The 71,206-nt window shown below is 38.7% G+C and overlaps 5 protein-coding genes and 1 non-coding gene across 26 annotated transcripts in view; 2 read left to right on the top strand and 4 right to left on the bottom strand.

The window, feature by feature from the left end:
• Positions 1-15,631: 15,631 nt before the first annotated feature.
• LOC148863359 (putative UDP-arabinopyranose mutase 1) lies at positions 15,632-18,889 on the top strand. Its single transcript, XM_088979729.1, has 4 exons — positions 15,632-16,239; positions 17,450-17,700; positions 17,781-17,949; positions 18,357-18,889. The coding sequence occupies exons 1-4, from the start codon at positions 15,919-15,921 to the stop codon at positions 18,669-18,671; spliced, it is 1,056 nt and encodes a 351-aa protein (XP_088835855.1). The 5' UTR covers positions 15,632-15,918; the 3' UTR covers positions 18,672-18,889.
• Positions 18,890-20,538: 1,649 nt separating this feature from the next.
• LOC148863360 (DNA binding protein) lies at positions 20,539-35,582 on the bottom strand. 5 transcript variants are annotated; one of them, XM_088981641.1, is made up of 17 exons: positions 35,505-35,582; positions 35,276-35,407; positions 34,835-34,957; positions 34,277-34,384; positions 34,053-34,187; positions 32,579-32,891; positions 32,456-32,497; positions 32,280-32,377; positions 30,276-30,408; positions 29,687-30,058; positions 27,584-29,472; positions 27,386-27,471; positions 27,067-27,285; positions 26,144-26,272; positions 21,694-22,056; positions 21,242-21,357; positions 20,539-20,978 (listed from the first exon to the last, which is right to left on the bottom strand). In XM_088981641.1, the coding sequence occupies exons 2-17, from the start codon at positions 35,381-35,383 to the stop codon at positions 20,872-20,874; spliced, it is 4,341 nt and encodes a 1,446-aa protein (XP_088837767.1). In that variant the 5' UTR covers positions 35,384-35,407; positions 35,505-35,582; the 3' UTR covers positions 20,539-20,871. The 5 variants fall into 5 exon arrangements, with proteins under 5 accessions (XP_088837767.1, XP_088837770.1, XP_088837768.1 ...); XM_088981644.1 differs by lacking the exon at positions 34,835-34,957; XM_088981642.1 differs by lacking the exon at positions 35,505-35,582 and having other exon boundaries at positions 20,539-20,927; positions 35,276-35,494.
• Positions 35,583-36,935: 1,353 nt separating this feature from the next.
• TRNAD-GUC (transfer RNA aspartic acid (anticodon GUC)) lies at positions 36,936-37,007 on the bottom strand. The gene has a single exon. It is a non-coding gene; the product is annotated as a tRNA-Asp (tRNA).
• Positions 37,008-39,039: 2,032 nt separating this feature from the next.
• On the bottom strand, positions 39,040-47,664 carry LOC148863362 (tRNA (guanine(26)-N(2))-dimethyltransferase 2-like). Its single transcript, XM_088978741.1, has 12 exons — positions 47,288-47,664; positions 45,796-46,098; positions 45,509-45,596; positions 44,520-44,641; positions 44,064-44,203; positions 43,904-43,976; positions 43,422-43,510; positions 43,146-43,251; positions 41,695-41,907; positions 40,660-40,854; positions 39,990-40,067; positions 39,040-39,515 (listed from the first exon to the last, which is right to left on the bottom strand). The coding sequence occupies exons 1-12, from the start codon at positions 47,435-47,437 to the stop codon at positions 39,270-39,272; spliced, it is 1,803 nt and encodes a 600-aa protein (XP_088834867.1). The 5' UTR covers positions 47,438-47,664; the 3' UTR covers positions 39,040-39,269.
• An 8,310-nt stretch (positions 47,665-55,974) lies between these two features.
• LOC148863363 (protein CRABS CLAW-like) lies at positions 55,975-57,998 on the top strand. The gene is made up of 7 exons (XM_088974949.1): positions 55,975-56,404; positions 56,648-56,779; positions 56,876-56,972; positions 57,105-57,153; positions 57,348-57,423; positions 57,511-57,570; positions 57,681-57,998. Exons 1-7 carry the CDS (start codon positions 56,336-56,338, stop codon positions 57,744-57,746), a joined length of 549 nt encoding a protein of 182 aa, XP_088831075.1. The 5' UTR covers positions 55,975-56,335; the 3' UTR covers positions 57,747-57,998.
• A 5,012-nt stretch (positions 57,999-63,010) lies between these two features.
• LOC148863364 (squamosa promoter-binding-like protein 6) overlaps positions 63,011-71,206 on the bottom strand; it is a 15,117-nt gene continuing 6,921 nt past the window's right edge. For 4 of the 17 annotated variants that reach the window (XM_088974966.1, XM_088974957.1, XM_088974961.1 and 1 more), the window contains exons 6-7: positions 71,107-71,206; positions 68,031-68,288 (exon numbers count right to left, since the gene is read on the bottom strand). The exon at positions 71,107-71,206 is cut by the window's right edge and continues 797 nt beyond it. In XM_088974966.1, the coding sequence (XP_088831092.1) occupies positions 71,126-71,206 (81 nt within the window). In that variant the 3' untranslated portion in view covers positions 68,031-68,288; positions 71,107-71,125. Of the gene's footprint in view, positions 63,529-65,192; positions 65,442-66,472; positions 66,616-68,030; positions 68,289-70,804 lie in introns of those variants that run through there. The other 13 variants (XM_088974950.1, XM_088974965.1, XM_088974956.1 and 10 more) reach the window with 5 other exon arrangements.

Here is a 71,206-nt window from a genome sequence, read left to right on the forward strand (position 1 = left end):
TAGCTGACAAGATATTGGCTGGTTGAGCTACTACCACCTCAGCCCGCAAGGTCTCCTTCAATCCGCTTATGAAGCAGCTAACTTGGTGAGCAGAGGTGAGACAACTGACCCGTGTGAGTAACTTTTCGAACTGTGTTTGGTATTCCCGCACTATACCAGTTTGACGGAGTTTGGTGAGGTCTCCGAAAAAATCCTGGTATTGTATAGTGATGTAACTGTTTTCGGCCACGTACCAATGTTTTGTGATGTAAAATTTTTTTGGCCAAGTACCTCGTTATTTGACCCGATGGTGGTGTGCCTTAGTGATGAGCTACTTGGTGGTGAACTGCCTACTGGCAAACTGCTCGGTGGAGAATTGCCTGGGGCGAACTGCCTAGTGGTGAACTGCCTGGTGGCGAGCTCCCTGGTGGCGAACTACTTGGTGGCGAACTGCCTGGTGGCGAACTGCCTGGTGGCAAACTGCTTGGTGGTGAACTGCCTGGTGGCGAACTACCTGGTGGCAAACTGCCTAGTGGCGAACTGCCCGGTGGCGAGCTGCTCGGTGGTGAACTGCCTAGTGGCGAGCTGCTCGGTGGCGAACTGCCTAGTGGCGAGCTGCTTGGTGACAAACTGCCTAGTGGCGAACTGCCCGGTGGCGAGCTGCTCGGTGGAAACTGCCTGGTGGCGAACTGCCCGATGGCGAGCTGATCGGTGGCGAACTACTTGGTGGCGAACTGCTTGGTGGCGAATTGCTTGGTGGCGAACTGCTTGGTAGCGAATTGCCTGGTGGCGAACTGCTTGGTAGCGAACTGCCTACTAGGCGGCCGGTGACTCAGAGAATGCTGGAGCTCCCTGGTGTGGCGCAATCCGACTGCCCTCAACATGAGGTGGTCTTCTTTCCTTTGTAGGCAGCGGGAGCTGAGGGACCTGCGAGAACTTCATCTTTTCCTCCTCTTTGTAGGTGGCGGGAGCTGAGGGACCTGCGAGAACTCCATCTTTTCCTCCTCTTTGTAGGTGGCGGGAGCTGAGGGACCTCCGAGAACTCCATCTTTTCCTCCTCTTCGTAGGCGGAGGGAGCTAAAGGACCTGCGAGAACTGAATCAAAGGTCCCGGGGGTATTTTCCCGGTGGGGGCTCTCCGACGCTTAAGTTAGCACTCTTATTGTAGAGAGCTTTGAAGATAATATGAGAGAGCTAGAGAGTAGGGTTACTTCCCTTTTTTCATCCCCCTCCCCTTTGGGAGGTGAGGTCTTTATATACCGGAGTCCTCGCGGGTTAGGTGGGTGAAAAGCCTCCAAATAGTAAGACTCATCGCATCCTGTCAGAACCAGGGTATGGTGGTGAACTCCTCGAGGTCGTCAGGCTGGCGCTTGTGTCAGGCAGCCAGGTCGGCGCTTGGGCCGGGTTGTCAGGGGGCGCAAGCTGGCGCCTGTGTCAGTCGGCAGGTCAGTGTCTAGACCAGGTCGTCAAGCTGGCGCCTGTGTTAGTCGGCGGGTCAGTGTCTAGGCCAGGTTTGTCGGTGGGCGCCTTATGGGCGGCTTGGCCGAATCATGCGCTAGGCTGGTCCAGGTCGGCCAGGTCACGCAGGCCGTAGGCCGCACGCAGCTCAAGCAGGCCGTGCGCAGTTCGCATAGGCCGCGCACGCACCGCGCAGGTCGCGTGTGCCGAGTGCAGGTCACGCAGGCGCGCGTCAGGCCGCGCGCAGGTCGCACCAGGCCGGCCAGACTGGTGCCCGAGTGGGTCACCAACTTCATAAGTTTGTTGGCTGGGTGTTTTCCTAGTTGTTAGGAGGTTCCACGTGTCACAATTTCACTAGAGGGCCAAATCTGCCCTCATCAATAGCCCCCCACTCCCGAGCTGATAGTAACTCAGCGAAGGGAGTAGATTTCTTTTGGCCCGTAAGTCGATGAGCTAGTAAGTGCTGATCCAATTACTAGTGTGGCTCGGGAGCGACTCGTAGTCTACTCTTCTTTGACTTTTGCCCGTGCCGGAGAGGCGACCGGGTCTTTAGTCGTAATGTGGTGCGTAGGCTTTGGGAGTGACTAGTGATCTACTCTTTTCTAACTTTGCCCATACCGGAGAGGCGACCGGGTCTTAAGTAGTAATGTGGCCCGTAGGCTTGGCCTGCATCAGCTTCGTAATGCCGGTCACCTACTCCTACAAGAAGCTACTAGGGGCTCGACCTTCGGGGGCAGCACTACTAACTTTAGGTTGCCAGCTCACACGGGAGCCTTGGAAGGCTCGACCAGTAAGGGCGCCTATGTAGTCAGTTGGCCGCCAACTCCCATGGAAGCCACGAAGAGCTCATCTTTGTAGGGGGGACCTTGCGGAGTGGACTGATGTGGCATTATCTGAATTGAAAGTAAGGTTGGTAGAGCTACTTAGTCCGTTAGCTCCCGGCATAGTCTCTGAGTTCATAAAAAATGTAAACTATAAAGTGATAGTTTCAATTTCTAAAAAGTGATGACTTAGTTTTGGCAAGATGAGAACTTAGCTTTTGTAGGATGAGAACTTAGCTTTTTGTAGCGTGTTCCCACAGACGGCGCCAATTGATGTAACTATTTTCGGCCACGTACCAATGTTTTGTGATGTAAAATTTTTTGGCTAAGTACCTCGTTATTTGACCCGGTGGTGGCATGCCTTAGTGATGAGCTACTTGGTGGTGAACTGCCTACTGGCGAACTGACTGGGGGCAAACTGCCTGGCGGTGAACTACCCGGTGGCGAACTGTCTGGTGGCGAATTGCCTGGTGGCGAGCTCCCTGGTGGCGAACTGCTTGGTGGTGAACTGCCTAGTGGCGAACTGCTTGGTGGTGAACTGCCTGGTGGTGAACTGCCTGGTAGCGAACTGCTTGGTGGCAAACTGCCTGGTGGCGAACTACCCGGTGGCGAGCTGCTCGGTGGCGAACTACCTGGTGGCGAATTGCCTGGTGGCGAACTACCTGGTGGCAAACGGCCTGGTGACGAACTGCTTGGTGGCAAACTGCCTGGTGGCGAACTGCCTGGTGGTGAACTGCCCAGTGGTGAGCTGCTCGGTGGCAAACTGCCTGGTGGCGAACTGCTTGGTGGCGAATTGCCTGGTGGCGAACTGCCTGGTAGCGAACTGCCTACTAGGCAGCCGATGACTTAGAGAATGCTGGAGCTCCCTGGTGCGGCGCAATCCGACTGCCCTCAGCATGAGGTGGTCTTCTTTCCTTTGTAGGCAGCGGGAGCTGAGGGACCTGCAAGAACTTCATCTTTTCCTCCTCTTTGTAGGTGGCGGGAGCTGAGGGACCTATTAGAACTCCATCTTTTCCTCCTCTTTGTAGATGGCGGGAGCTGAGGGACCTCCGAGAACTCCATCTTTTCCTCCTCTTCGTAGGCGGCGGGAGCTGAAGGACCTGCGAGAACTGAATCAGAGGTCCCGGGGGTATTTTCCCGGTGGAGGCTCTCCGACGCTTAATTTAGCACTCTTATTGTATAGAGCTTTGAAGATAATATGAGAGAGCTAGAGAGCAGGGTTACTTCCCTTTTATCATCCCCCTCCCCTTTTGGGGGTGAGGTCTTTATATACCGGAGTCCTCGCGAGTTAGGTGGGTGAAAAGCCTCCAAACGGTAAGACTCGTCGCATCCTGTCAGAACTGGGGTACGGTGGTGGACTCCTCGAGGTCGTCAGGCTGGCACTTGTCAGGCGGCCAAGTCGGTGCCTGGGCCGGGTTGTTAGGGGGGCGCCTGCGTCAATCGGCGGGTCAGTGTCTAGGCCAGGTCGTCAGGTCGACGCCTGTGTCAGTCAGCAGGTCAGTGTCTAGACCAGGTCGTCAAGCTGGCGCCTGTGTCAGTCGGCGGGTCAGTGTCTAGGCCAGGTTTGTCAGTGGGCGCCTTATGGAAGGCTTGGCCGGATCATGCGCTACGCTGGTCCAGGTCGGCCAGGTCGTGCAGGCCGCACGCCGCACACAGCTCGTGCAGGCCGTGCGCAGTTCACGCAAGCCGCCCGCTAGGCCGCGCGCGCCGCGCAAGTCGCGTGTGCCACGTGCCGCGTACAGGTCGCGCCAGGCCGGCAAGACTGGTGCCCGGGTGGGTCACCAACTTCGTAAGTTTGTTGGCTGGGTGTTTTCCTTGTTGTCACGAGGTGTCACGTGTCACAATTTCACTGGAGGGCCAAATCTGCCCTAATCATGTAGGACCATAGCGCTGATGGACTTGGCGTTTCAAGCCTTCCCATGAGATCTCTTCATGATTCTACTTCAGGAATTGGAACCACAGTTGGGCGTCTCCCTCCAGATGAACTGACGCCGTCAGCACCTTTTCTTCCTCTAGAACTGCTTGCCACTCGAATATCTGCTCAGCTCTACAAAGCCAGTTTGCTGGATCTTCATTCCCATTATCGCGTGGGAATTCCAGTTTTGGACTTTTAGACATCGAACGTGGTGTGCTGCTGGAACCAGTTGCCCGATCCCCAAACATCTTCAAGGGTGAACTTGATGCCTCCACTGTTTCCTTCCCTTTTGACCCTTCCAAACGATCAAATTTAGCTGAAAAGTTCTCTATCATCTGGTTCATCTTTTCCATTAACTGCTCATGACTAGCCACTGAAGACCTGACTTCTCCTTCGATTTGTGAGAAATGCCTCTCATAGTTGGGATCCATAGTTGGCTCTGATACCAGTTTGTCACGAGCCAGGGTCCGTGATCTCGTAACAGGTTTACTCACCATAAAAGGCAAGCCGGTTTTCACCGTAGAGGAAGGGGAAAACTTCTTCTTCCCTATGTTGCCATCTACCAAAGGATAAATGGGTTAGTTCGAGGGAACCCGACCTCCAATATAAGGTTTTTGGAAAGTTCAAGATGATCCATTTCATTAGAGAGTCCTCTCCTTATTCTCAGTAAATAAATTACTTACGTATAGGTTACGTTAACTATTCTAACAAATATTCAAACTGAAACAAAGGTCCTTCTACTTTCAATACTGGTCCTCCGAAGTTCAATACGGCCGTTGAGCCAAGATCACCTGCTCGCTCCACATAATCCAGACTGGTTTTGGTTCTGATCATGGATGTTGCTGCATTATCTTCACCACCCAGGACCAAACAACTGCTGCCATCACTCGCGACAACGCTTTCGTATTCACTTGGAAGGGGGAGACCCTTCAGGAGTACGTACTGGTGTTGTACCAAGAGGGCACTCAACTGGGGTCCTGGTGCCTGGTGGTGCTCCCGAATCCCTAACGATGGTGACGCTACATTGCCCATTCATGAGGGTGTGAAGGCATAAGAAGAGTACACCAAGACCAGAAAGTTGCTACATCCGTCTTTAACGGACGATACCGAGTTCTAAATCGTGCTCACGGTAATTAGTGATGGGTTGAAGATAGATCCGATGAAGAAGTATCATCACAAGATGAAGGACAGATTGGTCGGTGTTTCTATAGAGACAACCACCAGTGTCAAGAGGCTTTACCTGTAGAGAGTTTCAGAGCAGAGTGGGAAACCTTTCACTTTTATACCGGAACAACCATCAGTAAACTTGGGTCACATTTTCCATCGGTGGTGTAAACTTAAATTTACACCTAAAACAAACACAGCCAAATAGACTTGTGTATATTTAAGTCTGTTTGACAGATATTAATTTGTTGTCCAAATCCTACCACATGTCCATGCTCCGGAAGATCGCCTCCCACGACATGGTAAACTTGCTACCCATTCTATCCCTACAACACTCACTGAGATTATGACTAGAAGCATCAACATGAAGGAACTCTGCATCATTCACCATTGGAGAAGAGTAGAGAATTTGAAGCTATGCCTTATTTTAAAAGGAATAAAAGGACAAAATAGGATTTTAAAATTTTTAAATGAGTTAACATGTGATATTTCACTAATGGAGGGTATATTTAAGTCAACTTATGAGAATTCAAGATATACTGAAGTCTTTTACCCTAAAATTTGGGTCAAGATTTGTCTAAGTACTCATTTGGGAGGGCTTTCATCCAATGATTTTTGGTATTATATGAGCTGAGAAACTCAAAACACTCTGAAGTCTGAAGTCATGTTTAGCACAAAAATTAGAAAGCCGCAAATGGGCTCACATGAACCAATAAACAAAAAAAAAAAAAAATCAACTTTCTGATCAAACTTAGGTAGCTTCTCTGAAGTGGCTCAGGCAAATTAAAGCAGAAGCCCTCCCTAATGGAGCCTAATGTATAGGGCAACGAGCTGGATCTAGAAAGCACTTTTCTCTTGCAGTTTTTCAAAGAACTACAATACAAATATCATTCTACCCTGAATCCACCAATCCCGAGTAAGCAGAGCCAAACCCACCAAGCCTAACCGACTCTACCATTTCCAGGTGAAAAAATCTAACCCATTCTCGAATTCAACCAAGCTCTTAAGTCTGATCTATGATAAGTTGGGCCTTAATCTATCTAATCTAATAAGTTGGGCTTCTGAACATCAGATTTCCAGGTGCAAATCTAGCCCATTGACGAATTCAACCAAGCGTTCAAGTCTGATCTATGATAAGTTGGTCCTTAATCGACAAACCCAAGGAGAGCCGGGGTATTTTGAAGTTTTTAATGAGTCCATGACTCCATGGCCGATTGTAAATATTGATATGCGAGGTCGGATGGTCCAACCGGTGAACAGTAAGCTTTCCGGTTTTAGATCAATCCGGTTCATATAAATGTTGACGTAATCACATAATAAAGCAATCTTTTTCTTTTTAAGTATTTTTAACAAGGATCTAATAATGATTTAATTCTCATGTTTCTTTTACACCTATTAGTTTAACATATGGTTCAAAGTACCAACTCATATGATATCGCGAAATATGGCCAAGGTATTAAACACTGAATATGACCATTTACCCTAAATTCCAGTAATTAGGGCCCGTTTGATTCTAGTCGGAATCAGAATCAAAATCCTCCAGAATCGGAATTGGGATGGTCCATTCCCATAGTCTGTTCGGTTCAAACAGGAATGGGAATGGGAATTAAAATCAGTAGGAATGGGATCTCATTCCCAAGGGAGAGGCAGGGAATGTCCATTCCATCAAATGGGGGAATATCATTGTAATAGGAATGGAAATGGGATTTCGATTCTGTCGAACCAAACAGTTGGAATCGGAATAGCCCATTCCGATTCCAATTGTAGACCCCTATTCCCGCGAACCAAATGGGGCCTTAGTGTTTTTAGAGACCCAAAAAACCAAAATGTATTGTATGATATGCATCTATACATTGTAAAATTTCAAACCTTGACTTTAGCACTTGTGAAGTCAATGAAGATTCTACTTTGCTCTATATCCATGTGAAGAGATCAAGGTGGTGTTCCGTATAACGGATGTTTCTACTTGAAATGCTACCACATCAGCATTGGTTGAGACTGTTTTGAATTAAAATAGACATAAAATGGTTCTATTAGAAACATAAACCAGGGAGCATTTGCGATGAGATACCCATTTGAAGAAACAATCCAATGACCTAGTTCTTAATTGGCATCATATACGGCAATGTAGAGATATATTCTGGTGCTAACATATGCTAGTAAAGATGGATATACACCATTGAATATCCATAAACCCTACATCCAAAACAAAGGTTTTCTATTTTTTTCTTTTTAAATAACCATTGAATGATAAATAATATATTTGAGTTGCATCACATTCAATACAACCATTTCATTTAAAAGTTTTAGGTAGCCATACCCAAACAGAACACTGCACAAAACACTTGCTCACCAACCCCCTCAGCATAAGTACCCATCAAATAAATTTTAGGGTCATTTATTAAAACACCCATTATAGTTTCATGAATTTACTAAAACCTATCCTATAGTTTGTGTTTTACTAAAGCATCATCTCCTATAATTTGTAATCAATTTAGTTAATGGACCTTTTATTAGATGAAAGTGGAAAATGACAGTTTTAACACTAGCTAACATCCACTAAAATAAATTTAATCAAAAGAAACTAAAAACAAAAATATTATTTTTGCCTCTAATAAAATACGGACAACCACTTTATTTTTCTCTATTTGGTCAAATTTGTTTTCTATACAAAAAATGTGTTAATGATACTTTTGGAATAAACAACCATTGATCTGTGCCCTTAAACATTTTTTGCTTAGTTTATAGGTGATCGTATTACTATTTTCATATGACAAAACAAATAATTTTTAACAAAAGATTGATTAAATAATAGGTTACAAATTATAAGGGGTGTTTTAGTAAAATAAAAACTATAAAATAAATTTAAATAAATCTATAAAATAATAGGAGGTATTGTTATAGTAAATGACCCTAAATTTTATATCAAAATGCGTGTATTGTGGTTTTTGACCTCAAATGGCCCAAGCGATTTCTATATCCACTCTTTATTAAATATCTTGATCAAGTATAAAATGACTAAAACAAGTATAAAATAGTCAAATTCAATCTACACTTAATTTCTTATCTCTCTCTCTCTCAGAGTCACAATTATTTTCTCTCACAAGTCACAATGATTACTACAAAGTCAAACTTACTTCAGTCAGCAAGCTTCCAACTGCCGAAGGGCAATGATGATTGATGACATATGACCATGTCCATTGAGTGTGACTCATTCGTTGAAAAATATAGCAATGCCAACGTGGCAAGTTTTGAGTCAAACTTTTAGGTTGCCGCATGAAGTTAATCGATTTCCCTTTTTTTTTTTTTTTTTTCTTCCTTAGGGTGTTCACTCTTTTCTGGTAAATGGACACTAAATGTTAGCTAGAAAGCCACAAAGAGAATAACTGCAAATTAAGGCATGCAACTATACAATGCAATATTCAAAATTCTAGCTTCCAATTTCCAAATCCATGGACAAGAATGGAATGGAAGAAGGTAAAAGTTTCTGCATTATTACTAAAATGAATTTGACAGCATCAAAATCATGTGATGAGTGATGACTGTGATGGTTCAGACTCGAGACTTTGAGAGGTTGTTGTTGGTAGCAGATTTCCCTGGCCCGTTAAATAATACATGCATGTAGGGGGGTAGGAGGTGAGTACCGAGTACCATTTGGCTGGCAGAATTATATTGAAGCTTGTTTTGGGTTAATTTGTCTCTGCTAACACCCGCCAAGAATTAATTAATGTCGGCACTTTATCCGAATCCTCTTCTTCCAAATAAATCATTGTTTATCGTTTAAATGGTCCCGATCATCTACTTAGGGCTTCTGTTCTGATTGCTCAAATAAATTACACCATACAGCCCGACAAGCAAGGATCGATCATCTTGCAATTCTCTCTCTCTCTGATATCCATCTAGCTTCCATCTGATAAAACCATGAAGAAGATGATAACCTAAATCGCAGAATTCTGAAAAGGAGGAGAATTCCGATGGGAGAAAAGTTATTCTCAAACTTGTATATCAAAGGGACGTCGGCTACAATATATATATATATATATATAAGTTACAAAGCAAAAAAATAGTAAGTCTAGTAATGGTCACCTCTATAATTTAGGACTTCTAATTATAGAAGATATTATACACTTTTAGTTATAGAGGATACTATACACCTTTCTATTAGCATACATTCTTATTACTCCCCCTCAAGTTGGAGCATGAGGATCCGAAATGCCCAATTTGCAAAGAAGAAATTGAAATTGGCACTTGCCAAGACTTTTAGTGAAGAAATATGCTAACTGTAAATGTGATGGAAGATAATGCGGTAAGATTTTGCCAGAAAATAGCTTCTCATGTACGAAATGGCAATCCACTTTAATATGTTTAGTCCTCTCATCGAAAAACATGAGTGCTTGTAATGTGTAAAGCCACATTATTGTCGCAGAAAAGATTAGTGGCTCCTAATTCCAGTATTAATAATTCACTTAATAATCTCCGCAAGCAGATCACTTTACTGGTAGCCATGGCCATGGCTCTATATTCCACTTCTGCCGAGGATCTATACACAGTGGATTGTTTCTTGCTCCTCCAAAGCATAGGGAAAAACCAAGCTGGAAGTACAAACTAGTCACTGATTTTCTGGTCAAAGGAAAACTTGCCCAATCTGCATCGCAATATCCTTGCAATACCATATCATTCTCACCAGCAGTATACCTTGCCCTGGACATCCTTTGAGGTATCTCAGAATGCGTACTAGGTCGTTCCAATGCTCAACACGGGGTTGCTGGACGAATTGGCTAAGCACATGAACAACATAAGTGATGTCGGGCCTCGTGATTGTTAAGTATAACAGTCATCCTACCAATCTTCGATATTGATTTGGATAAGAATGAAAACTCCCATTGGCGTACCCAAAATGATGATTTTGTTCAATTGGGGTGTCTACGGGTTTGCATCAAGTTTCTTTCAAAATGTCCAAAACAAACTTGCGTTGATTAAAAAATAGACCAGTAGTAGACTGAGCTACTTCTATTCCAAAGAAGTATTTCAAATTTCCCAAGTCCTTTATCTTGAAACAACTATTGAGATACACCTTGAATTCTGCACATGTTTCTGAACTATTCCCAGCTAGTATAATACCATCAACGTACATCAAGAGATCAAGAAAGATGTTTCCCTTTCTATATATAAAAAGTGTACTTTCCGCAATGGATTGCTTGAAACCATACTCACGCAACGAGACTGCCAACTTTGCGAACCAGTTTTTAGAGGCCCATTTTAGGCCGTACAAAGACTTTTGTAACCTGCATACTACATTTAGTTTTTCGGAACTGAAGCCTGGTAGGAATTTCATGTAAGTTTCTTCTTTGAGGTCACCATGCAGAAACGCATTATTTACGTCCATCTGATGAAGTTCCCATCATTTTGTTACTGTCACTGCTAAAAAGACACAAATAGATACATGCTTTGTTATTGGAGCGAAAGTCTCTGTATAATCCTCTCCCCATTTTTTAGTAAAGCTTTGCACGACTAATCTGGCCTTGAAATGTTCAATGCTCCCTTCCGTTTTGTACTTAATTCTGTAGACCCATTTGCATCCGACCACTTTCTTCCTTGGGGGCAAACTCACAAATTTTCATGTTTTGTTTTCTTCCAAGGCCTTAATCTCTTTGTCCATTGCCTTAATCCATCGTTCATCTTTGACTGCCTGTGCATAACTGGTTGGCTCATCATGAGAATCGATGGCCGCTAAGAAAGCTTTATGAGTTGTACTAAACTTACTATAGCAAATGTAGTGTATTAGGGAATGGGCCTTACATGCGGCCGCTTTTTGAACTTAGTTCACATTGGATGGTGGTAACAATGTGTCACACACATAGTCTCCCAAATACCGAGGCAGTTTTCTTTCCCGTTGAGGTCGCTCCTGTCGCAAAACATATTGTTCATTTTCATTTCTTTGTGGTGTGTTCACTGCAGCTTGGTCAGACGCACCTGTTCCTTGTTGTTTTTCTGAATTTGTTTCCTCATCAGCTGTGTGGACGCCTTCTTCATTTGTGCTCATATGCTGGTTGCCACTAGCTCCAACAAGACTCCTCTCATTCTTAAACAGCTCAATTTCATCTTCCACAACCACATGCTCCCCCTCAATTGGGAGTCGTTCTCCTTCAAGCGCCTCATTATTGCTAAAAGGAAAGACTTCCTCATAAAAGTGTGCATCTCGGGATGTAAAAATATCTCATTTCTCCAAATTATACATTTTCCATCATTTCTTCCCATATGAGAATCCAACGAAAATACACTTCTCGACACGCTCTCCGAACTTATCATTTCCAATGCCTTGCCTTTTGGCATACGCAAGGCACCCAAAAACTTTAATGTGAGAATAGTTGGGTGTTTTCCCAAACAACACTTCAAATGGTGTGTGACCTCCTAGTACTCTGCTTGGAGTGTAGTTAATCAGATGAGTTGTTGCCATAATACACTCTCCCCAAAATTTTAATGGTAGATTGGCCTAGAAACGTAATGCTCTTACCACATTGGGGATATGTTGGTGCTTTCTTTCTACTCTCTCATTTTGTTGCGGTGTCCCAACACAAGAGGTTTGATGAATAATTCCTTGAATGAGAAAAAATTCATTGAGAGTCCCTATGACTTCTGTCCCATTGTCACTACGAACCATCTTGATGTCAACCCCAAATTGTCTTCTAACCATAATTTTCCGATTTATCATGCAAAAGATACACCCACGTAGTACGTGTAAAATCATCCACAATGGTTAAGAAATAATGGGCTCCTGAGAGAGATGGAGTATGATACCGACCCCACAGGTCGCAATGTACTAATTCGAAAGCACGTGAAGCTTTATTGCCGCTTAAAGGAAATGAAATTCGTGTCTAATTCGCACGATGACATATATCACAGCACTCAACACAATTATTATTAGGGTTGAAACCACACACTCTAGATAAATAGGATAATTTTTTGTCAGAAAGATGTCCTAGACGTTTGTGCCACAACTTATCCGTATTCTTCTTAGTGGCCATTGCATGAGCACTATGTGTGTTTCGCAAATAGTATAGGCCATCCTTGAGATCACCCAGTCTAATTAGTGTCCGCCAGGTGGGGTCCTGTATTATACAAACATTCAAATAGTAAGTAATAGTACAACCCATATCTTCACTTAATTTTCTTGATGATATCAGATTACATTTAAAATCCAGAACATAAAGAATCTCCATTCGGGATGACAACTCTTTCATCCCTTCCAACCTCTCGAACATTCTCAAAGGCTTTAAGATTACTAGAAACATGGTGTGACGCACCACTATCAATAATCCAATTCGATAAGCGGACCAAGGAAAATTTCTTACCAAACAGTGCATCATGGATCATGTTTTCTAAATCACATGTACCTAATAGAAACATTAAACGATCAAATTGAGCTTGTGTGAGAGACGACATCTGTATAGTGTTGTTCAACCCTCCCATTTCTTTAGTGACAACACCTGTTCAACCCTGGATGGCATTGGTCATTGCTCCTTTGCCTTCGTGATTTCCATTACCTCGTCCTCGACCATGACCTGCTTTACCTCCATTTCGGTTTTTCTAGTGTTCCGAGTACCCAATGATTTCAAAACAGCAGGATTTGTCATGTCCATGTCTCTTGCGGTGAGCACATACTATGGGTAGATCAGCAGAGTCTCACCCTTCTCTTATCTGACTCCTTTGATCTAATTTTTCTCGGCTTGCGAAGGCAGCATCTTGTATCCTTGGATCTTCACGCTGCCCCACTTTCAATTGCAATTCATCTCTTGATATCATTGCAAAACAGTGAGTGAGTGAAGGCAATGGGTCCATGCTTATAATATTTGATCTGATACCATATCGATCATCGAGGCCCATAAAAAATTTATAGACCATTCCAATCTCCCTTTCTTCTAGTATATTGATCAGCATTTTACACGTCGATCCGCACACACAAGTGTCGATTTTAGTATACTGGTCTAGCTGATCCCATATTCCTTTTAGTTTAGCATAGTAATCCGTGACACTTAGTGACCCTTGCTTGAATTCATTTAATTCTCATTTCAATTGATATATTCGGGGACTATGCCCTTGATGATATCTCTGTTGGAGTTTAGTCCACAACTCTCTAGCATCATCGAAGGAAATTATAGTATTTTGTATGGTTTTGTCAACACAATTAAAAATCCATAAAACAACCATATCATTGCATTTATCCCAAGTATTCTTATCAATGTCAGCAGCCTTAGTTCTCTCCAGAGTCCCATCAATGAAACTCAATTTGTTTTTAGATTTTGGAGCTCTTTGAAAGGCCTTTTCCCAAACATGATAATTTTCTCCATTAAGAATGATTTGGCTCAGAAGCATACTTGGACTGTCAGAGGAGCTCAGATAATACATAGACGTGGGATCACTGATCGATGGGATCTTGAAGGAGGTGGATGGGTTGCTGCCAGTCATTGCTTCAAATAAGAAATCGCTCAAAAAAAATCGTTGGGTTAAAAAGAGTGGTTCGGCACACACCGAATCTCACTGCTACGAGTCACATGGCTCGTCTTCTTTGATGGGCACACGCCCTCTGAACTGATCAGTGGTGAAAATCACCACAGCTCTGATACCATGATAAAATAAAGAAAGAGGAGAATTCCAATGGGAGAAAGGTTATTCTCATAAACTTCTATATCAAAGGGACGTCGGCTACAGTATATATATACAAGTTACAAAGCAAAAAAATAGCAAGTCTAGTAATGGTCACCTCTATAATTTAGGACTTCTAATTATAGAGGATATTGTACACCTTCCTATTATCATACTTTCTTATTACCATCCCATCAAGTGGAGTCGAGCGGTGACCCGAGAGGCAAGAGTCTGTCCTTTCCATGTTTTTTCTCCAGAAAAAGACAATTCCAATTGCCAAGCTCATTTCATGAAATCTGGTTCATGGCAGTTTTTTTTTTTTTTTTTTTTCAGTTAAACTGCTACTGGATCACGGGTTGAACGGTTCAACCATTTGGTTTGTTTAAATAAAAATAAAATACATATGAAAGATAATAATAACTACTTTTAGATTCCTTTTAAAAGTTATTTTACACTAATATACATGGTAAAAAAAAAAGAAATAAAAATTATACGTCTAAAGTTATTTTAAAAGTTATTTCACACTCCCGTATTTGTATGAGATTAGCGTGGAAATTGCTCTATGACTTATGGGGAGGGAACCAATCCCGATTCCAACTATACTCCGCTAGTGTAAATTTGTCTTACAGTGTTGGTCGGGTCGGGTACTCGGGTCCCAAGCATAAATACATTAAAGACAAGGGTTGCATACTTGCATTTGCGTCTGATTGGAATCAAAGGCATGCATGGGAATTGAATGATACAACAACACTTGATTATTTGTTTGTTTGTATTAATTAATTAATTAATTCATGATTCAAGGGTCATGTTTTTGGTGTGTTCTACTACACTCATTTATATAGCCAATTTCTATTTTCTAGTGTGGATATGCTCCTCACAATGTATTAGATTATATTCATAGGAGAGATATTCCTAATATAATATAATATACAGTAGGATGTGCCTCACACTGTGAGCACAGTGTCAGTATAAGGTACATTCTGTGAGGAGCATATCCCAATTGCGATTGGGATAAGAAGACTTTGGGATGGAGCAAGTAAGTGGTCCAACCCAACCGGTTGGTCTACAATTACAATGTGCAGAGTAGCTTGGAAGAGGCATCCCAATATCCCATTGCGTCAATCATTTACTTTGGGCTTGGGGTATATACCATTCAATTCAACCCTGGTTTGATTGGACGATGGACAGCCTTGGCACCAAGAATTCTGAGTTATTTCACACTCCATTCACACAGTCACTGCGTTCAGCTGATTCTGGTTTAGACTTTAGACGCGTTTTCCTTCCATGGGTTTGGACTTTGGCGGCTTGGAGCTGGATTTGGATTTGAAAATTGTAATCGTTTCCCACAATTTTTCTTTGTCGTTTCCGGTTTCCATCAATCTCCTTCTTTCCCTCTCTCCTCCCATTGTCTAATTCTGGTTTTCACTTCCTCTGTTTGGTTTGATTTTATTTTCTTTATTTCCCCAAACAGAAAACCATCTCTCGAGTCTCCAGTTTCCCGAAATGTGCACGAATCGATCATTTACACGTGGTTGATCTGACACGTGTACGACCGAAAGGCCTAAATCAGCTTCACCTAATCTTTGGATTTGGAGTTTGGAGTTTGGACCCTACAAAATAGGAATAAGAGGGAGCCTGGTTCCAGTGCTCCAATCCACACAAGGGTCCAAAAACACTGGCGGCCTTGAACCAGTCACCCACCGCTAAGGTTCCGCCACGTCGCAGTCGCAATTCTCTCTCTCTCTCTCTCTCTCTCTGCTCGTGCCAGCCAGCCGCCTTCGCACGTGCTTCCTCTCCTCCGAGATCTTTTATAATCTACAACGCACACTATTCTTCCAATCTTCCTCCGCTTGACCTCTCCTTCAAATTTCGAAAGTCTCTTCCTTCTCTTCGTCGTCTACTCCGGTCGGACTTCCTTCATATCTCTTCCGTCTCTGCAATGGCGGAAGCACCCTCTCCTACTCCCCTGTTGAAGGATGAACTCGATATCGTGATACCCACCATCCGGAACCTCGATTTTCTTGAGATGTGGAGGCCTTTCTTCCAGCCTTACCATCTCATCATCGTTCAGGATGGTGATCCCTCCAAGACCATCAAAGTTCCTCCGGGGTTCGATTTCGATCTCTACAACCGCAACGACATTAACAGGATTCTTGGTCCCAAGGCCTCTTGCATTTCCTTCAAGGACTCTGCCTGCCGTTGCTTCGGCTACATGGTGTCCAAGAAGAAGTATATCTTTACCATTGATGATGACTGCTTTGTAAGTGTTCCTGTTTATGCCTCTGTAAGGTGGGTCTTTGGTTATGCGGCGTCGCTTTTGGGTTTGGGGAGAAAGTTTGGATCTTAATGGGTTGTGGGTGCTTTTTTGTTGGTTTTGTTATTTTTGTTTTGTTTTTTTTTTTTTTTTAATTTGTGGCCAAGATTGGGTCTTGATGGGGTTTGTGAAAAACCAGATTTGATGTGATTTAAAGCCCTTTTCTTTCTTGTTTGAAGTTACATGACTCTGATGTTTTCATATACTTTTTTCTCGTTTTAATTTTTGTGAAAGATGCTTTCAGAAGATTGAAAGATGTTTTTCAATTTTCTTTTTTTGAGTTCTTTAGGGGCATGATGGCATTGTTGACACTGGATCTGACTTTGTTGTTTGTATCTCTTATCTGCTTAATTTTGAATTTATAATACTGTCTGGTGCTTCCATCTTCCATCTTCCATCCAGTTGACTAATTGATTAAAAATGTCATTTTTCTGAAATTGCCAGACGTTTAGAACTTTTTTCTTGCCACGTGGCAAAGCAGAAGTAGCCCATCAATTTGATTATTTGTCCTATGCGTCATAGGGTGCCAGTGGAGATTAGGGAAATTGTTGCTGGTTCTTGGCACCATTGTTATTTCCTCGTCAATGGTTTTTTCAATTAATCTTCTGGTTATACCGTTATCTCCAAATGGGTGGGACGCTCCAACATGATTCATGATTGTGTGTGTCTTTCTGGTTGGTTAATAACTGCTTAATTCTCTTCTGGTCACACCATTATCTGATCTCCAAATGGGTGGGTATCTCCGAGATGATTCATGATTGTGTGTGTTTGTCTTTCTGGTTGGTTAATAATTCCTTAGTTTCTCTTCTGATAATTACCATTATCTGATGTCCAAGTGGGTGGTAGTGTGGTAGTCTCCAAGATGATTCATGATTGTGTGTGTTTGTCTTTCTGGTTGGTTATTAATTCCTTAATTCTCTTCTGCCTTCTGGTAATATCATTGTCTGATCTCCAAATGGGTGGGTTATCTCCAAGATGATTCATGATTATTTCTGGCTGGCTAATAATTCCTTAATTTCTCTTTTGGCAATACCATTATCTGATCTCCAAATGGGTGGATCTTTCCAAGATGATTGTGTGTCTGTTTTTCTTCTTGACTCCGCTTTTCTCAATTATGGTTTATTATTCAATTGATTTTGATGTTTGATGTGTACAGGTTGCGAAGGATCCATCTGGCAAACAGATCAATGCACTTGAGCAGCACATCAAGAATATTCTCTCCCCATCCACTCCTTTTTTCTTCAATACCCTATATGATCCTTACCGAGATGGTGCAGACTTTGTCCGTGGGTACCCTTTCAGTCTCCGTGAGGGTGTTCCCACAGTTGTTTCCCATGGCCTTTGGCTCAACATTCCAGATTATGATGCCCCCACCCAGCTTGTCAAGCCTCTTGAAAGAAACACCAGGTATTGGAGATCCTTCATATATCAGATCTTGAGATCTGCTTTTCTGCCATGTTTCTTAATCTTTAGCTTATCTCTATCAGGTATGTAGATGCAGTTATGACCATACCTAAGGGCACTCTGTTCCCCATGTGTGGTATGAATCTAGCATTCAATCGGGAACTCATTGGTCCAGCAATGTACTTTGGACTCATGGGTGATCGCCAACCAATTGGACGCTATGATGATATGTGGGCCGGTTGGTGCACCAAGGTACTCTCTCTCTCTCTCTCTCCCCTTTTGAGTTTTATTGTGATGTGAACTCGGCTTCACTCAGTGCAAGGCTGTCAAACTAGATTATTTATTTCTTTTTGTTGCTTAGATCTTGTTTGGTATCATTGCCATTTTCTCAGGCCACAGAACCCGAGGTGAGACTGTTGCTCTGTTACTCGCAATAGTTGGAAAACTCTTGAAAAAAACACTTAACCTAACAAAGGATATGAGAAAATGCTTACATACAACGCCTTGGAGAAATGGCATTGACACCAAACACCATCTTATTAATCGACATTGTAGGGCAATGTGTTTAAGTTTATAGCCTTTTGCTAATTAGTGATTTGCGTGGGTTTATTGCTTCAAGCCAATTTATTGTTGTCTTCAATCTGGTTTGAGATTTTTAGGTCATATGCGATCATTTGGGATGGGGAATCAAAACCGGTCTGCCCTACATCTGGCACAGCAAAGCAAGTAACCCATTTGTGAACCTGAAGAAAGAATACAATGGTATCTATTGGCAAGAAGAGATAATCCCTTTCTTTCAGTCTCTGACTATTCCAATGGAATGCACCACAGTTCAGAAGTGTTACATTGAACTCTCCAAGCAGGTTAAGGAAAAGCTTGGGAAAGTAGATCCCTACTTTGTCAAGCTAGCAGATGCCATGGTCACATGGATCGAAGCTTGGGATGAGCTCAACCCATCTGGGAATGCTGCTTGAAGTGTACCCAGCGGAACTGCATTAGAAGACCTTGGCTAACATTCGTCACCACTGTCTTTACTAGTCTGGACTTAGTAATCGCTTAGCTTTTGGATGTAAGTTTTTATTTTTTATTTTTTTTTTGCAGGTGATGCAATTTTTTTTTTTATTTTTTTTCATTTGAGTTTAGAACAATAAGAAATCGGTTCCTAATTCCTATATTGAAATTTTGTGCATCACATGTTTGATTGAGCAATGATAAGGTGGTAGTGGATTGTAAGAAACAAATTTAGTTGGTGGGGATCATTGGCTTTTGCGGTGGGATTGAGTTCAAATTTTCAACTCAGAAAAGGCCAAATTGAGTCCCACAAAGCGCCATGAAAGGCCAATTTTGAACTCATTTTTGTACCTATCACAATTAAAAATCATTTGTTTGACAAGAGCACAAAATTAAACCATAAACCAACTTGGGAGGACTCAATTTGGCTTTCTTTTTTAGTTCAAAATTCGAATTAATCCACTCCAAAAGTGGAGGATTTCAAACATTCTGAATGTTAATTTTAGTGCGTAGAACCAGGAGCATGACGATTCGTGGGATCTAAACTTCACATTTGAAAACGATCAATTGGGATCTAGAGGGGCCGATGACCAACCTTGATAAAGTGGAGGATTTCGGCAACTTAATCTTAATTTCTTTCAAAAAGATGACATAAAAAAGACTGATTGAACTGCGTAGTTCTGAAAATTGAACCAATGGCTTCTGTGGATTTGGATGTAATACAAATAAAAATCATTTAACATCTATGACAACTCTCAATCGGTTGATCCTTGCTGAATGATTCAGTTGTACCGCAACCAGAACTGCAGGTTCAATTAGGGGTAATCATCAAAAACGAAAAAATTGAACTGAACTGATAAAATTGAATTAAAAAAATCCAGTTAATTGAACCAATCAGTTGGGTGTTTGGAAAAACTGAAGGGAATAGTTTGGTTTTGGTCAACCAATAATGCGGAAAAGATATGGAGAGAGTTTTAACCAGGCAGTTAACAAAACCACCCATGAATTTTGATCAAATAACACTTTATTAGTTACCACGTTTATGATTCCAGTTTGTTGGTCAGCTGTTTTTCGGATATGGATATATCATATCTTTTACATATCATAATCGAACCCATCTGTCCAACCTGCAGAGGTAAATTGGTTCTTATACTCCCCAATTATGCGGTTCAATTTGTTCTATATACAGTTCCGGCTGGTTGAGACTTCATACGGATGGTTTAAATTGATGTTGTCATAAATGTAATAGACATCAAGCATGAGCTTGATGCTGTCAAAGACTTTTTTTTTGGGATTTTTGGACTGCGAAAACTAAAACCATCTTTTTTTTTAACCAAACTGATGTCACCGGATTTTGGAAAAATTAAAAACTAAAACCAATCGGTTTGTTTTTCTTGGTTATTTTGACTTTTTAGGGTTCGATCAAAATTCATGAGTGCGTTTTGATTGGTCAAAACTCTTTCCATACCATATCTTTTCCGCATCAATGCATCATAGATTTTCCTGGACAGATGAAGCTCAAGCTGATGCTTAATGCATTTATGAAAACAATCAATTTAACCAACGTAGCTCTGCAGTTAAATCCTATTAATGCATTGGGTCATCATCGAGATCCACAAAAGAAAGCAAGAACATCAGAAAATTCCCCATTTCGAGATCGAGGTTGAGAGGAAAATCATTGCCCCATATGTCTGTACAACAAAAAAAGAGTAATATAGTATAAAATCATTGTGCCCCATATAATGCTATTCCAATGACTCAATGAGTGGTAAAATGCCTGCAATGTCTTTTATGGACCTTTTTTTATTATCTCAAGTCAGAAACAATAAATTATGGACAAAAACGCTGCAAAAGAATGATTATTTATTAGCCACTATTTACATGCATCCATTTAATCTTGACAACCTGAGAATGAGATCCAAAAATTTTGTTGTAGGTTTAATTTACATGCTTTTTTATTGGTAGTTAAATTTACATGCTTTTGCCAAGCACGGAGTGGTTTACCATAAAATGTGCCAAGCCCATGGATCAATGTGACGGCACTCTGGGCCTCATCATAAATTGCAGATTCCACCCAGCTTAGTAACCAGTGTAAAGTAATGTGGCATCTCGCCAAATAGAAAATGAGCTTTGTCAATTTAGGTGCCTCTGACTCTGAAATTCTTAAAAAACCCTTGGAGAGTGTACATACACCAACAACTGACATTCATCACCAGCTACTGCAAATACACCTGACTTTGAATCAGCAGCAATACATGAAACCCTACCACCTGATACAAAACAAAGATGAGAAAGGAGAAAATAAACATTTCAAAGCTGCATAATCGGATCTGTTGCTAGTGATTTGAATTAAACCACCAAAAGTGGCCATTATGGTCACTGAGGTATTCAAATATCACCTATATTTACGAGTAAATCAATTCCAAAATAAATAAGAAAATCGGATCCATTACTAGGTTAAAATATATCTCAATTCGAGCTCCCAAAGGCAAATTTCAAGGTGACAATGTACCAGAGGCAATCTTATGCTTACCTTTGAAATGATGCAAATCAGCAAGTTTGGTTCCTGTAGACAACTCCCACATGTAGACCAGCCCCTCATGAGTACCAATAATCCCATGTCCAACTGATACATTAGCAGTGGAAGCCCTGCATGGCAAGTTAAAAGATTTAAAACTCTAAACAGGCAATAGCAAATGTCTGATCTATCAATTAGTCTTCCATTAACAGGAGTTAATTGATGGCACTATTGACAACTTGATACACTAAAACCGGTTAGCCTCTAGCATATCATGTTGTCATTGACCAAGAATCATAATGCGTTATTTTTCTTTCCGTTCATTTTTTCCCAATCTAATATGGAAGCCATCTGCTTCTTCAGGGTCTAAACTGTCTATGGTTACATCTAGGCACTACCAGGCATCTTTCCTTGCCTTGACAACTTTGGTGAATTTTTAAATTAAGAAACATACGATCCACAAGCACCTTGGATCCAGTACACTTCCTAAGATTGCTATATTTTTCACCAACAAAGCCAGCCTCCACAACGGAATTGGACTAGTCTTGCAATCATTTGGTTGATTCTGAAGATGCTCAGAAGCAGCAGTGGTGACAAGAAGCCAGATGGCTATATCTTCAGCATCCAATGTATGAAATATATTATTTTCATCAGCCCCCGAAAACCACGTCTCTTTTGCAACCATAGTCACTTTTTTTATGTGTTCTGCATTAGTACTGGAAGAAAGAGTATCTTTTCTTTGCCAACTAAACAAGCCAACTGGAAGGAACCCAAAGATTGAATTGCTTGGAACAGAAAACCTTGACAAGAAAATTCGTTTAGAGATATCCCTGAAATAAATTAAAAACCATTATGCATCAAAGACTGAAAGCAGATAGTGGAAACCATAAGAGGAAAAAGATAAAGAATGGGATAAATTTTGACTAAAGAATAACAAAGCAAATGAAGAGATGAAAAGGAAAATTACAAGAAACAACACAACAAAGCCAATGAGATAGGAGAGAGCATATTCAGTTACATGAAACTGAACTATACAGAACAAACAAGGAAATAGATGCATTTATGGGAGTCATGAGCAGATTCCAGATCCAGAGCATCTCATATGAAACTTACGTCTAGAGAATCTTATTATAGCATAAATAAATTGCAGGAAACATAAACAAAATACTGAAAGCTGTATAAATTGTAAACACAAAAGCTGGTGTAGAGACCTGGGCTCAAATTCCAGTAGCCATAGTTGATTGTTAATAAAATGTGTCATGGCTTGATGGTAACATGCTATTTTGTCCATCAAATAACACACACACACAAGCCATGTCAAATGCATTCCCCTTGGTGAATAATAAAAAAGAAAAAAATATGTTCGTCAATGGATTATAAGACAAAGACATAGGAATAAGGAAGGTGATCAATAACTTCACTTATCTGCATTAAGTAAGAGAATATGCTTGCAAAGCCATTATTCTGATAATATTAATGCAAACCCTATGGATTGCAACTCCTTAAGTATAATTTGGATATTGTGCAACTGCACTAAAGGGCAATGTTTGGAGAGCTGGGATCTGCAGTACTTTTTGTGCTCTCCTTGTGCACTTCCATTCAGTCTGTGACAGGTATCCCCTTATATTGGTGTTAATCAGGCCACACATGTAATAGGACACCTGCCACAGACTAAATGGAAGTGCACAAGTGCAGCACAAAAATGTTCAGCATATCCCGAGCATCCATTTTTTATTGATATCCAGAGCACCCATTTTTTTATACTAAAATAAAATTCATTGAAAACAAGAAAGGAGAAATTACAGGGGGAAGGTGATAAATCACCCCAAGAGAACTTAAAGAAAACCCAACTACAAAGATAAAGCACTCACAACCTATACTAAAATAAAATTCATTGAAAACAAAAAAGGAGAAATTACAGGGGGAAGGTGATAAATCACCCCAAGAGAACTTAAAGAAAACCCAACTACAAAGATAAAACACTCACAACCTACATTAAAATAAAATTCATTGAAAACAAAAAAGGAGAAACTACAGAGGGAAGGTGATAAATCACCCCAAGAGAACTTAAAGAAAACCCAACTACAAAGATAAAAACACACAACCTACGCAAACCCAACCAGGAAAAAGAAACTCACAGAAACAACACTCCAACTCATCATCAGCAACCCTGATCAGAAATACATCTCCAACATACTCTTCATAGAGGCAAAATTACTCCTCCCCATCAAGATCCTCTTCCAGACATCCCTCATCCCACACACCCCCTCCTTCCTTTAGAGAGGTCTTCTTCTGCCTCTCCTCATTTCTTCTTTTAACAATTTCAGAGGCTTTTCTATCAAAAGCTTCACCCACCCAGGAAAAATGATTCCAAAGCCTTGCCAATCTCAATATCCCTCTTCGCAAGTCACTCCACATCCAGACCATCATCCATCTCTTGTATCTTCAGTTAACTTGCTATCTTTCCTTAAGATTCCACTATTCTCATCCTTATCTTTCTCTTTTTCCTTGAATGCTTCCAACCTCTCAACTCTCGATCTCTCCTTGCACACTCACCGCAGAAACAACCTGCCTGTCAACACCATCCCCACCAGACACCTTCTGAATTAGGACTTTCCTGCAACCCATCTTTTAAACAATAAAATACCTTTGCAACATGCACCAACTGAGATTGTTTGAACTTCTAAATTTCTTCACATCAACCATTCCATCAGAGACTGGAAAAACCTTCTTTCTACCCAAATCCACTCCAACCCTTTCGACAACCACCTCTTTAACTAAAAAATTTTCTAAGCTCCTTTGAGAAAACGTGCTATCCTCCACCCCAACCAGACTGGTCCCAGTGTCACCTGAAGAATCTTCCAAAACTTGCAGTACCATTGCTTGACGGAAGGGGACATTAGCTTCAGGACACAAGGACCCAAAATTATGAAAATGACCCACCTGATCAACTGAAAAACAATCATCACTCAACTCTGATTCATCTGTACCTTCTCAAACTTCCTCACTTGACTTTTCAATTGAGCCACTTCCACCATCATCTCCTCCAGAGTCTCCCACAGCATGATCCTCTAGTCAAAGCACGTTGCTGCCATCTTCTGCCAGTATGATCTTCCAGAGCGCCCCTTGTTTTTAAGAAATGCTATTAGTTTCATTTCTTATACAATGAAGGTTTGAAAATTCTGCCTTGCTCAGTAGTTTGAGACTAGCTATGGTGAAGGCTACAGGTCAACACTTGTAACTTTCTTCTTCTATTCTTTGAAATAATATCTTGGATATCATCCTCTAGAAAATCATCATTCTTCATTCCACACGAACTTAAAATTACTCATTCACCCACTTGATTCTGGATTGTTCACTTTCTTTTTCTTTGTGAGTCTTGAGTCTCCTGACCATTCTGAGAATTCAATTTATGTTGTTCAAGTTCAACAGAAACCTTGAGGCATTTGCATGTAACTTTTTCCCATTTATTGCACTTGTGCAGACCATGAAACTGGTAGATAATCATTTGCTTCTAAATCTCTGTATCCATTTTTATTATCAGTAATCAAAGAAAATTTCATCACTTAGAGAAAAAAGAGAATATAGAAACATGGGCAGCTTCGGCTACCAACAATAGAATACAAAGACAAATTGATGATCAGTCTCACAATTGAGCCCAGAAGCAATCTGCTCTATTTACCCCTTGCTTTGCTAGATGGTCAGCTAAGCCATTTGCTGACCTAGGAGCCCATTGAAATATCAGCTGCATTTCCCTTGAGAACCTCTTGAAATGTTTGAATTTGTTTCTGAAAAACCAAGGAATCTTCTCATTCTGCTTTAACCAAGTTTTGAGAATGCTTAAAGATTACCTGGCAATAGATTGTTGCTAGCAAGTTTTACCTTGACCAAGGAACCAGCTTTCTTGCATGGATCTGCTATTAGCTTTCTTTGTTTTTTTCCTTTTTACGGATTGCTAACCATAATCTTTTTATAAATTTGTGAAATAGAAGTTTGTTATTAGTTATTCTACACCCTCCAATGCTATTGCCAAGGCAAACACCAACTTTTCTTTGGATTCAACAATAGAATGAGAACATTTAGTGTCATTAGGAGTTGGGCATACCCTTTACCAGCCTTCCTCTGTCAAAGCAAGCATCATCTTGTTATCAATCTCATTACTTGATAGAAAGTGCTAGTCAATGGATCCCTTAGGCTATGTTTAATTTGAAGGAAAAAGTATGGAAAGGAAGGGAAATGTAAGGAAACCTATACAAGGTTTGTAAAGGTTTCCCTGCCTTTCCCTTCCTTCCCCTACTTTTTACTTCAAACCAAACACAGCCTTAGGGATCCATGAAACCAATGAACTGGCAGCTGTGAACCACCAATGATGAAAAAACAAAAGAACAAATACCACAGGTAGCCTAAAAGTAACAAAGTTGGTTTACTTCAAGAGCTAATAAAACCAATAACTTGACCTATACAACCTAACTAATTGCAAGACTTCCGGATGGCTTGGTAGATGGAAAGTTACAAGTCTAGCTAATGAGCTGAAAGTTGATGTAATGATGTTCAATAAAGTTCTAGAGGCAGAAAGTTACACATAAAAGAACAATGTTCCCCAAATTAGTCACCAAAACTTTGGTTGTACAAGCACAAAGTGCACAAAAAAAGTGATTAGCGTGTAGTTGCATTTGAGACAAACAACATTGCAAATTATTCCTAGATAAAACACAATAAAATTTAGGTGCTCTATACTGGAATATCACAAGACAGACAGAGAAAATTATGTCCAATGATGTTTACTAATTAAGCAATTCCTATAGAAAATGCAGATGGTATATCTTGTTTTGTTTGGGAAGGCCAGTATCTTCAACAAACTTTTGTTTTAGAAAGAAGTAAAAGACTCAAGCTTGCAATGCCTATAATTCTACATACCACAAACCAAAGTCTCCAAAACCATTGTGACCAATAATCAGAGTAGAACAGTTTGGAATTCTTTTCAACTCCATCAAGCAAGGAAATATGCAATCAAAGCTTTGTAAAATAAACTCTTCTACCTGTGCACTGCAAATGTGAATTGATAAAAACAAGTTAGATAATATCAAATACATTAATGTTTCTCAATTGAAACTCAAAAGTACACAGCTGAAAACAGTATGTCACTATCTATAAACACAGAACATGTGTTGGCTAAATAGAAATAAGCATCAGAGCACACCTTATTTGAATTATCATGTTGCAATCAATGTTTAAAAGACATGAGAGGGTATACACTAATTGCTGGTTATTAGTATAAATAGATTGAGAGAAGATCATGTAGGGTATACACTACTCTCATTCTTCTGCTCTTCAACATGAAGACCTCGTACATACAATAACATGATATAAAAAACATCCTAATCCTGACTGTCTGATTTCTCCTCCATACTCCAATCATATTATTATTTCTTTCCTTCATTAATAAAAATTCCAATATTATTTGCTATCATGTTGCTCCAGGAACTTGCTCTTGTGTGCAGAAACCAATATGGCCATCTGTAGTTGGCACCATATGAAACCCTGTTTGAAGGATACATCTTTCATCTTAATTAATGAGGAATTATGTTGTAGACATAATTAACATCATCTACTAATGTCCATGTGCGTAAAAAATCTACAACATTCTAGCATATAGAATCAATTACCAAAGGTCTTGTCCAAGGATCAATTAGCAAATTTGAGTGTTTGACAATAGAAATATATGGCCACAAGAAGCTAGAAGTGTGATCTGTATGGCCTGATAGGCCTAGCTCCCGATAATATTGAAGCGCATAAAAAACAATCTAACTATGAACTTTATATGTTTGACACCAAATCACCTCCATGTTGAATTCATGACCCAAACATCCAATCTTCCACTCTCTTCAACAGCAACAAGATGATTTGGTTCACAAACCAGTAAACTTCGGACCCTCTCAATTGTTTTCAACTTGGTCACGACTGAAAAATAACCAATTTGTACACGTACAACTTTAACAGCATTCTCCTCAAAGGAATTTGATGTACAAGCAGAACACAAACAATGAATGCTCTGATCCCTGCAAAAAAAATGCATGTTCCATTAGTACTGGTTTCATTTCTTTGAGTTCATGTAGTTAAGAACTAATATATACAAAAACAAGGAACAAGGTGAGCAACCTGCAAGAAGGTGCCTTGATACTGTTAAGACAAACAAGGCAGTCCCCATCAGGAGTGAATTGAAATCCTTGTCTTTCAAAGGAAATCTAGAAAAAGAAACACAAATGTCACATAAATATTACAAGCGCCTAAGCATACTAGCAGGAAATAGAGAGAAAAAATCTCATGAATGCATGTAAGGAATTTTTTAAAACATACCTCTCTACCAAATCTGTCTTTAATAACTGGAAACATGATTGAAGAGTAAGCCACTAAAGGACAACCTCCACTTTGCTCCTTGGTTGAAATCTTGTAGATAAAAACTGTTCTATCCTCATCCAACAGAATGCCACATAAAACACAAATATGAATAGCATATCCTTTTGTGCTCAAAGCTACAGACAGAACTGGGGCAGGGTGTACATAGCGTCCTACAAGCTCAACAAAGCCCCTTGATTCATTATCAGGTTCTGTCTCCAATTCAAAGCAATTGTCCTTGAACAGATATTTCTGTTGTAACTCACAAATAGAAAGCACATTATTGCGGTCTTGATAATTGCTAGGCTCCGTGAGAGGATCTGGAATATCCTTAAAAATACATCTGCTGTTACCAGTGGAGCTTTCCTCTTCCTGTAACCGTAACACGGAATTACTGCACTCTATAAGGTTGCATGGTCCAACCATCTGATTAACAATTTCACATTTTTCTGTGTGTGCAACAGGAGGATCAAGAAAGCTTGAGGTATCATCACCCTTAGCAGCATGAGCAGCAACTGCTTGATTTTGGGATACAGTGGGTGTAACATTGAACAATATGCTTTTGGGTTCACCAACAGCATTTTTGCTGTGTAATTGACTATCTTGTCTGTCAAGTATAATTTCACTGACTACCGACACTTTTTTATTTGGGCCTTCTTCTGGAGCACCAACTTGGCCAGTTTCTGTAGCACACAAATTCATTGTGGCAGGACTTGTCAAAGGAACCAAACCATCTCTGACAGTCCTACAAATTATACTTTCTGAGAGAGGACCATCGTATCCTCGAATTGAAGGTACTACACCAGGTATCTGAATGGAGGCACAACTTGTTGCAGTAGACCCCATTATGTCATCAACTTCCCTCTGGAAAACATGCACAGAGCTTAACTTGCCATCTAAGTTAGCATTTCTTATACTTGTCATATTGGATAACTCACAGCTGTCAGGATTATATTCATTTTCATGGGCATTATAAACGGCCTTATCTAAATGAATGTTATTATTTTGAAAATTTGAAGCTTTAGAGCAGTGTCTGCGATGATATTGGATAATTTTAGTTTCACAATGTTGACCACTCACAGTTTCCAAATTCTTGGTAGAACCAGAAGATGAAAAAACTTGTTCAAGGAGTGTTGCTTCTGAAGACAAAGCAATCAATTTAGGATCAAGTGCAGTTTCATCATTCCGGAAGCTAAGAACATTTGATGGTTCATTGGTTGGATTTGAATTTGCTACATCAGTTTTTGATGTATTTTCAGCATGGGGAGACTGACCATCATTATACTTGGAAAAGGCCAGCTTTAAGACAGGAGGCCCTTCCATACGTATAGATGCAATTTCAAGATCCTTTATATAACAATCCATCTTGCAATGAATTTCAGTATGTAAAGAACTATTCAAAGTCATTGAAGCAACCTTAGATTCTTCAACAAAGATTGGCTTGTTGGGAGATATGTACCCTAAAGGGGGACCAAATGGGAGAACCTCACCCTTCTCCAATCTTTCATGGGTCATGGATACTTTATCATGAAAGAATGTTTCCTTGTTGCTACAGTCTCCAAAATGACATACTAAAGAATTTTTCCCATCAAGACTTTGAAACAATTCCAAAGTATGAGGATCACATTTGTCTTTAGACAAAGGTGCTTGATCAGCTTCAACAAAATCAGAACACATTGATCTATTCTCGTTCACCGAAAAATCACACTGATCATCCTCAAAACTGTCTTGTATGATAGACTTAACGTCTTCAGAATTTTTGATATCTGGACATAGAGGTTCACTAATGTGCACATTTTCCTCAGTGTCCAAATCGGAACTTTCAACAGGAATTTCAGCTTCAAGCTTACCTGCAAAACATTATTATCAAAAGAGTCAGAGAAACAATAATTACAGGGATGAGGCAGCTCCTCTTTACAAAAAAGTATGGCTATGAATTAAACAATTAAGTATAAAGTTTGACTATATTTTGGTCATACTTTATGGACTTGAATTAAACAATAGATGTTATGCTCGTATTTTGAACTGAATTTGATCTAAGCAATTAAGCATAAACAACTGTACCTGGTAATATGTTGGAAAGGTGGTAAACACCACTGTTTTCCTCATAAGATTTCAACCCAATTAAATTTGCAGTAGGATCAATTTCAGTGGAACCCATACCACAAAGAGTGGTTCGTTCCCTCCTTGAGGTCTTCTTGAGTAAAGGAAGAGCTTGTGGTAGCAGGACTGTCATCATTGATTTGGCTACATCTTGTCCAACTGAATCAAAATCACCCTTATCAGAGCTTGCAGTAGAAGATATACCCATTTCTTCTTCTGGGTGTGATTCTATTAGTATCCCTTCAGAAACAACTGTTTCTGCCACAATTAGCTCATCTTTGGAATGGCAAGGACTTTGCTCATATATCTCCGGAACAGAATCAACAATATTATCTGCATATGCTACTCCAGTTAACTCATAAACAAAGGATGCAACGAATGTGCTTAACCAATGAACAAAGACAGAGGTGGAGCCAAGATCCATCATTTAGGGGGCATCCTATTAGGATGAGGGTCACATCTTATCACTTCCCATATATATGGGTTTTCTCAAATTTTTGGGGGCATACCCTCAGGCTTCACCCCTGATTATAGCTGCTTATGTTATTACCTTGAAGATCCAAAGTGTCAGGGGCACAAAGATCCAAATCCTTAATAATTTCCGACTCCTCCACAAAGATCTCTTCATCATTAGCTGCTGAAGCACCACATTCTTGTATATCAGCATCTGGTAACCTACCAAGCTGTAGGAAATTAAGAATGCTTCTTCATTGACTAAAGAAAAACAAATTTCAAGCAAGACTAAGCCATGAAAAATTACCCTAAATTATTAAATAAGTAAATTTGTAATTTCATGTTACTGTGCTAAACATATTAGAAAGAAGCATAGAGTAGAGCAAGGTATAATGAAATTCTTAGTAAAATGTTAAAACTCCTAGATTCAAATATTTTGAGAACTGAAGAACTGGAAGTTGTCAATACTACTGAAAGGTTAAGGTTTGATGGTATTGAATCATGGTCTTTCTTGGCAGCTTATATTTGTAGACCACTTGAGGAATAAAACTTGATGAGATTACTGTCTTATTTGATATCCTCAATGATGTTTTTTATCCTCCCTCATGGCCTTGGAAACTACCGATCAGCTTGTTTAGTCCCTTAAACTCCCTTTGGCATCTTCTTAGATCTTTCCCCCTCTCTCTCTTACCACTAACCCCAAAACATCTACATTCTCAATGAAGAGATTCCGGCTCTCATGTTTCACGTAGGATTTCCTTTGTCCCATAGAAGCTATTTGTGGAAAAATAAACACACTGGATATTTTGTGAAGAATAAGACGGTTTGCACTTACATCTTTCATTGGGTTTGCATAATGTGCCTTGTTGAACTTCTTCATGGATATGTCTAACCCCCGCCTCCCAAAAAAAAGTGACCCCAGAAATCCTAATTTACATGCCATACCAATGGAATTGTATTGGGCTGGGAGAAAGGAGGAAGCCATATTAGTAGGCCACCATACATGCTGTAACGATCTTCAAGATCAAAAAATTATTGTTTGAGATATAAGGGGATGTCTATATCTGCCTGATTCTTGATTGTTCACAAGAGATGTTTTCAAAAGGAAGATGAGGGATGACAAGAGAAGAAACCTATCAACAACCCTCCAGTCTTCCCCTGGAGGACCCACACACTGTGCATGTTCACCCTCCCATGGATGGGAGATTCTTTTACATTTTGAAGGTTGGTAAGTCCTCAATCCTTGGCTGGAAGGCATTGATGATTTTTTTTTACAGAAAAGACAACTACCTTTTTGGGGATTTTAGCGATCCAATAGGGGACAAAGACTCTTATGAGGCAGAGGTTAGGACCCTACTGGCAGATTTCTGCATTGACGTGCCTAAATCCCCCCCTTAGATATTAAAGGAGACACAACAAGCATTATTCATTGGTGCCAGAGTGCTGTACACCTGTACACCTTGGAGACTCACATTTTCAGAATGCAATTAGGGAAATTCTGACTGAGCTGAGAGTATAGATTAGGTGGATTGTAGAGAACTGAATGCAACAGCTAATAGCTTAGCCAAATCCAGGGTAAGGAAGACTTGCAGCACTAAGGCCCCGTTTGGTTCGTGAGAATAGGGGTCTGAAATCGGAATCAGAATGGGCTATTCCGATTCCAACTGTTTGGTTGGGCGGAATCGGAATCTCATTCCCATTCCTGCTGGAATGGCATTCCCCCATTTGAGGGAATGGCCATTCCCTGCCCCTCCCTTGGGAATGAAATCCCATTCCTGCTGATTCTAATTTCCATTCCCATTTCTGTATGAACCAAACAGACTATGGGAATGGACCATTCCGATTCCAATTCCAACTGCGAACCAAACGGACCCTAAGATTTTTTTATCAATGGAGCTTCTTTTAAATGGGTCTTGTGAATTTGTGCACAACCTCTTTTTCTTTTACCTTTTCAAAAAAGTTAATAATACCAAAGCTTATGACCATGTTACTAATTTTGGATATCTAGAGGCAACAAGCACATATATTTATATTGTAACTAACAAAGATATTAAAGAAATAACCAGGCAAAATATTTATAAATGACTTGGCTCATGCTTACAAGTTTCTCCTCTTTGGAAAACTCATCAACCACATGGGTGAACCTGCAATGATCAGGACTATCAAGCCTGCTCTGCTCAAGGGGAATTATGACTTTCACTGCAAGTTGGTCACAAAACTTAGCATATTTTAAAATCAAACCATTCTCAACTGTAGATGGATCAACTGCTGTGTCACCTGTAGTTTCAAGGTCCTCTGGCACTGGCAATGCTCCTGGATCTGTACATGTTTCACTTTCACAGTCATCGGATGAACTATAGGAAGCAATATGCGTCTTGCCTTTATGAAGTTTACAATTACCTTGTCTAGGAAGTGCAGCATCAACATTGTTTGAGAGGTCTTCAGGCCGGAGTTTTTTAGGGCTAACCTCACCGATCATATCCATAGCCTTAACTTTCTGTTTCCTACTTCTCTCTTCAGTAGTCTGTGGCTCATCAAAGTATGGCAGCAGGTCAGGGTATGCACATGAATTTGGTGATCTTGTTTCACACACTAGTGCAGTAGCTCCATTGCAGAAATTGGGGGAAAATAAACTTGGTTCTGCCATTCCATTGACATCTGCCACAAGCTCTCGGAGCAATCGCTGGACAAATGGATTTCTAAACCCAAAAAGCTGCATGTCATAGTAAGGAAAAGCACAACTATCATGATAGTGAATATGATTTCAAAACTGGATATTTGCAAGTAATATCTTTGGCATTTAGATAACCAAGCATCAAAGAAAAAGCTGCAAACATATAAACAACTTAACTAGAAGGGCCATTACCCAATACTGGTCCCATCTAAGATCTTGGGAGGGGTGCACAGACCTAATCTCCGGCATTTATGCACGAAGTGGCTGCTCTCATGCTCCAATTTATATTATCATGCTTGTCAGCCCAATTTTATGACACAAAAATGGGGCCTGAGACCAATGTATTTTTTCCTTCTATCTCTTTTTTGTTATGCTTTTTTTTCTTTTTTGAGGAGGAGCTGGGGGAAGGGATCAGACTGCATGGCTCCAAGAGAACTTTATGATACATGGGATTTATGCATGCAACAAACAATGTTGTGAAAATCATAGGCATAAACATAAAGGTTGAAATGATCAAATTGTAAATTGTGAGATTATTCTGCTTTTAGGTATTTATCAAAAATTGAAAATATATACAATAAAACAAATGGAAAATTAATTTTACCACATAGTCATCTAGGTATATCTTACAAAATAGTGTCTTAGGCAATTTAGTCCAGAAATTACAAAGCTTCAAAGAACCATCAAACAAAAGGGTCGAAGACAAGCTGATTAATGACATCAACAGCAATACAAGTTCGTGTCATTAAGATGGCCTCTATCAGCAATTCAGTATAAAGTATGATTATATTTAGGTCTTCCATCAATTTCTGATACTTGCAAGTCAACTCTAGTGGACTCTAGTGGAGTTTTAATAGCCGGATCATCAATAATCTCCAGTAACCGTATAGATGGGAAAGGTATTTGTACAAATTTCCTAGTCATTTCCCCAAAAAAAAATCAAAAGAAAACTAAATAATCTGAAGTTCCAACCAAAATCTGAACTGAAAGAATCAGGCCCAGCTCAACCACCATCAGTTAGAAAACTTCAACATTGCCTAATATTTCAAGAAAATTACATTTAGCAGTTGATTGATTACTTGCAAACTTGCATACCAAAAGTCTAATACCAGCAAATTAACATAGCAAAACGAGATTTATGAACCCTGTTAGACTGTTAATATTGAAAGCTCACAAGAGGCAAGAGCAATAAAGGATTACTTCTACACCATCTATTTTGCCCGAAAATCTCTTTGCATGCCACATCTTTATTCGTGGGCCACTTTGCTTCTGAAAGTGATCCCAAGCAATACCTGGAGTCCGTCCAGAACATGATTGTCCATCTGCAGAAGTGATCTACATGCAAAGTAGCAATTATTTTGTTAAATCATGATGTTCCAAAAGCTATCATTACAAATGAAAGGCAATTGAGCCTGAAAGCATACCACAAACAAGGGCCCTTTAGGACCTTCTTGAATTTCCATATTGTATGTACTCCCACCGTGAGTCCAAATGGAATGGTAACCAACTGGATAAGGATAGCGGTCTTTACCCTGCAAAATAACAAATGAACTACAGAACTTCCACACTAACATCATAAGAGACAAGCAGAGCACAAGTATACACTATAGAACTAGGAAACAAGAAATAAAGTTTATCATGCATGTATGTATAGAGAGAGAGAGAGAGAGAGAGTCTGAATACGGTTGTGCCTGGGTATCAGTTCATGTAATGTAGTGGCAACTGGAAAAATCAATAATAGGGCCATAACATAACACCACCTGGATCACCATGGAACAAGGTAACTTAATAAGTCTATCCACGTGAAGGATGGAAATTCTCAGGGACTATAAATAGACCTAGTGAACCAATTGACAAGCGTAAATCCAGCTCTATCTACATTTCGTGGACAACATAGCAACGATGCAGAGTTGCAGACCATCCAAGATAACACGTCTTATATGTTTACACTCCCGAAGATTTCAGCAACAATGTATGCTGACCATTTGGTCAAATATGTGCAATGGCTCAGAAACGATTCCAGCTAGAAACCGGGGGCATATCGCATCCAACCGGTGTTCCAGAAATTGAAGAGCCTTGGCTTGATTTTGAACATCAAACGCACCCTAGAAACATGGGCATTTCTTATAATCAACAGTTCAACACCAATGAACAGACTGAAATATATAAGAAGAGAAATAACTGGAGATGATCTACATTCACTAAGCTTTCAACCTCAAACTCTGAATAGCCAAAATATGTTCAGAATCATTTGAAAGGAAGCCTTAGGGATAAAATAGAGGTAAGAAAAAACTAAGAAGCAACATTACAGGCGATAGTTTGTCTAATAGGAAGAAAAAAAATATTTCTAATGCGACTGTGAAGTTATATGAAGAAAACCAAAAAAAAAAAAAAAGAGAGAAGATTAGTAGGAAAATCCGAACCCTAGAGCTGCTCCAGTACTTCTTGTCCCAAGGCCCTTTGTAGAGTGTCCCAATTGAGATTATTTCCAGTCCGTCAGGTTTCTCTCCGTTGTTGTTAGGGTTCTCCATCAGAAATGAAGAAAGAATGTGATTCTGATGTTAACAGAGTAGAAGACAGAAAGAGATATTAGAAATGGAAATGGAAAAAGAAAGATTAAAAAAAAAGAGAGAGAGAAAAAAAAACACGAACGGGGACTGAGAAGCCCTGGAGTATAAATGGCGGGAACGAAACTCGCGTGCGCGACTGCGCGAGGGGCAGGGTTCTTTTTAGGGTAAAATACAAAAACCTCCCCTCCAACAATAATAAAAACCTTCCATTTAGTTTTATTTTAACAAATACTTCCCTTAAACTTTTAAAAAAATCAACAAAAACCTCCCTTCTGACTGACCCCGACGGAAAATTATAAAGTTACGAAATTACCCCTATTATACATCAATGGCTCTTCCACCTTCTCCTTTCTATCCGATTTCACAAACTGGGTTACATCAAAACCACAAATATTTATTATCTCTCACAATCACAATAGCGTTATAACCGTCTCCAGTACTTTCACCAAGCCCAGGCATAGGCTCCTCCTCCTCCGGTAACCGAAGCAACTAATCTTCAACAAGTATCCGCTTCTCTGCAATTGATGAACTCCCACAAATAACAAAGCCTCTACGGTTATTCCATGCTACATCGCCTTTCCATTCCTTCAAGTCTTACCATCGACATGTATCAAAAGAAAAGGACACTGATTAATTCTTAATTCACAATACTCCCTCTTGCTTCTTTATCATGTTTGATGAACTTTTTCTTTCTCCACTTTACTACAGAAGTTCCACTGTGACTTGCCTCCAACGACAGTATTCGCGTATGAGACCTCCTAAATGGCCGCTATTGCTCCCAGTCCCACAATCGAGACTCTCTCGAATAACCACCACGTCCAATAGTCTGGGAACCACAGGTACCACGATCATGCGCGTGCTTGTCTCTGTAATGACAGATGAGCTTCAAGAAAGCATCGTTTTCTTCCTCAATTACAGAAGAATAAATCAAAGAAATGCCAAGTGGGGAAGCTAAAGAGGAAGAAGGGAAGATAAGTGTGACATCTAATCGCACGATGAGACCGGATTGATATATACTTCTGATAAACAAGTGAAGCTTGTCATTTGTAACGTCCTCTGTGATATGAGCGACAACAAGGTCACTCATTGCTCTGGTTCCTCTCCTAAACAAAGTTTTCATTCTTTGCAGAGTAGCCAAAGAATCCCAAACCCCAGCTTTCGTTGTTGTTCTTGGCCTTGGTAGAGATGCCACCAATACCCAGGTTAGAATGGGTATTTGAAAAAAAAAATGATTCACCAACTTAACGTTTTTCGTCTAAATTAGTGATGAAAGGGTGGTATTTGTTGACTTTTTCAAAATCTCAGAAGTATCCGTTAAAATGAAACTAAAGGGAAGTTTTTTTTATTGTCAGAAACTTAAGGAGGTTTTTGTATTTTATCCTTCTTTTTATTCTCGTTTTTCTTTTCCCGCCAGTAACTCTCACGCTCATGGAGCACGGTGTCCGTGCCCGTGACTGATAGAATTGCTCTTATAAAATGGATGGAGTCGATGGACAGACAGAAACCAAAAAGGCGCCATTGCCGGGGATCGAACCCGGGTCGCCCGCGTGACAGGCGGGAATACTCACCACTATACTACAACGACCTCATTAGAACAATGTTTTACCATTAAATATATAGATATATCTATTAAGCGAGCATATTGCCAATGTCCACCTAAAATGCTGTACATGTGATAAACTTGGCAGTTCAATTGCACAGTTAGATTAATGAATAATCCCAAGTCCTTGATTCAGCGATTTAAGCACCTGGGTCAACGATGGTTTAATAACATTGAGCACCATATGCAAATGCAACAACATGCGCAAAACCAAGATTTTTAATTAAGGGGTCAAAAGGTAATAAACACAAATTAGGGGATAAAACAACGTTTTGAAACTATCGTTGACCTGGATGTTCAGTCTGTTCGGCCCAGGAATCGTTCAAGCAACTAGTTTTGTTTTACCCAAAACCCAGAACCTGGTAAAAAATCGTTGAAAAAGTCAACAAACCATTGACTCGGATAGTCAAACTGTCGATTCATTCAACGGTTTTTTACTATTTTTTAATTTTTTTAATTATTTTGAATTTTGCTGTCAGAACGAGCCGTCCGTTCGAATTGGACGGTTGGACCGTTGACCCAGAAATCGGTGCCCAGAACAGCTCCATTTTCGGGTCATTTTTTAAAACGTTGGGATAAAAGTTAATAAAACATGGATAAAAGGGTTAAAATATAAATGAGATATAAACAAAATAAAAATCTATGATATTGAAAAGACATTGTACAAGAATAGTTTTGACTAATCCAAAATCCACCTGTAAATTTTGATAAATGATAAATATCACCTCTTTGGTTTCTACGTTTATGATACCGGTTGATTGATTACAAAACTTTCAGATATTCATGTTCTTCCGATATCATAGTCAAACCCATAAAGTGAGATTGTTAGGATTTTTAAGGCATGGGCCATAGAGGAGTAGAGGACTATTGGCTCCCCTCCACCACTCCTGCCAGTGCCACAAGTGGTTTAAAATCACAACTTCAAACTTGGGCAGATTGAAACAAGAATCAAAGCATCTATATGTATCTAACGCATCATATCGGTTTTCAGGGCCCCGATGATTTAAATATTTTGAGTTTGGTGATTCCAATGGGTTTTAAGTGCTAATAACTGATATAATATGTCTCCCGTCAAAATATGGAATTACCAAAAAAAAACTTAAAAAACAAATAAAAAGAGAGTTTCGATGGGAATTATGAAGAGTATCGATCCTTTGAAGGCCCCATTTGGCCTAATTTCAGAAAATTATGGCGTCTTTTCACCGACAATCAGAAATGAATATGTTTTTTCAAAATCCAGATGGATAAAAATTCTGAATCTTGTGTAGAATGCAAATGCAAATATATAGAATATAAAACCTTATATTTTGTATTATTTTCTATATATTTGCACTCTACATATTTCTATTTGTACTCTTTCCAAACTGAGCCGTAATGAATATTTCTCACATCCCACAACTCGATAAACCAAAGTAACAATAACAAGGGATGTAAATGCAATGGCCGATGTGATGCTGCAGGCTCTAGTAAAATGTAATAACAAAAAGTCTTTGCATTAGGCTTGAATCGTTGTTAGCTGCAAATAAACAATTACTGTGATCATGTAAATAGACAAAATACAAAACCAAAGTGAATTTGCACTCCAGTTTCGTTTTGCGGGTGTCTGATAAGAATGCGTTTTTTGTACCAATAATGAAAATTTAATATATTTTTGCATTCAAAATGGGAAGCTTAACCTTTGAAATTCATGTTTACACCCATTGCAACTAAACAAGACACCGTAAATTTCTAGTACAAAACTGAATTGTGCTTGCATGCACCAATCAAATAAGTGCGTATCCCTCAAATATTTACAGGAGTTTGAACCAAACTCATATGTCTCCGACCGTCTGAAATAGCATTACAATAATCTTCAAATTGAATATATTGCAACCTTTCAACAAATCAGCCTCATTGTTATCGCCATAGCTGATAGAAAAGTGAAACCAAATCAGGATTTGGTCACACGTGCATTTCTTTTTTCAGCTTTAGAAATGGAGAAAATGAACATACAATTCTTAAAATCCCAAGACAACTCTTTAACTCAAAATTTCACAGAACCCTTATGATTCTTCTGCAATGATCACTAATTCACAAGGACACTCATGAATGATCTTTCACCAGGCAATTCCTCAACATTCAGATAATACAAGGTGCTTTGGTCTTTCCAATGAACAGTATTCCATAAATTAAAGGAACAAAGCCAAGCAACTTGCCCGGTATCCCGGATTTGTGATGGCATAACACATGATAACAAATAAACGATTATCAACTTTCCTGACATGGAGAGGTATGATCTTCTGTTTTCTGACGCTTAGGTTCCTGCTCATCTCTTTCTTCATGACTATTACTTCCATTAACTACATGTAGACCCAACAAAGATGCATGCTTACTTGTGATCTGACGGCCTGCTCTAAGCTTTGGTCCCCAGTGTCTTTCTGGATTTGGAAGGAAACGTGCTACTTTTTTGACTTGGGCTTTGCTAAGGGAGGAAACTGCTCGAGCAAAATTGGCCTGCCAACAAAAGGACACAGATAAGAGTGGACAATGTAATTTTCAATTCAATTTCAGCCGAAGTTTGATGCAGAGTTAACTCTCAAGTTGGTAATTCCACTGTTTTTTCTCCTCCATTTGGCATTTGCTCAAGATTTCCATTACATTCAATTATTTCTAGTTAGCAACCCCACTTCTTTCTCTCTATGGATTCCATTAGGCTCAATTTCGTGGCTATTTAAATTTCTTGTGCTTTCTCTCTGAATTTTAGACCAGCAACCTCAATACTGAACGTAAAAGGCTCTACTTGATGGAAATGATTAATTATCAAGTTGCATTCAATAGAAACTACAATCACAAAATTCTTTTTTCAGTATGCCACAGTAATTCAGGCTACGGTAAAGTGCAAATAACAGAAAATAGGGAAAAGAAAACAGTGAAGTAGGACAAAATAGGAAAAAAGAATGACTCCAGGTGGGAAAGCTCAAGACACACCTGCAATGTTGGTTCCTTGGAAAGGATCACTGTGCCTGATTGATCTGGTGGCTGAGCTTTTACTGGATGATTCTTGACCTACATCAGTAAGCCAATCATTAAATCACTATTTAAATCTTTAAACCAACTTACTCCGGCACATTAGTCAATACACTACACCGCATTATCAAATAAGAGAAAACCTTAATGCTACAGAATATTGAAAACATTTAGAGATCGTTTTATGAGCACGAAAAGAGAAATCAGGATCCATAATTCCATGTTCACAAGGGTTTGGCAAAAGTTTTAGTGTCATCTGCCAACCTCACGGTCTCACAAAATCCTCCTTTATTTGGGATAAGGCATGGATGATGATGATGATCATTTTATCTTTTAATATTAGATAAAACAGATAATATCTGGAAAAGGCTGGTGCTATTAACTGGTTAACAAAGAGTCTGTCCATGGTGGCAAGAAATGATCCCTATGTTGTTTAGAGATACACCAAATACCAACTAAACAGAGCATCACATATTGATTTCATGTTGGAAAATCTCCCAATGCTTGTCATTTTCCCTGGAATCAATTGATATTATATGAATACTGATTGAGAATGCAAAATGTCACAGTAATTTGTTGATCAGTGGTGTTTCCATTTAGAACAAATTGCAAAAAGGCATGTCGTAATTACCCAGCAGCGCATAATATCCCAAATAACATCCATGGGAGCATCTGATTTCAAGCCCAATGGATTCACATGAGTTCCAGAGATATGATATCCTGCATTAATCACTGCAGAACGGAACACAACTGCTGAAGGAGATGTGCATTTCAGTGTCCCACAGAGGCTGTGCAGACTCACAAAGAGAGGAACATCAGGCAACTCCTGCATATAAAATGTAAATAGGAATGAGATACAGCCCTATGAAAGTTAACTCAGCCTTAATCGTAATTCCCAACTATTTGGGATTGGCTAACAAGTCCTATGAAAGTAGAAGACCCATACCATTCTGCTAGGGATCCAAAGAACTGTAAAGGAAAAAAAAAATTAAACAAAATCTGGATCATCCAAATTGAAGTGCTACCTATAAAATTTACTCATTGCCCCAAAACAAGAACAATTATATGCCACATGTTTTGTTCCAGAACTGTCCGAAAAGAAGGCTCAACACTATATCAACACAACACATATTCTCAGAACCACAGCCAGTCAATAGGAATTGGCAACGGGGCGGGGTGGGGGCAGGTTTTGTGTGCCCCATCCCTGACCCTGAATTCAAATACCCCGCCCTGTACCCGAACCTCAACCCCATCCCTGTGGAGAACGGGGATCCCCGAATTTGCCCCACCCCGCCCTGGTCATTTCTAATTGCATATCTTGTTTTTTTTTCTTTTTTTTTTTTTTTTGAAAGCTACCTCGAGGGTTGGGGCATTCAAATACCATCCCTGCCTCAAACCCGATCAGGGGTAAAAAAAACCTGCCACAACTGGGGTGGGGCGTGTCGGAGCCCCAACAGGTCATAGAGCAAAGTATTGTCTGTCTGTCATACCAAACCTTATAAAAGATGGCTTCTTGGATCAGCAAAGGTATCTATTTAATGGCAGAGATTAAAATTCTCCTTATAAGGCTAAAAGGGCACATAAAATGGAAAAGATTTTTTATAAGAGATCTTCAGAGAATAAAACACAACATCAGCCTACAAAGAATAATAAATTGTTGTAGTACCTCAGATATTGTCGTCAGTACAGCAGAGATCCGATCATAGGCAGGATAGCGGTCCTTCATGGATTTAACATTTGCCAATATAGAAGTTACCCATTCTTGATCATGGATGGGGGCGGACCATATGGGTCCACCCATGTTGAACTTCTTCCCACAGTCGCTGCACTCTTGAGGAACTGCAGGACCAAACCCCGGTAGATATCTGACGCTGTTATTCTTTGTAATGAGATAAAGGGGGAGAAAAGAAACAACAATTAGGTTTACATACAATTAAAATGTAGCAACTGAATCAATTAAAATAACTGAAGAACACCATTCATCAACATAACTGAAATTATTTGAACTTCTTTTGGTGTGGAAAAATTAGTGTCCAACCGGCCCAAACAAAGCCAGCCCTTGTATCTTCATTCATTTTTTTCTTATTGTTTCCACCTGCCATATACACCCCCTAAAGACGCACAAAAAAGGATCCAACAACTAGTTTTCTATCGCACTAATTGTTCCCACAGGTCTTGCATCCAAACCCAAGATTCACAATGTCTGGATTGTATGATGGAAGCAGACTAAAATGAATGATTTGTCACAGAATTCAACCACCAGGAAGTGGACCATCCACAGTGCTGAAAATTGTAAAGCTAAAGATGATTATCAAAAAAATTTTAAAGCTAAACATGAAATCACGTTGCTTTTCTTTCAGACTATTTTTTAAGGGTCAAAACATGTTCTTTTCACATAATTTGTGCCACTGGTAGGTGATTGAGTTATCTATCAACAAGACTCCTGTGAACCTGGCATGTTTTAGTTATGACCATCTTACTGATAGGGGTATCAATCTTTGATGGAATTTTAATTTCTATCTTTTGTGTTAATCTTTGAGTTGCTTTTGGTTTGTTTTATTTAGTTGGATTAGGAATGGGTATTTAGAGTTGTTCTAAGAGCTAGAGTCCTTACTTCAGTTTCTATGGGTTTTGCTAAGAATTAAAACAATTTAGAAACTGTTTTTAGTCAATTTCTTAGTTGAAATTGGAATGCACAATGAGATATCTGAACCCCTATTTTTAAGTCTATAAAGAGTTATGTAGTTGAAATGTAAAAATTGATTTGAAGTAGCATATGGATAAGAGTATGGTTGTTTTTTATCAATCAGTATGGTTGTTTTTTCTACCTCTCCTATCTTTTTTTCTTCTAAAGGTGCAAGTTTTATTCTCGTTCTTCTTTTTCTCTTCTATATTTCAGATCTGAATCTCTTCCTGACATGAATTTTTTTAATAGTTCTCTTCCTCGCATGACCCACATCCTTAATTTCTCTTCCCTACACACCACGTACACCACAGTAGGATTTTTCTCATTCCTCTTCGATATCAGCATCCTAGATATACAGCTGTATATCTTGATTAATTCTCACCAATCACCGATAAAAAAAACTAAGGGTATATATCAAATAAGATGAATACCTTGGTGACTGTCCTCCCAAGACACTGCAGATGAAAAGAGTCACACCCAATACACTGATAGACATACGAGAGCTTAAGAGGGGTATTCTTCATTGCACTTGCAGACCTGCAAATCACACATTTGATGCATTTTACATTGTTTTAGGAATCAAGAAGATGATAAGAAGACATCACTCTATTTTATCTTCTGTCTTTTTTTAATCAGTCATCATTTTATCTCATAAGTACGCCAAATAGCTAAAATCATGCTAACTCTAAAGAAGATAAGAGACCCACGTGAATATGCGCACAAAGACACGAACATAGAAATCCATTTGTACAGAGAGGACAGGAACAATATATCTCTTATAGCGGTTTGCATGGCTCTGCATTAAAATAAGCAAGAAAAGAACAAACAAATTAAAACCATAACTGTAATTGGAAATATTGACAAAGGCCGCTTGGATGTCAAAGGAAAAAAGGAGAAAAAGAAAAGGTTTTAATCTGACAAATGCTGTGTTTATTTTTTATTCATAAAGATAAAAAAAATGAAAGAAATCAAAGAATAGAATAATTTTAAGCAGTAAGCGGTATGTTTCATGTAAGTAAGGGAGGTTATGACAAATAATATGTCTAATCATGCTCATGCCAAAACCTGAGAAATACTAAATTATGGAAGTTTGTAGAAGGAATCATATGTCTTTTCCCTCTAATAAATGATGTATCCACCATTCAGACAAATTTATTCAAAGAAAGCTTCTTCAAGGAAATAAAATTACCTCAATGCAGGCAAGTAGAATCCTCAGAGCCATTTCATGGCAATACTTTCCTCTAAATGGATACGAGCCATATCTAAATTGAGCAATCAATTATAAGAACATAGAAACAGTGAGCAGTGAAAATTGGTCTACTTGAAGATAAGGAAGCATAAATCCTCACTTGGAATAGCAAACCTCTCCATTGCCCCCACAGAGCACTGCCATATCAGTGGCTGTGCACATCAACATGCCTCCATCTACAACAGTTTGAACCGCAGAGTCCAGGAACACAGAAGGTGAGCCATAAGGATCAAGATCAACCTGAAATACCAGTCACAGAGAATGAAACCATACACCAGCTTTGTGATATATTCTAGTATATGAAAGGGCCAATCAACAACATTTGGGGAGGGTAGGAGGGGGGAGATGAAAAGTATGACAAGTAATAGGAAAGGAGGAAATGGCCTCCATACCATGAAATTGGTAAGAAAGAGGAAAGATGGATATTCGTCATAATTGATTAATCAGTGGATAAGGTGAACCTTTTCCCCTGTTCCTATGTTCAGAATGTGCAGAAGAAAGCACATCTTCTAGGAAACACCACAGTTACAAATGTGATACCATAGACAGTACATACCACATCAAATTCTTTCTGGTGGGTGAGCATAAAAACACGAGCATCAGCAAGATGAGATTCGACCTTTGAACAAGCCACTGAACCATTGAATCTTATGTTTCTCTTGCAAGCTTCAACAGACACTGCAAAGAAGATACTATGATTCATTTTTAAGCTTTTCATTTCAGGCTTTCAGCAACAGATAAACTATCAAATAATTTATGATATAATGCAAATATCAAAATGCAGGACAAAATGATAAATGAAGGTATTCCAAAAGACCCTAGTTTGGGCTTATAGAAATTTAACTTCACTTACATAAAAAAGGAAACCAAGTCTTAAATGTCACTTCCATTAGAACATAAGGCTATCTACTCTCCAGGTCAGCCCAACAGACCTGAACATATCAGACCCTATTATCTGGATCAGCATTTTGAATTCCAATTACAATGGCATCAGGGTTGGTTTTACCTGTTCCAACCTGATTAAGACCTAAACCAATCATATGTTTGTGTATATTAGCATATGACAAAGATACCAACAGTGTTTTATATATGTTTCTCATGGTTTACTTGTAATAACTTAATATAAGCTTTCTAAAATTGTCATTTTCTAGGAATATATAAGATATTTTGAGAAGAGAAAGACTGCAGAAAGAGAACTTGATGGTTTATTTTCAAATTATCAAGCTAAAAGACTGACAGTAATAATCAGTCATATCATGTCAGAATTGATTAGACCAAAATAAAGACAGGGTCAGTTCTGGTTCTATTGCTTCAAGATCCTGAAGGGGCTGGTTTGGGAGCATTTTTGCCTTTTTTCATTTTTCTGTAACATCAATTCAGGACCGGGTCTACACTTATTCAGCCCTAATAAGAATGCATGCATCATCATTGTTAATCAGTTTACCTGAATGTTCTGCATGAGCTCCTTGGTATAAGGAGCAAAACTGAATGCCTTCTAGAAAATATTCGATTGTAAGATCTAACATATTAACAATTTCAAGTTACCTTTGTCATTGTCCACAGCTACAACCTGACCAATTCCCTCTACTTCACGTGCATATCTTATAGATCTTAACCCAGATGCAGCCAAAGCCTGCAATTTCATGAAAAATAAACCAAATAGATAAAATTAATAACCCAACCAATTAGGATTTACAGTTCCACCACAGTATTTCCACACCATCATATCTAGACATTCAATTAACAAACAATTGTAGTACACAAAATGCTTATAGATAAGCAGTGCAATAATAAGAAAGAAAAATAAAAGGCAATTCAAGGTCAAAAGAAACCTCAAGAACTCTGGGTGGCTTCAGTTGACCACGACCTTTTCCCTCTGTAAGCTTGCCTGCTTCTTCTGGGCTGGCATGTGGTTCATCTTCAGGTGGCTCCACCAGAACTTCACATTCTCCATTTGATTTCTCACTATTGGAAACAGGATCATCAGTTGCTTCTTCTTCTACATGTCCAGCAGAAGCCTCCTCTGACACCTCTTGTGGTACCTTGGCCCTTTTACTGGACATTGCTTCATGTTCCTCCTTACGTTTAGATATAAAGGTCCTCAGGACAGCAATGGATAAGTCTCTATTATTAACCTGATTATTTTAGGACAAAAAGATTAGCTCTTTTCACCCCCAAAAGAACTGTAACAGCCAACTGACAAGGGGAATATTTCTTTATTCCCCAAACATCATTGCAAAACAAATGGTGTTTCAAACCATGTGAAAAGGGAAGAAAAGAAAACAAGCTTGGATGCGATACTTTTTTTATTGGTAAGTATACTATATTACAATAACCAAACAAGTTCTTATAGAAAAATAAAAATCCCTGCAGAAGCACTGTTAATAGGGAACCTTAAACCAAGAATAATGTGAAGAAAGAGACCATGGGATTCTGATGAACCAAATTTGATAATAAATACTCTAATACAATGACACTAAACAGATAAACGAGAATAGCTTTAAATCGAAATTATAGAAAATCATCCAAACTACCCAAGTAATAATAATTGGTGAATGATATTCTAATATTCTTCTTGAGGTAATTATCCAACCTTCCATAAAGTATCAATCCCTCCACTTTTTCTGTTGGCACAAAATGTAAACAGCACACAAATTATACATATCATGCTTTGGAAGGACAATAATATCTAGGTTGTTCATGTAAGATCATCTTTTTTTTTTAATGAGTTCATATAAGATCATCTAATTGGTTATTAACAACGCTAGTTGATGTGATTCCTTTCAACTTTTGTAGGGGAAAGACTATATGTATCATCATAGCATTACCATTTGGGCCCTATTTTATAATCCTGGTGAGTTTTGCATCTTTGAACACATTTCGTCATTTCCATATAGAACGTTCCCCGATAAGGTGACAAGTAGAAGCTAATGTTTATGATATAACACTTGACAAGAAGACTCAAATTTTGCATGAGAAAGACCCCTGGTGGAAAATTAAAAAACAAAACAAAACTTAAAGATCTAATCTAACTACATTCAATTGTACTAATTTCAGAATCCGACCATGAACCACTTCAGTATACACTTGAATTATGAACATGAGCACCAGCATAAGCAAAACAAATCCATTATTCCAATGGGATTTTGTTTCTCGAAACTTATTCCCTAAAATCTTAAATATCTTGAACAAATAATTGGATCATAAATTTCAACGATTTCCACCATTGTGAAATCAAAAGATAAACATGCAATTAAGCATGAAAGAAACGCATAAAACGGTCAATTCTAAACCAGTAAGAGAACCCAAAAGAGAGAACAATACCTGGGTTTTGTTATAGAAGACTTGGTTTTTGGCGTGCATAAGGATTTCAGCCTCTCCTTCTTTGATGATGGTGTAATCGTTAGGATCAGTAGAAATTATTCTATCAATCGATTTCTGATGTTTCTCACCTCCTCCTTCACCATCACCCATGGCGTCGAACAATGAACGAATATTGTTTTTTCTTCTGCTCCTGTAATTGCTTGTTTTGGCACGGAGGACAATAAGATGAAGTATCTCCTGTAATTGCTTGCAGATTTTGTTGACGAATCTAAAGGATTCACTGGTATACTGCTAAATGTTTATATATGACACGATAAACCCTTACTATTTATCCCTCGAGTCAAGTGTGCTTTTGTTAAACCCTACCAGCCTTTGTTACGTCTTTACCTGCAAATTGCAATTTCGTGAGACTCGGACCGGAAATCGAGTCACTGGTGTTGGCGGCTCATGGTTCATCTTTCCGGTTTATCATTGGTTGGATCGAATCACCGGTATCCAAGAAGCAGCAATCCTCCGAAGCCCAAGCTAGATATAACAATTCCTGGGCTGAGCCTGAGAGGCAGGTTCAGGCCCACTGGACTGTCTCTCATATTAGTTAAGATTTACGGCAACTAGGCTAGTCGTTGGGCTCGGTAAAACCATGTAGGGAAACACGTACGAGATGTATATCTTGCTGCAAGGCCAAAAAACGCATTAGGCCCATTATCCATTCCATCACGATTGTGGGGAGGTCGGATCTGCTTCAAATGTAAAATGTTTCAACACGCTTCCAACATGATCTGATACCACACATCTCATATATGATGGGTATAAGTGTTGTGATGAGAGTGGTAGGGCGGTTTTCTTAAAAGATAAAGAAGGATTAGGACTAGGGCTGCAAATAGGGATGATGGGTATGCTTTTGCCTATTGAGAGTTTCAACAGAGCCGAGCAAGCTTTAAGGAAAATGATCCAAAAAGTATTCGAATCTTGTTTAGAAAGGGAATTACCACGTGTCCGACGAAATCATTTAAAAATAAATTTTTCTTTTTTCTAAGGATTCTCGTCTGACATGTACAAACTACATCCCATCATAGGTTTTCTCGTGGCCACGTAGCAAAAGCGGGACCTAAGTCTGACTAGTGTTTTTGGTTATGCGCTGCATTGCTCTCGAAGCGCAGTGTCATGAATTCCTCAAGTTTCAAGTTAAGGACGGCTCTTTTCTTTGGATTCATTGCGGATTTAAGATAGTCTTTTGAGTTTGTAGAAGGCCTGGGATGGCTTGTGGTGCTGTTTTGATGTCTTTGCCACTATTACGGCAATTCACGACTAGATGTACTTACAATGGGTGTTGGTACTGACAAGATGTTTTGACACGCTTCCAACATTTGGTGAGATATTCCCAATGTAACAATTGCAATGGCTATTATGGATCGGTTGTTGTTGAGCTATAATCAACGAATTCACCTTAAATTTATAAGGGAACAAAATCATGTATTTTAGTTTTTTTTTAATAAATCATTAAATTTATATTTTCCGCTGAGATTTTGAGACCTAATAACAGTTCTAAATTAGAAAAAATATAATGGATCTTATGTGTTTTTTAAGTATAATTTTGTCTCATCATAATTCAAACTTGATAAAGGGTGATTTGGTCCTCTAGATATCACGACACATTGTGCATTGCACTACATAAATATCCATTGGCATCTCGGCACCATGCAAGCAAAACTCGGACACCTAGCATCTATCTCAACCTTCCTAGCCCCACCTTGATAGGACGGCATATGAATACCTTAGGAGATGATTAGGTCGGCATGAAGAGGCAATTTGCCTCCACCAAGCTAACCCGGACCCAATTAGCGACATGCCTGATGTGACGAGCGACTTACTTCTTGAGCAGATAATATCAACTTACGCGGAATCCATCTCCAAGCATGGAACTACCTCTGAATCAAATGGGTCGGAGATCTCGAACGCATTTCGTGGAATTCACGACAATTAGCCTATATGCGGGCATCCTCTTCCTCATAAAAAGTATGCGCAATTTGGCTCTCTAATTTCTTTACAATAAAATATTAACCCACTAACTTAAGCATCAGAGTGCCCACCCCGAGTCAAGCAACCTGAACATTCTGATCTACTCTTCTTACAGCTCGACCATGTGACTTCATTGGCCCAATATCTGAGCTATTTGCCAACAAGGAATGCTAGATTGCACAACATCAAAACCAATTACTTTAGTTTGTTTTTTAATGGTGGAGGCATTGATGGAGTCAATAAATTAAATACATGGAAAATACACAAAATGGGGTGTATATGTTAATATGTGCAAATTAAAAAGCCAAAAGAAAAATTTGAATGTATAGATTGCCAAATATGCTGAGTTTTTGAATTTTATATTGGATTGAGTCAATATCTGATCCATTGATAGAAAATAAGAGCATAGGTGTCAATGGACCAGGTTTGTGTTGAAACCAATATAAATTAACAGGAATTTGAACAAATTGGACAATCTTTAGACCGGTCCAAAATGATTCAAAATATTCATTGGACTGGATTGGATCAGGTCTATTTGTAATGGACTCACATTGGACTCGAGTGGATTGGACACAATCCAGTCCAATTGACACCCCTGTATATGTGCAAATTAAAAAGCCAAAAATAAAATTTTGAATGTATAGATTGCCAAATATGCTGAGTTCATGAATTTTCGTAAAGTTTTGTTTGGATGAATTATCGAGTTGAAACTTGTAAGACTGGACCAGGAGTCAGTTTATATAAAATTTAGTCAACTCAAAGAATTCCAAAATTTAGTCAACTTATATAAAATTTTCACACGATAGTATGACCCTTCAAAAAAAAAATTAAATTTACTGGTGCGAGTCCCATTTTAAAAGTTCTTACAAAATCCAAGCCGCGTACAGTATTTATCCTAAATAAGCTTTTTTATTATCAATTTTCTTTCTATATTAATAGAAAATAAATTAAAAAAAAAACCTACAAAAAATAGGAACTATTTGAAAATGTAAATATATTTACAGGAAATTATTATTATTATTTTTAAGTTCTTAGGTAATAAATAAATAGTTCCCTGGTGCTGAGAATTATTCAGCCTAGAATGAAATGTGGTAGGGCCCATGTCCAGCTTTCTTTTAATGGATTCCGCGCGCCATATCTACGGGGCAAAGAATTTAAACCCAGATTTCCTATTCGTTTTTTGCTACTCACACTCTATCCAGCCATCGAAACTAGTGGGATGAAAAGATGACAAAAGTAATACAACCCAATATTAGTGCCTATACGTACTCTGTAATGTGGTGAAATTTTGAGCTAATGAAATTGAACCACCTGCTCCTATTCCTCTCAATCATTCCCTCTACCTCTAATCTAAATTAGGTACTAATCTTAAATGATAGCAAACAATGTCTCTAATTCCTTTCCTCTTTCTAAATTAGTACTGAGTTAATGCCTAAAACTACAATTAATGCACATTGAAGGCAATGATTTAAAATTAGTTGGACTAGACTAGATTGCACACTCACTCAGACCTGGTTTAGTAGCTGGGACCAAATCCCTTAAATGCATGTGAGTTCACTTTGAAGAAGCACAGGACCATCAACCAGCTGAAAACACGGCCATATAATTCATGTTACCATGTGAAATTGCTCTGCAAACTTTGTTTGCATTAGAGTAGATGCATGGGAGTGCAAATAGGTTGAGTGTAAATTCTTCTTCACTACTTCTGCTTCATATTTGATTTTGTCTTGTTTGTTTGTGACAAGTGAAACAGGAAGTAAAATCAGGTGGCCTCCACTTTAAATGGGAATAGAATGGTGGTAGGAGGAAGGTTATTTGTCTAAGAGTGAGATAGGCCAGATGATGTGGTCCATACAGAATTGAGGTAAGAAGAAGATGGTGTAAATTTTGCATTAGATTTTGTGATGAAAATTTTGCACTGCCACCAAATGTAAATAAAATGACAAAAGCAAAAGCAAAACTGGTCTAGCTAGGTACAAATTTTGCACTTGGTCAAGATTTGCATTCCAACTTAACTCAGCCTTAAGATTTTCCTTTGATGAATGCTAATTAAGCTTACTCTTGCCAACAGAATCAAAGACATGCTCTCATTATATTATTGAGCATACACATTAAGGTGGTATAATTACCAAATTATTCCATGTAAAAAGACACAAACAGCCTTCATATAATCCCTAACTTTGAAAAATATGTAATGAGACTCATATGTGCAGCCTAGGCTCGTGCCACCATATGTCTCAGACCAAATCAAAGAGACCCCCAATTATTCAAATCGGCCTGACCACCAATCTGATTAATTGGTCTCATATGAATGCACAAGGCATGTTCAAATAAAGATAAGCCATTGAGAATGTTAGAGAATATCAACTTATTCAAGGACATCACCTAACAGATTAAGCTTTTAGGTTGAATGGTTCTTTGAAATGGTATCAGAGCCATTTTGACCAAGTGGTTTAGTCTTTGATCCTCGTTATCCCATTATAATTAAATAAGTTTCATAACAAAGTATGGGTGGACCTGTGCATGTTCACACTTCAAGCCCAATGGGCTTTCATGTAAGAGGGCGTGTTAGAGAATATCAACCTATTCAACGACCTCACCTAATAGCTTAAGCTTTTAGGTCGAATGGTTCTTTGAGAGAGAAGCTTGGGCCCAATAATTGCCTTCCTTGCAACAATATGCATATATCATCCCTATATGAGAATTTTCTTAGAAAATGGTAGTTGTGGATTTGTTATTAATTGCTAAAAGTGATTCTTTTTTTCCCTTTATGGATGCATAAGTTTCCATATCTAAATAGACAGAAATTTTTTTAGGCCGAAATATATAAGCTATATCGTTTTCCCTTTTATGATGAAAACGTTGTCTTCCTTGCCATTTACATCAAAACAAATTAGAAGGGATGAAAGCAAAGTTCTGGCTACTAAAAGGTTGAAATACTAGCTGAAATATATTTAATGATGAAAAGATTTACAAAGAAACAAATGAAGCCAAAATGCAGTTTTTAGCTATCAAATTTAGTTAAAACTGGGTTAAACATCACACTGGATGGTCTAAATGAGAGAAGAAATTGGTTTAGCAATGGTTCATCTCAGTTATTTGCCCAAGCTCATCACTTGGAGTTACTGTTTTGGTTAGTTTTCAGAAGATTGAGTCATGCATTAGGATGGGGAAAAATTAACATTAATTGTCAAACAGTTACTGTCACTAGACTACAAACAAACTTACTTTGGATATATAGATGCATGACAGAGTTAAGGGAATCAGTAATTTTTTTTTTTTTCACATGTTACTTACTGGGTTTTGGCAGGTATTCACCCATGGGAGTCAGATTCTAGAGGCATTTGGTTTCTTCTTCAAACGACACAAGCGACATAGTTGTACTTGTACTAGCATTGATATTTCAGTGATAATTCAATGCAATGAAAGGAAGTGGGTCCAAATCTTTTCTCAATAATGATAAGAAATGAGAGGCAGAAAGAAGTTGTGAAGCAATTCAGACAACATGTGAACGTGAAAGAACTACTGTTTCTATAGTCTAGCTACTTTCTTTGGATGAATCCATGGCAAAAACAAGCAACCTGTCGGCAGGATATATACTGATGAAATGCTAATATATCTTACTAGAACACCTATATATTGCTAGAGAGCTGAACTTATCCAATGGTTGGTGAATATAAATCAAAGACAATCTGCTTGACCAATGACCAAACTTTGTAGAACAAAAGAAAGAGAAGATGCTTTGCTTGGCCATGAATTATTGACCCGGCCGGCCAGCGGCCATTATCCTGATGGGAACATGTAACCAATCACCTTCCATGATTGACAGTCTAAGTCTTGCTACATCATCCATAAGGTCTGCATACTAAAGATGCTGCAAGTGAAGCTCTTTTCATATATAGTTGACGCGACCTGTACCTCTCATGAGAATGATCAATATATATATATATATATATGTTGATGTTCAATCATCAAATCCTATACCTTAATAATGCATATAGTTGCCTCCATTGTTCCTCCTTTATGCTTGCATGCTTTCTCAAGAGTCTATTTCTGTTACAGTGAAAGCTAACTAGATCCTTTGGTTTCAAAGACTAGAAAGAATATACTGTGATCACCAGGCCCCAACTACAAAAGCAGAGTAGTGGTGATTAGGGCAGACCCATTTTTGATAAGCAGGGAATACCCCTGTTGAACAGGTCAGAACTCAGAAGTGGTTTTTTGAGAAGACAAGATTGAACACCCCTTCCCCCCCCCCCTCCCCACCACACACACACACACAAAAACTTTTAACAGGAGTACCTTTTAATTTGTCCTTTAGTAAGGATGGAGAGAGAGAGAGAGAGAGAGAGAGAGAGAGAGAGAGAGTAGTATACATGAAGTTCCACTTCCAGAACAATATATAGTTTGCATAAACAGAGAGACAAGGATTCCAATACAAACACAATCCAGCCAACACATTCTATCAAATTCAAAACTTCACTAAATGAAGTTCCAACCCTACAAAACCCATATAAATGATGTGAGCTTATGGGTGTTCATCGTTCAATGGCACTCAGAGCTTGAGACTTATAAAGAATTTAATTAATTTGGTGGTCTCTTAATTAGCTTAAAGTTTTCAAGCAATGAATGATGAACAACAGTGCTATACTGTAGGGCTCACACGGTTTGCTCGGCGTGACAGCTCCCGCGTGATGTTATAATATAAAGCAGTTGCTCCCACAGTAAACACGTAGATGAGTGAAGCAAAGGAGGTTTGTGAATTGTGATCGATCTCTGTGGGTGGGGGAGTCGGGGAAGATGAAACTGTTAAAAGGACAAAAGAAGCAATCCAACCGTGGGATGTCAAATCAAAGATTTCTAGATATGGATAAAGAAAAGGGTCTCCCCATGCATACTGATTATACCCAAATCCGTTAATGATCAGATCATCAGAGTAACGAGAGAGAGAGCTTGGTTCCATGTTTGGAATCTAGTGAAGACAAAGGCGTAGATGAAATGGAGAAAAGAATACAAAAGTGCAGAGGCCTTGGGAAAGTCGATTATATGAAGAAAGAAAGTTGAAGAGAGCAAGAGAAAAGAGAGCTTGGTTCCATGTTTAGCAATCAAGGAATCGTCACATCAACCCCCCCACTCTCCAAGCCGAGGCCCCTAAATTTACTATGATGGTGACATGTGATCTTAGCTCCCGTCGTTTTCAGGTTTCTTTGTTTGTAATTGTACCCAAGATGGACTTCTTTCAGCCCAACCCCATAGCCCTTCAAAATTTCTTGATATCTTTGGTCCCCAATTTCTCGTTTTTCTGTTGTGATGATTCATAACTTATTGATGGGTTTTTATGTCTGATACCATCCTTGACCCTTGCCTCCTTGGTGGGTTAATACAAGGCTTGGATAAGAAACATTACATTACATGGGTGTCTTTATTTGATTAATCTGAGCCCATGCCTTAATTTGCACAAGATTTTTGTTGGATTAGGAGTTTATGACCTTATAGAGACTCATGAGTAGCTTTGTTTTAGCCCTTTTAGGTTCAATTAATGAACTACATACCAAAGAAGAGGTCTACTGTTACTGGCCACATTCATCCAACGGCACATTGGGAACATCAGTTATATTAAGTACAGGAATTATTTTCAATGTGACACTGGATGAGTGTGGTCAGCAGATCTGAACTCTTTATATGGGTACAAGGCATTTGATTAAGATAGATGGCCATAATTCACTGACTTTGTTTTTTAATTTCTTACGTCCACATGGGGCAGACATGTCCACCCTTAACTTTTTATTTATTTCTGAATCACAAAGGGGTGAAAAAGCATGCCCTCATGGTTTCAAATTTTTTCATTTACCAAAAAAATGGTTTTAAAATTTGCCAAAGTTTTAGAATATTTCAGTTTTGATAAGCTATGTCCAAATAGGCAAATATAACAAAAATGTTGGAATGCTTTAAGAATTTCAATTTTTTTTAGATAACCCAATTCCCAATTTTTCATATTTTCGGTTTTAATTAACTACTGATTTTAACAATTACTAAGATAATTTTATAAATTACAAAAAAAAAACTTAACAATATTTAGATGGTGTTTTTTGAATGAAAATTTTGGTTTATTTTGTTTTGGTGGTGTCCAAGAAACCGAAAGAACTGAAACCATGCATCCTACTAATAAATTAATCATACTTTGGCCCTAATTAAGTCTAACCCTCAGGCTTCAGGCTTTAAACCCACATAGATAAAAGAGGAAAAATGATTTGGGCACATCCACCTTTTGATAAATGTGTGCACCCTGATCTACCCAAAAAGTCCATGGGTTGAGAAGACAAAACTCAAAAGCACATGCATATATTTGACTTCTTTAATTGGTTACCGATTATGGTGTGGCTGTGCCCTGTTGATTTAAAAACTGAGATGTGCCCAAATCAACACCCATAAAAGAGGTGGATTTGCTTCAATCTTTATATTCATTAAACCCTAATTAATTCAGTTGAACCCTAAATGAGCAGAGCAAACCAGAACGGGTTGGGGTGGGCGAGCCATGGTGTCGTTACCTTAATAATGCAACAGAACTTGGTCGTAGCACGTAAGCCATAAGCCATTAACGTTGCTTTCCTAGACACTGTCGCTGGGGCGAGAGACAAATAGCTCCCAGGTCTCCCGCCTTGAAGTTTGAACTTTGAAGCTGTAAGTTAATACACGTGGCTAGTTCTTTTACTCACATCTTCCTTAAAATATCGCGAGAATCTCTCTCCAAGGTCCAAACGTGTGTGTCGCGTATCTTGTGGCCGCCCAATCCATCTCCATCTCTGCAACTCTGTCTTTCAGCGGGGCCGGATTTTCTTTTGGCGCTTCCGAAACATAGCTCTCTATCAGAGTTCAGAGAACCTAGATTTTCTCTGTCCCACTTCAAACTTATCCCCTCCTCATTTCTTACCTCTTCTCCTTTTTTTTTTGTTTTTCAAAATTCTCTCCTTCTCGACTCTCCCTGAAGAAGTAGAAGAAGCAGACGACGGCGACGAACAAGAAATCCCCATGGAATATGTTCCATCGTCGGAGCATCTTTGCTACGTTCGCTGCAACTTCTGTAACACTGTTCTAGCGGTAATTTACGTGGAAATACTAACTGTGCATATGTTCTTGTGGTATGTATAGACAAGGAGAGAAAAGAAGAAAAAGTGAAATGTAGAGAACACACCTGAGATTTGACTTCTTTTTTACTCCAACACGCATTCTTTCTGTTTTCAATCCTTCCGTGTGTTACAAACCTAACAGAAAAGAAATAACATGGAAGAATGTTTTCTGGGGAAAAACCCACTTAGTGTTATATATGTATTGTTTGTGTAGGTGGGAATTCCATGCAAACGATTGTTGGATACTGTGACTGTGAAATGTGGTCACTGCAGTAACCTTTCTTTTCTAAGCACTAGACCTCCATTGCCAGGCCAACGTATGGATCATCACCAGCTTGGATTTCAGGTCATTCTCGAAGCAACTAATCTTAATTTTCTCCCTAATGTTAAAGCTATTATTTGCACCAAAGAGACTGAAGTTGACCAGCTCCTGGAGAAACAGGTTTTCTGCAACGATTACAGAAGGACCCAATCCTCCTCCTCCTCCTCGTCGACGTCTAGCCAACAGATGTCTCCAAAAGTTCCATATGTTGTAAAACGTATATAGATCATTTTCGATCGGCCACTCTGCTTTAATTGAGTTCCACTACATCTGTGTTTGTGGGTGTATGTGTGTAATTCATCTTGATACTTCTGCTTGGTTTATGCTGGTTAATTTGATTGTTTGGCAGCACCTGAGAGGAAACACAGACTCCCATCTGCTTACAACCGATTCATGAAGTAAGACCGAAGAAGCAGAAAAAGAAGAAGAGACTACATATCTTTTATATATGAACTTAATTTTAGAAAATATAATATATATATATATATATATATATATATATATATATATATATATATATATATATATATATATATATATATATATATATATATGAACTGATTTGTTATATATCTTTTTCTTTCCATGGAAGGGAGGAGATTCAGCGCATCAAGGCTGCTAATCCTGAAATACCACATCGAGAAGCTTTTAGCACAGCAGCCAAAAATGTAAGTCCTTGATCCCTTAGACTTAGAGGGAAGCCGACTGTTTTCTATTCATTGTTGAACTTCCCTAGCTAATTTTGAAGATTACAGTGGGCCAGGTACGTTCCACATCCACCGACTGGATCAGTTTCTGAGAATAACAAAAATAATGTAAGAGATTCAGACTTCTTCTCTAGTTGGAAATCTACCTAAAGATGGATCGATGGCTGACTCTACATATATAACAATTGGTTTGGGCTGGTTTAAAATTGCTGGTGCAGGAGCGAACTAGTGCTTGTGCAATGGAAAGTGATGACAGTACTTCCAAAAAATTGGACTCCACTTGAGCACAGAAGTTAGGTTATTTGTCATTAACGTCTCTTCCGAACTCTCTCATTTGCAGTTTTGCACAAGTTCATATGCTTGATGATGTTTGTTACTTCATTTCTTAATGGACTGTATCATTCCAGATGTTGAGATCCATACACGTCTGTAATTTGAAGTATATGTGCTTTGTTTTTGGAGGACCAAATGTCTTAAATATTGTAACATGTTGGGAATTTAGGAATCCATGAATGAAGTTGAAGTGACTTATCTTAGATCTCTTTGTTTCACCATTAAGCCCCAGAAAGTCTCCAAAATATAATAGTTCTAGCTAAAATACCCAGGAGATCTCCTACTATCCTTTTTGAATAAATTTATTATGGATGACTGATCATTTTTTTGGTAATAAATAGATGACTGATCATTTGGATAGAAAAGAAATGAATGGTACTTGTCTACTTGATTTTTGTGGTTAAAAAATTTGATAAATAGAATGAAGTGTGGAACCTTCTAATTAGTGATAGATACAATCTTCTCAAACTCTTATTGATAGTCGTAGATTTGCTTCTCAATATTGAACCAATCAAACAACTCTTTTCAGCACCCAGAAGCTAGAAAAATTCAAACAGCTCTTAGTGAGAGGGATTTATAATCATATAGGATGAACAAGGGTGCTGGGAGCTTTAAATCTGTAAAATGTGTGATAAACAAGATGGAGTCATCCACACGTGGGTGTTTGTCTGTTTTTCTCCTTCAATTCTAATTAAAACCGGTATAATTTATACCCCTTTCAAATGAAATTGAAATTTCAGAAGTTGATATATTGTAAATAGATTGGAAAACTTCCAACTGCTTTATATTAAAAAGTTCTTTTCCTTGAAGCCAAACTCTTATAAAAAGTTTATTACTTAGTCCTGGAATACATTTATATTAATCTAAAGCACATCAAGTTTAATTTGATTTATTTGTATTATAATAACTTCTCAAATTCCAAAAACAAAGACAAAAGTGGAGATAGGTCGGCTGTCAAATTGATTTGCCGGATTTCTAAACTTGATCGATCTTTTTAAAATTTCTTTTCCAGTTGTTCAAATTAACACCTATGAATACGTGATATTAGATATGCTGCATGCCAATTGTTCTTTATTATTATTATTATTTGCAAAATTGCTGAATGGCAACTAAGGGGAAATGCAAATTGGAAAACTGCTCTCAAATTTTATAGCCACCTATTTTTGTCAATTATAGAAATCGTGTACATATATTATTGATTCAACTTATTCGCATACATATATAATTGATGGCCTTGTGTGAAAGTTGCAAATGTTTGGTTTCACCGTTATACTAATAGATCATTTTATAATATTTTGGGTGTGGTTGCATTGCTCTAAATTATCGTCTTCGTCCATCCAAGAAGTGCATCGGAGGCTCAATTTGGGAAGAATGCAAATATAAATATGTGCAGCGCAAAGTATTTTTAAACCTTGTATTTGCACTTTTTCTAGATGGAGACAGTGCAAAACCTTGTGTTGCTGCCAAATACGAGACTGAGGGCAAGGGGATTTCGCTGGTGTCCGAGGCCAATAGGTCTGACTTGTAAACAAGAGAAGAATGCATGTCAGATGCCCTGGGTGTTATCCCAAGGGCAGAGACTCCGACTGTCAAGTTAGTCGAGTGCTTAAAAGGGGTCGGACCAGGTTAGAAACGAGGACCCAAAGCTTAGTCCTTAATAGACAAGAATGATTCTCTTGGGATTTTGAATGTCATTGCAAGTGTTTCTACCTTGAGATGTGCACCCTCTTTTATACTTGACCTTGCATTGGAGTGGTTGGAAGCAGTTGGTGATGTATGGCCAGGATTTGATTTGATTGATGCCACGTGGTGCGATCTGAGGCCAATAGGTCTGACTTGTAAACAAGAGAAGAATGCATGTCAGATGCCTGGGTGTTATTCCAAGGGCAAAGACTCCGACTATCAAGTTAGTCGAGTGCTTAAAAGGGGTCGGACCAGGCTAGAAACGAGGACCCAAAGCTTAGTCCTTAATAGACAAGAATGATTCTCTTGGGATTTTGAATGTCATTGCAAGTGTTTTTACCTTGAGATGTGCACCCTCTTTTATACTTGACCTTGCCTTGGAGTGGTTGGAAGCAGTTGGTGATGTATGGCCAGGATTTGATTTGATTGAAGCCACGTGGTGCGATCCGAGGCCCACCAAGTATCCCTACATCACCTTGCATGCTATACTTTTAATCCTTATATTTGCAAATTGCACTCTTTCTAAACTGAGACAAAAAATTTTGGTCTTGTAAATTAGAAGAGGTATAGAGAGTTAAAAGTTAAAACTATATCATCCTTCTATGTTAAAACTTTGTCAATATGGGGATCACTCAGCTGGCTGGTATCAACCATTTGTTATCAATTTGTTTTTCTTATAGATTGGAAAATATACTTTGTTTCCATTTTTGAAAGTTTTTTCCCATTTTCTATAAATTTTTGGGAAACGAGATCAGTTAAAATATTACATGAATAACAAAAATACCCCATATTTTAACTTTTTGTAATAAATAACAATGGTTTATTCTTTCATCTTTTTAACTATGAAATGCGAATGCACCCCATTTATCAGAGAAGGGAGGTTCCCAAATCACTCTTTTAATGCATTTCTTTTAGGGTTTTCATTTGAAACTCCCGACCTTTCTGACAAGGAGTCTCCGAGGCACCAAAAGTCGGAGTGAGTTTAAGTCAAAAAGTTGACCGATTATAACTCTGGAAACATCTATCATGCGAAAAAGATATAGTATGGAAAGAATTTTGATCGGTTAAAATGTACCCATGCATGAATTTTAATCAATAACACCTGATTGACTATCACATTTATGATTTCTGTTTATTGATATGATGTTTTTCTGATATCATATCTTTTTCATATCATAGTCCAACCGATTTTATTAAGATGAATTTAAAACAGTGGTGATGCATTTTAGGGCTTGAATCTGTAATGTAGGATTAATATAACCATCAAACCCGGACCTAAGCAGACATTAAGTAAGATATATACCTTGAACATGTAAATGCTACCCATAAGATGCGTGGCAACATATAAGTACAAAACATGTTTGAGATGTGGCTGTATCATCTCATGGGTAGCAGATCTGCTCTCTATTTGATGTCTTATGTGCACGAAACTTCATATACAGAACATACTGCATTGTTCAAGGAATAACTTTTCAATCTAAAATTTTAAGCAGCTATGAGGTGAACAAGTGAAGTGATGAAAAAGATGGGTTTTTAATTTTTTATTTTTTAAGCAGATCTGCTCTATACCGTCTCAAAAAACCATTCAACCTAAAAGCTTAAACCGTAAGAGCTGAGATGAGGTCCCTGAATGGGTTTTTAATTTTTTATTTTCTAACAAAGTTAAAACTTAAAACAATTCTAATCAAACAAGATTTTCAACTGTTAGATGAGAATTTCTAATGTAGCGATGAAAGTAAGTGCAAACGCAAGCCATTTACTTGAGAGTCTTGATGCTTGCAAAACGATCCAAACGTCCACCATCTTTGTGGGCTGTTGTCTTGCCTCAGTAAGCACCTCCCCTTACAGTAGAGTCCCCCCTTTTGGGATTTCAAATCCATTAACTCCATGCAACAAAATTGTTTCAATCAACTGTCCGGAAGTGGAGATGCACTTCATCACAGTTAAGGGTATCAATGGACAGGTTTCGGATTGGACCCCCATCCAGTCCGAAATCAATTTGGACGGATTGGATGGACCACCAAAACATATTGGATTGGATCAATCCGGTCTAAAATATCTATTAGATTGGATTGAACCTGGTCCATCTGTAACAAATTTATATTGGATTGAGTTGGATTAAGACAATATATAGTCCACTGATATAAGATAAGAATATATGTATCGATGGACAGGGTTTGGATTGCAACCAATCTAAATCGAAAGGAATTTCAATGGTTTAAACATTAAATTAGACGGGTCCAAATTGGTTCAACATTCATTAGATTGGATTAGACCCGGGCCATTTATAATTTATAATGGATCGGACTATTGACTTCAATTTATGGCAGAAACTTGGTATAATCAGATGGGTATTGTGTTGCTGATTGTGCTCAAACACTAAGGGCAGAAAAACACCACACTACCAAGACCGTCAAGAATTTGAATTTGATGGAATCAATTAGGTGGGAGAGTCTGGTTTTGGAGAATGTCTGAAATCGTACATATTCCTCAGGAAGCAGATTTATGTAAAGGACAGGATGAACGCAAAATCCAAGGGAGCTACTGTGCATGAGTAAGATAACGTGTTGGCTGGTGGTTTGGTGCCCCTTAGCTTGGTCCAAGTGTTACTCTGGAGGGGAGATCACATCTCCGCTCCACAGTACATCCCTGTCGTGTATTGGGACTGGTATTATCATGGGAGATATTCCCAATACTCGATGAAAATGTGCTGTGGGGCGGAGATGTAAACTCTCTGGAGGGGAGGTATATAAACACTAAACAGCCTGTAGCCTGCGTAGGTAATCCTTTCAAGATCAAAGCCAAATTAGTGCAGTGTATCCTTCGGAAATGACGACGGAAGAATTTAGACTTTGATGGCTTAGTAAGTTGGTAGGCCCCTCTGCTTTTTGGTTCATGTTTATGTCTTATATTTGTATAAGTAGTATACCCCAAGAAAAAAATTCTTATATTTGTGATGTTTTTCTCCTCAATCGTTAATACTAGCCAGGAAAGGGTTATGGCACGAGTGAACTCATACTTAATTTGTGTCTACCTTTTGAGCGCGAAGGTGCTAATTAAGGAGAAGCCTACCCACAAGACACCATAGTGTACATTGTTCCCCTTTCAAATAGAAAACTTGTTAGTAGAGTTGAGGACTATCTGATCTAGACCTAGCTAGGCTCAGAATCCAATCTCTTCTTGAAGTTATGAGCCAGCTGCCAGCTCTCTTGATTGAATACTAGAGAGTACAAAGTAGAAGAATTCGCAATCCTTGCTACATTTCTTGCGTACGCTTTCATATTATTGTCCTTTTCTACTGTAGATAGTACTGGTCATTTTATAATGTCGAGCCAAGTTCTCTGGACCGTGGGATATTGACCATAAATTTTGTTTACTATATTTTTATTTTTATGGTCACTTGTCTAATGTGTTTAGTTTCAACACTTATATATTCTACAACACTGGAAGACCGGGACACCAGTTACTGGGTCACAGTTCTGTTCAGATATTGACGAGTTACACAGCTCAAACATTAAATCGTCATCGTCGATTTAATTTTGGAAAACTGTCAATTTAGTTTAAAACGGATAATGGCATGTGAAATGATACAAATGCCCTTTGAACATCGTCCCTTTTGTGAAAATGACACAATTGACATGTTTTGAAGCTAAAAGCCGGTGAATATTTAGGTCCTAGTGAATATTTGTTAAGGATGGAAATTATTGAAGGTACTGGTGGAAGAAAGCAACCAGGTGAACTGGTTCAAGTTTTCTCAGCTCAGTTCCAGTTACTGTATGCTGGGGTTTCTCTCATACAGTTATGCACTTGTACTAGCTTGTTAAGCATAAATTCTGGAACACCTTTGTCTTGGAATGGGTTTTTGCCATTCGACTGCTTGAAGAGAACAATGGCCTTTTCTTTAATCTTCCTGTCCTGTCCCTAGTTTGTTAAGTCACAGCCTGTTTCAACTGAAATGAATCTGCAACTTGCTTGAGCATAAATCCTGGGTGTCTCTTTCCCTTTAAATTGATTATTTGCATTCTAATCGTTTGATCATTTTCCCTAAGGCTGCATTTGAAAACAATGCAAATGGAGTATAAATCTCGGTTCAGGGTTAATTTGCACTCTGGTTCACTTTTGCCTGTATTTAGCAACATTACATTTATGCATTAATAAATGACAGACCAATGCATATTTACATTGATAATAAGACATATAAGTACATCAATAAAAAAGAAATAAATTTGCATTCAAGTGGACTTTTGGTAAAAAAATGTATATACGTCATTGAAACTCATTTTTGCGTCCATTACAATTAAAAATTCATTTGGTAAGAAAATAAATTTGTCAATGCAAAACTAACCCAACTTTACAATTTATATGAACAATTTTACACTCTACATATTTACATCCAAACTTATTTGCATCTTTTCCAACCACAGCCTAATGAAGAAATTAATGGATCTATTGTTTCTTCTTTTAATTTCATAATAACCATTTGGTAAAGAATAATTAATCTTGTTACTTAATTCTTCCTCCAATTGTAATATCTGATAAAATTAATGGACAAGCTGGAATCTACCCCTCACAAAAACCCATTCCAAGACAAAGGTGGTCCAGAATTTATGCTTCACCTGATTTCAACTTTCATCTTTTGATGTTACGCTTAAGCTGGTACAAGTGTATAACTGTATGATAGAAACCCCAGCACACAGTAACTGGAACTGAGCTGAGAAAACTTGAACCAGTTCACCGGGTTCCTTTATTCCACCAGTACCTTCCCTAGGCGGGTCCAGCTGGGTAAGCCCAATAACGAAGAGCCACTGTTAAACTAGCTAAACCATGGAATTATACATGATTCGGACTCGAGGTCTGTTATAGATGAGCTTTAAGAGATTTCAACAGCCATGGGTAGGCATGCAATAATATATGTTGGGAGGAAGTTGTTTCTGATTTCTTGTCATTCAGTTACTTTTCATCTACTCTGGTTTAGTTTTACTTTCAAGGAAAAAGACAATAAATAGTATTTTCTTTAAAATGATACTTTTGAGATTTCAAAATGTTATGAATCACATGTGACATCATGCCCATCAGTTAATTGATGAACTATTAATGTCAGGTACTGAATTGATACTTTCGAAAGTTTGGGTATTACACTGACACATTTTAAAGTTTGGCACATTTCAAAGTTTCGTTTATATTATTTTGTATGTATTTGTAGTCCTTCCAAACTGAACCTTGGTTTCAAATGTGCTTAAATGGCCATGCAAGGCAAAAATTTCTATAAAGATTTCAACCAAGGTTTATAAGGTCATCAATACTTTGAAATACTGGAAATTTGAGGCTTTAAGATGTTTTAGATGTTAGAAGGCATCTCAATATCTTATCTGTCAATTATTGGGCTGAAAAATTAAAGAAAACAAATTATATATCCATTATTCAAAATGCACAATACGCTCTGCCATTAAACTGTGTCAGCAATTTAAATGTGTTTTGATCAGAGGAACCTTCTACCCATGATCATTCGTCTTAAATAAATTAAAGTACTACCATACCCTTGTGACACCAGAGCTTTTGAATGTTTCTACTTAGGGCTACATGGCCATTTAATTGAGGGCTTAATGGATGAACCGAATGACTTGGTTACTTTGTCATTTAGTACATTCCAGTATTTTGGAATGGGCGTATCAGGGGTTTGATCAACACATGATTTTTATGAAGGATACGTTTGATTTATAATCAGAATCGGAATCCAAATTAGAATGGTCTATTCTCATAGTCTCATTGATTAAAAATAATAAAAATTAAAATTAAAATCAACAGAAATGAGATTTCATTCCCAAGGGAAAGGCAAGAAATGACCATTCCCTCAAATGGAAAAACGCCATTCCCACAAGAATAAGAATAGGATTCCAGTTTCACCCAACCAAACAGTTAGAATCAAAATAGCTCATTCCAATTCCGATTCCAGATCCCTATTCCTGCAAACCAAATGAGACCTAAGTATTTTCCCAAAATTTTACAGCTGGTTGGTCTTATCAAGTAACTCGGATTCAGTCCACAAGACGGTGTTCACACTGTACTCACAGCTACTTGCAACAGTGTATTAAGAATATCTCTATACTTGTATGTTTTTATTCATAGGGAAATGCATAGCTGCAAGTGGCTGAATATGGTATAAGCACCCTTTTGTGAGGGCTGAATCCAATCTCCTTGGCAAGGTCTATGTCCTAAAAAGTCTTAAAATATTTAAGATTTCAAGTATCGGAAACAGCGCCATACAATCCAATATGCCCATTACACCCTGATATGTGATGGAAATTTAATCCTGCTTTTAATGGATTAAATAGTCATATTAACAAATACCCAAGGGCATCGTAATCAACCCATACATGCCATTCAGCTAACCATAAAGATCTCATGGTCCTACAAGTCATTCAGTTCAGACACTTAAGCCAAGAGTTCCTAAATCCTAAGGGGCTTCAAATTGGCCTCAACATCTCTCTCTCTCTCTCTCCGCAATCTTTATCTCCATACAACTCAAAAGCTGGATCACCTAAGAGATGATCAAATATTCATTCTCCTAGTAGGTTGATTTGCTGGGGGGTCGAGTTTTTTACAACTATGGTTTAATCTTGTTAAAAAAAAGGAGATTCGTTGCAACAAACTGCTTAACCTTTATATCTTGATGTTGGGCATCTGATATATGTTCTCATGTCATTTTCAGAAAGAATACATGTTTGCACGAGTTAATCATAAATGAATCTCAAGCTTGTGATGAAGCCAGCTCCGCCCAAATCAGCCCCTGAGCTGAACTCATAACAAGAATCTATAAAATGAAACGTCCTAAAGCCAATGCTTAAAAAAGTAGTTGAGGTCAGCTTAGGTGCTCTTTTTATTCTTTTTTCTCTTCATTGGATGGATGGGTGGGTGGGTGTGGCCTACTGCCCTGTGGGCATCTGTGGGGGCCGTGTTGGGGGCTAACAGTGGTGGAAATGGCTTCACAATCAATGCCTCAAAATGGAATTGATATTATATTGTTTATGAATAGAAAACTACTTAGTGCTAACAGGAAATTGCAATAAACATATCTTTAATCTGTCTTTTATCAAAAACACCACCCCAGATTGAAGATTGCTGATGGAGAGCCGAGAGCTGGACAAGAAAATTGTTTAGAAAGTCAAATGTATGTGGTTGGTACTTGACCAAATTGCAGACTTGAGGCTTCTGAGGACCTGAGGTGGGGGAGGCTGTCCATGGTTTCTACTTTCAAAAAAAAAAAGAAAAAAGCGGTGTCTGCGGGGCTCTGCACTCTGCAGATTGAATTTGGGAGTTGAGGCAGTTAAAGGGCATTAATTTTGAGGGTTTCATGGGGACCCGAAGCTGGCAAGGTGTGTCAGATCTGTCGGATATCCAAACTACATCCACCACAGTCCTTAGGTGTCAAATTTTAACTCATTATTTGACAGCAGAGACGACCCCCAGCTCGGAAACCGACCCATTCAAGATTCAACAACCTAACACTGATGCTTCCAAGTCCAATGTCCTAATCCCCAGTCCCCACCACATCATCATCGTCTGATGTCTAAAATTCTGTTGATTGGGTCTAGAAATTATATGTATAACATGGTTCTAAGTGTCAAAACGTATCGGTTTTCAGGGTCTCAGAAACGCTATATACAAGAATTTAGGGGGTTCCTTTAACAACGGATTCTATATGTTTAAACAGTTTAAAACATAAGACTCCCGCCTAGCCCTAGCATGTTTATCCTTGAAATACTTAACTGAAAAAATAAACCAAAAAAAAAAAAATTGAAGTATCGGTGTTTAAAAACACAACACAATTTTTGCGTATGAGTATAGATACTTTGAACCATGATACATAATTAAAATGGTGAATGGTAGAGGTTGAAGAGATGGCTTGACCAGCCTACTCTGCTTCTCAAAGCAAATTAAGATTTACAGATTTATAAAATATACATTCTCTTTTAATGCTAAATCCAATTTTAAATAATTGGATATCTTGGGGATGCTATAAACGAAAAGGGTGATATCAAGTGTTGTAACAGGAATAAACAAAGGGAAAATAAAACTACTCTATATTGCTAATGACATCAGGATCCAATCCACTTGAGGATTAACCTTAACACCTACTGGAGTCATTAAGGAATGTTTTGATGATTCATTTAATCATCTCTACTTCTGTGTATATCACCAGCAAAGGTGACATCAGCATCATCACAACAGAATTAGCATCAGCAGAGACTAGACATTCATGAAAAGTTAGACTCCTAATATAATCTATATGAGATGATACTTCTTTTGTATCTATACCATATTCTCAGAATTTGTTCTTACCTTTTCTTTTCCATAATCTTCTTAAATTAAAAAAACAAAGAGCCTTGCGTAGATAACCATATTTTACCTGAGTTTTGATTTCATCGAGTATAATTCCCAGGCAGGCAAGTAAATCCAAAATAAACTAAAAAGGATATGTTTTACCAATGATTGACTGCCTGTTTTGTGAAATTTACTTAATTAGGTCCCTGGAAGCAGAATAGAGATGGAAATTCTGGAGAACTGGGAGAATTGGTTTTTGAGAAATTGATGAGATTGTACACATTGATCAAAGTCCCAAAGCCAAAAGTAGCTTTTGTTATTACTTGGTTGTGTTTCAAGCATAGGTGGAAGAGCAGTTACCAGTATGTGTAAAAGTAGAATGGTAGATGGAGTTTCTCCTTGTCTGCTTAGGAGTAGTTAATCCATGTTAGTTCAAAGGATCAGACGAAACATTCCTTTAATTGCCACATCCTTTAGCAACCTGCACTCTTTTCAGATAGCAGCAATTTCATTAATCTCAAGGAAGAATCACGATTCAAGCAAGCTGTTCTACATGTAGAAGACAGATTCAGAACAGTCCATGTTAGGGCTGTTCATAAGAAGGCCCAACCTGACCAATCCGACCAACCCGAACCGACCCAATCCGAGTCGGCCGGGTTTTCATCAGCACCAGTCGGTTTCGGGTTGCGCAAAATCATAAACCGATATATCGGGTGTGAAAACCAAAACCGAAACCAACCCGACCCGAACCAAACCGAACCAATTAGTTTTCTAGTTCGGTAGTTCTTAGTTTCCTACTTAACTAGTCTTCTACTAGAACTAGAACAGCCCTATCTTCTAGTTCTTACTTAACTAAATTGTATCTATCCTAATTTCTAGTCTTTTACACCAAATAGGCAACCCATTAGGCAATTACAATTAGAATTAGGTGTCCTTCTAGTTCTAGGCTTCTCTATCATTTTTGTACAGGGGCAAAACCGAAACCGACCCACCGACCCAACCCGACTCAAACCGACCAGGTCGGTTTCGCTTTCCACCTCATGTAACCCGACCAGGTCGGGTCGGTTGGGAAAACCCCTGTAAACCGACCCAACCCAACCCGACCCATTCACAGCCCTAGTCCATGTAAATGGCGAGTTGTGCAAGAAATCCTTGTAACAGATAAACCTACATTTTTCCCTTTCACAGTCTTGGAAGTTTGGGGTAGACCAATTCCTCCGAGGGTAGGTGCTTTTTGTTGGGAAGCTAAACTAGAAAAGTGTAACACTTGTGACTTACTTCAAAAGAAAAGGCCTAATTGGTGTTTATCCCTGCACTGGTGCATCCTATATAAGAAGAATGGTGAGAGCTACTTTCACTTATTAGTTTCCTATCCTTTTGTATCAGAAATCTGGTGTTGGTAGAGGTGTAAATCGGGTCATGCCGCCCGTGGCCTGGCATGGCCTGACCCAACTTTGGACTGGCCTGGCACGACGACAAGCAGGCCGTGCCAGGCCCGGCACAACCGTGTGGGCCATGTTGGGCCTAGGGTTTTAGGTCCACAGCTCGGCCCGACCCAGCACGACCTATATATATTATTTATATATATAATATGTTTATATATTTATACATATAATATATTATATTATATAAATTATAATTATATAATAATATAGTATAATAATATATTAATAAAATAAATAATTATTTTCAATTTTATTATACTAATTTATTTAATTATTGTATATATAAGCAATTGTATACACAAAATTCATATAAAATTAAAATTTTAAGTTTTTTTATCAATTTTTTAAATATAGTTTTGGCCCGACCCATGGCCCGACCTGGCCCAAGGCTTGACCCATGGGCCAGCCCAGCCCACAGAACGGCACGGACCCACACGGTCTTGGGCCATGGGCCATGTCGGGCCGGGCCCCAAGTTATCCCAGGGGAGGGCAGCATGGCCCAAGACGGCCCACGGGCTAGCACGACACGACCCACACTTTGCACGGGCTGGCACAACATGACCCGTTTCACACCTCTAGGTGTTGGTTTTTCTCTCTTTTTGGTTGCAGGTGGCCCTCCCCTCTCCAAATGTGCAAAGCTTGTTTAACTCAAAAAGAGGTAAAAGTTTGTGGAGATGTGCAAGAGCAGCTATATGCTGGACGGTGTGGGAGGAAAGAAATCTAAGAACTTTCAACGAAGAAGAAAGAAACAAGAAAGCCATAATTGAATTAATCTCTGTGAGGGTGGTACATTGGGTCAAGACTATGAAGCTCTTTGAAGGTTACTCAGCAAGAGATATCATTAGAAATTGGAAAGAAGTGGCTTGGTCTGCTCCCTTGAATACTTCCCCTATTCTAGCTTGGACTACTCCAACTATGGGGTTAATTAAGTTGAACTTTGATGGCAGCAGCGAAGGAAACCCAGGCCCTTCAGGTATAGTTGGAGTGTTCAGGGATGAAGAAGGTCAAATTATTGCAATGTTTTCAGGTCCTATAGGTTGGGGGAATTCTCTGAGAGCTGAAATTTTAGCAGTTTTGGAAGGAGGCATTAAAAGAGCCCAGCAGCTGAATATTAAAAAGCTGCTGGTGGAAGGCGACTCTAGGCTGCCTGGTAGTTGGCTGCAGAAGCAAGACTTAAGTCTGTGGAAGTTCTCAAATGAGAAAAAGAAAATTAACCAGCTAACTCAGAACATGGAAATTCAGTTTCGGACTTTCAGTGGTCCAAGAGGAGTGCTAATTCTATGGAAAATTCTTTGGCCAAACAAGGGGTGGGAAGAGCTATCTCTTTTGGGCATTGCTGTAATTTGATTTCTAATTTTATCTGTTGTCACTTTCTCTTTTCTATTCCTCTTAATAAAAGCTTCTGTTATTGATCCAAACAAAAAAACAAAAAAAACCCTACATTTTGCCATATTAATATTGTCTAGCATCTTTTACTTTTTAGAACTATGGAAATCAATTAAAGCAATAACTCCACTTCTGTTGTGTGTGTGCATCAAAGTTTGAAAACCTTCAAAGAGTGACAGAAAAGTAAGTCAATCTACTTGTAAAAGCTCACCAACATTAGCTACACAAGCCCCATTCCCACTAATGTAAAAGAATAAAAATCTAGGTAGTATGCCAATCTACTTGGCCAAACACTTCATTTCTAAATTCACATATAGTTATGAGATTACAAAAGCAATACTTATGGAGCATTGAACCTGGCCTCTCATGATGTGCCCCTTCAAATCTTAATAAATGCTCAATCAAGGCCAGCCCAAGTTGCACACAGGGCAATTTCAAGTTACAATTAGATGCATTTAAGGGGAAGTTATAATACCTTGTTGCTGTCGTATTACTCAAGTGATGGGAAGGCAGCAGAAGACATCATTCTCCTGCTTCACTTGCAGGGAATGCCTCTGATGCTCTACACGTTGAAG

The sequence above is a fragment of the Nelumbo lutea genome, chromosome 3 (genome assembly GCF_056320005.1).
Source record: "Nelumbo lutea isolate HS-2025 chromosome 3, American lotus-T2T, whole genome shotgun sequence".
In the NCBI taxonomy this organism is placed as follows: Eukaryota; Viridiplantae; Streptophyta; class Magnoliopsida; order Proteales; family Nelumbonaceae; genus Nelumbo; species Nelumbo lutea.

Coding starts and splice junctions, on each gene's coding strand:
- LOC148863360 (XM_088981641.1), bottom strand. CDS start 35,383: ATGGAGAACCCTAACAACAACGGAGAGAAACCTGACGGACTGGAAATA. Junction 32,498..32,578: donor TGCTGCACTTCCTAGACAAG/GTAATTGTAAAC, acceptor AAACATGTACAG/ATCCAGGAGCATTGCCAGTG. Junction 30,059..30,275: donor TGACACTTTGGATCTTCAAG/GTAATAACATAA, acceptor TAGCATATGCAG/ATAATATTGTTGATTCTGTT.
- LOC148863363 (XM_088974949.1), top strand. CDS start 56,336: ATGGAATATGTTCCATCGTCGGAGCATCTTTGCTACGTTCGCTGCAAC. Junction 56,973..57,104: donor AGTTCCATATGTTGTAAAAC/GTATATAGATCA, acceptor ATTGTTTGGCAG/CACCTGAGAGGAAACACAGA. Junction 57,154..57,347: donor GCTTACAACCGATTCATGAA/GTAAGACCGAAG, acceptor TTTCCATGGAAG/GGAGGAGATTCAGCGCATCA.
- LOC148863362 (XM_088978741.1), bottom strand. CDS start 47,437: ATGGGTGATGGTGAAGGAGGAGGTGAGAAACATCAGAAATCGATTGAT. Junction 43,511..43,903: donor TTCTACTTGCCTGCATTGAG/GTAATTTTATTT, acceptor ATTTTAATGCAG/AGCCATGCAAACCGCTATAA. Junction 43,252..43,421: donor GTCTTTGTGCGCATATTCAC/GTGGGTCTCTTA, acceptor TGTGATTTGCAG/GTCTGCAAGTGCAATGAAGA.
- LOC148863359 (XM_088979729.1), top strand. CDS start 15,919: ATGGCGGAAGCACCCTCTCCTACTCCCCTGTTGAAGGATGAACTCGAT. Junction 16,240..17,449: donor CCATTGATGATGACTGCTTT/GTAAGTGTTCCT, acceptor TGATGTGTACAG/GTTGCGAAGGATCCATCTGG. Junction 17,701..17,780: donor CCTCTTGAAAGAAACACCAG/GTATTGGAGATC, acceptor TATCTCTATCAG/GTATGTAGATGCAGTTATGA.